The sequence below is a fragment of the Vidua chalybeata genome, chromosome 15 (assembly GCF_026979565.1).
Source record: "Vidua chalybeata isolate OUT-0048 chromosome 15, bVidCha1 merged haplotype, whole genome shotgun sequence".
NCBI lineage: Eukaryota > Metazoa > Chordata > Aves > Passeriformes > Viduidae > Vidua > Vidua chalybeata.
The window spans coordinates 15812456-15882523 of NC_071544.1; the positions used below are offsets into that span (position 1 = coordinate 15812456).

The 70068-nt window shown below is 46.5% G+C and overlaps 2 protein-coding genes and 2 long non-coding RNA genes across 8 annotated transcripts; 1 reads left to right on the forward strand and 3 right to left on the reverse strand.

The window, feature by feature from the left end:
- Nucleotides 1–20857: 20857 nt before the first annotated feature.
- Nucleotides 20858–52084, reverse strand: NSG2 (neuronal vesicle trafficking associated 2). The gene is made up of 5 exons (XM_053956970.1): nt 51947–52084; nt 50995–51145; nt 38935–39054; nt 24088–24198; nt 20858–22653 (listed from the first exon to the last, which is right to left on the reverse strand). Exons 2-5 carry the CDS (start codon nt 51121–51123, stop codon nt 22462–22464), a joined length of 552 nt encoding a protein of 183 aa, XP_053812945.1. The 5' UTR covers nt 51124–51145; nt 51947–52084; the 3' UTR covers nt 20858–22461.
- Nucleotides 52085–57295: 5211 nt separating this feature from the next.
- LOC128795743 (uncharacterized) lies at nt 57296–58806 on the reverse strand. The gene is made up of 3 exons (XR_008433622.1): nt 58419–58806; nt 57800–57872; nt 57296–57494 (listed from the first exon to the last, which is right to left on the reverse strand). It is a non-coding gene; the product is annotated as an uncharacterized LOC128795743 (long non-coding RNA).
- Nucleotides 58807–58932: 126 nt separating this feature from the next.
- Nucleotides 58933–62434, forward strand: LOC128795920 (uncharacterized). 4 transcript variants are annotated; one of them, XR_008433663.1, is made up of 4 exons: nt 58933–60298; nt 60557–60652; nt 61964–62262; nt 62357–62427. It is a non-coding gene; the product is annotated as an uncharacterized LOC128795920 (long non-coding RNA). The 4 variants fall into 4 exon arrangements; XR_008433665.1 differs by having other exon boundaries at nt 58933–59601; nt 59705–60652; XR_008433664.1 differs by having other exon boundaries at nt 58933–60652; nt 61964–62047; nt 62357–62434.
- On the reverse strand, nt 61927–68199 carry C15H5orf47 (chromosome 15 C5orf47 homolog). Of its 2 annotated transcripts, none has more exons than XM_053957033.1 (5): nt 67556–68199; nt 66064–66152; nt 64534–64636; nt 62390–62436; nt 61927–62015 (listed from the first exon to the last, which is right to left on the reverse strand). In XM_053957033.1, the coding sequence occupies exons 1-5, from the start codon at nt 67866–67868 to the stop codon at nt 61989–61991; spliced, it is 579 nt and encodes a 192-aa protein (XP_053813008.1). In that variant the 5' UTR covers nt 67869–68199; the 3' UTR covers nt 61927–61988. The 2 variants fall into 2 exon arrangements, with proteins under 2 accessions (XP_053813008.1, XP_053813009.1); XM_053957034.1 differs by lacking the exon at nt 67556–68199 and adding an exon at nt 66761–67381.
- Between the last annotated feature and the right edge of the window lie 1869 nt (nt 68200–70068).

Sequence of the window (70068 nt, forward strand, 5' to 3'; positions counted from 1 at the left end):
GCTGGAGATGGGCCTGGGCTCCCTCTGGGAATGCAGTGGGGAAGAAAGCTGCTCTCTGGGAATGCAGTGGGGCAGAAAGCTGCTCCTCTGGGAATGCAGTGGGGCAGAAAGCTGCTCCTCTGGGAATGCAGTGGATAAGGCTGTCTCTGTTGCTCCAAATCTCAGATTGTATCCAGGTAGGAATGCTTGGCTCCTCCTCCTGGGTGGAGCTTCTCCCAATGGGATGTGGAATTTTCTCAGCCATGCAGGGACACTCACTGGCCCATGAACAGAAGATAATTAATAATTAATGGCCCATTAACAGAAGGTATCTCCTGGAGGGAGGATTGGCTGTGGGAGAGATAAAGAAAAAACTGCCCCATGAACATCAGAGAACTGCCCCAGCTCTGACAGATGGGGATAGAATACACACCCCCAGCCACATCCTGCATTTCCAACCCAAGACAATTGCTCTCTCTACATTCTCGTCATCCCAGAGCAGGTGCACATCCATCCCTCCTGAATGCAGAACTTCTGCACATTCCAGGCAGCTGTGGGCTCAGGAATTCTCAATTTATCCTTTGGGACTGTGACCATTTCTATGTTGCACCCTGGGTTCTTTAAGGGCTGGGTTTTATTCGGTTATGCTGCATCACAAAACCCTAAAAAACAACATATTGATGGGAAAGATTTCTCAGAGCACTTTCTAAATAATAAGTTCTACATGAAGATTTCCAAATGCACATCACTAAACGAGGTTTGTAGCACTCCTTGGAGGTGTACAATTATAATTATTACCACTTTATGGGTAAGGAATCCAAATTATGAGGGGGAGACGTGACCTATCTAAGGTCATTTTAGAACTACCTTAAAGAGGACTTGATAACATGAAATCAAATATAGCTCTGATGTCCTAAATCTCACTTCATTAATTTTAACCCTGAATAATATATCCTTCTTATCCAGGGAGCTGTCCATGGATGTACCACTGGGGCTTTTTCCTGTGGATCAAAAACTCTGTGAGCCATGCTGAGCCTGGTTGGAGTTCTGTGTCTTTGCTACTTAATGGTTCAAAGCACAGAAATCAGTTTTCTCTGTTTGAAAGTGTAATTTCTAATGTGAAGAACACTGAGTCATCCCAAAAATGCTTCTTTCAGACACTTAGTGAGATGTGACTGTTGTGTCTCTGTTGCCCTGAGATCTCTGAGAGCTGGGGCTACCTGCTCAGGTAACCCCAGAGTTCTCCTCTGAACCCTGCAGAGCTGAGAGCTTGTTTGTGTCCCCACAGCCGGAGTGAATCAGTGCACTTTCATTCCAGAGCTGTTCCTTTCGTGTCCACCTCTTCCTAACCTTCAATTATGTCTTCATGCTCCCTCTGTAGTTGCCCACAAATTCAGTTGTGTGGCCCAAATCAAAGGCAAAGGCACGGAGCTGTGTTAAGGTCAATTATGTCCTGCAAAGTGAGCAGCTTCTGATGAACTCTGCTATTAAACTGGAGCTTATTCCACACTAAGCTTGCCCTAAGTGTGCTTTCTCCTCCAAGGAGCACTAACAGGTCATCAGCATCCCAGAGGATTTCAGCCTTGGAGGCATCAAGGCAGCCCAATCCCATTGCTCAGGGTTGGGGATTCATTAGAAAGGAACAGCTGATGGTTTTATCTGCTTCACAGCCACTTCTGGAGGGTCTCACATCTGACCCTATCAAAGGGCTGCAATATTAATTAAGCCATCTAATACCCTGCCAAATTAGTGAGTTTCCCAAACGGAAATGGAGCTCTCAAAGTCCAGTTTGTCCAAAGCCACTCTGAACATCAGTGGGCAAAGATCATAAAAGACAAGGGAGGGGAAAAGCCTGTGAGAACATCGAGTCACTCCCCTTTTAATGGAGGATTATCCTCCAAGAATATTGAGCTGCACTGTAGGCAGCAGAGGTTTTTAAAACTCCTTTAAAAAAAAAACAAATTAAAAGCCTTTGAGTGATTTTTCTGTGTTGCCAAGTGAGAAATCAATGTGGACCCTTCTTTTATATCTAAAAAAATGCCCTAGAAACAAAACCTCCTCATAAACATGGGGGACTGTTGGGTGGTTAGGGAACTCCTAGACCTGTGAGAGGCAAATTCTCCCTTCTAGACAGCAGCAGGGATTTCAGCAGGGGATTTCTGAATTTCATTTCTGAATTGCACCCTATTTCCATGAGATTCCCAAGGGAGACCCAAACCAAGAGATCCCCGTGTTGGACACAACACCCAACAACCCTAAACCACCTGAGCTGGTGGTTTCCATCCCCAGCAAGCCCCAGGCATGAAGAAGTTTGTGTGCACACTGGGTTTTGGGGGAATGAGTGGTCAGGGAGGTGCTGGAGCAGCCAAGTGATGGTTTCTGTCTGAATTGGGATCAGTTTGCACCTATTACAGATATTCTTCATCTCTCTGTGTTCCCAGCTTGGTATTTGGAGTTCCAGATGATTCTCCTGCATGTTAAAACCCCTTGCTGTGTGTGGCCAGGCAGTGGGGTTTATTTATCAGCTGGAAGCACCTGCAGGGAGCAGCTGCATTTCCCATTCTGCTGTGCTGAGAAGTATCCCTCAGATTTATTCTTTTTAATAAACATCACACAGATGGGGGAAAATCCACATGGAAAATGCTGCTGTTTTTTCATTTACACAGCCCAGTGCAGCAACTTTTAAGAGAGAGATAAGGAAATTGTACCACTGTGTTAAAATCTACTTGGTAACGGAATCAGAAAATAATCACAGTTTAAGGGAGAAGAACTGCATCAAATTCCAGGAATAAAGGGCACCTTTTTATAAGCTGAAGGTCTCTGAATAATCCATTATCTGGAATCTGCAGAGGATTCAATAGGAGAGCCATTGCTGTATTTTCTTTATACTTACTGGAATTCAATTTTGTTTTGTATTCTTCTTTGACATTAAAATATTGATGTTTACATCACCGCTACACCTCGGTGCCAAAACTGGGAATGGGAAGACAGTGGACTGCAGATAACATGTAAATTAGGAGGGAAATAAGTTCCCTTCTGGGGGAGATTTATGGCTCCCAGTGGTTTGTACTGCTTAGAAAAGGAATCTCCTGTTTTTATAGCTCAGGATGGGAATCTGTTTAGGATTTCAGACCTTGACTGGAAGAGCCTTGCACTTTCTTTTTAATTTCCTTGCAGTTCATGTTTCTGGTCAGGATAATCCTTGAATTGACAGGGCTAGAGAATGTCATCTTTCTGACAGAATAATTCAGGTTCTGTGTGATACACATCAAACCTCCCCACTGCCAGCTGCCCCAGGCTCTGCAGAGCCAGCCTGGATTCAGATCCCATCTTTCCAAGGGACTGCCTGGGATAGTGGAAGGTGTCCCTGCCCAAGGTGGGGGTTTTGGGGTCCCTCTCAACCCAAACTATTCTGGGATTCTATGATCTGCAGTCAGCACCCAGGTCAGCACTTCCTGACCCTAAACCTGAGCAACTCTGGGAATACAGCACATCAGCTGACTTCATCCTGATAAAGCCAAGATTTCCTGACTGTGTTAATCACTTGTTACCATGCTAAAGTGCCCTGGTTAAAAAAAAAAAAAAATTAATAAGTTTATTTCCAATTGAATTTTGCTAAATTCAGCTGGTAACTCAATGCCTTTGCTTGTTAAAGGATGCTCTTGTATCAAATATTTTCCCTGTGTAGGTACTCACAATCTGTGATTAAATTGTCTCTTAATCTTCTTTCAATGAGCTTAATTGAACATTGTAATATCAGTGGAATCTCTCCCCCCCCCCAAAAAAACACCTCTTGATAACTGATTTTCCAAAGAACCTTAAAGCCACAAGAGCAAGGAAAAGTGTCCCAATTCCTCCCTCTTCTTTTTTATTTCTGGCCTCTACTAAACAAAAACAAAATATTTGGCAAGGAATTTCCCTCATTTCCAAGGCAGGTTGATGATGTGAGGAGTCAAAACATTGGAAGTCCCCCATGGAGCCAAGGCTGGCACTAAATTCAGAATGAATTGCAATAATGAAAGAAATGGAATAAATTCTGAGAAATGTGGATAGGAGAGATCCTCAAAGATCTCTGGGAAGAGCCATTAAATGCTGGATGGTTCTCTGTTAGCACTTCCACACATTGTAATTGCTTTTCCCTCGTTGGGGCTGTTTAAGGGATCTCTGTCTCCAGCAGCTCCAGCTCCTTGCTGCGCTGGGCCAGCAGCTCCCTGCTCCCAGAGCAAGGCAAAGGGGCTGAGAGAGCTGCTGAGGAGCAGAGGGGACCTGCAGGCTCCAGCTGGGGGAGCAGAGTTCATTTTGGGAGCTGGCAGAGCTCATTTTGGGAGCTGGCAGGGCTCAGGTCAGCGGCACAGGGGGTGAGTGGGGCAGTGCCCTGTGGAAGGAGGGCTCCTGGTCATCCTCCCGTGTCCAGGCTGGGAGCTGGGGGATGCAGGTGGTGGAACAGCACTGGAGCCAAGCCCATCCTGCCCTCCTGCAGGATTCCCGCAGCTCTCAGGCTGCAGCACCACGGGCAAAGGCAGGCAAGGACACAGGGACCTGGGGCAGCACCTTCATCCCAGCACCAACCTGATCCTCCTGGACACCAAAACACAGCTGTGAGAGCAGCAAACAAAGCTTGAGGAGCTGATCCAGAAGCCTGAAGCCCCACTTGGGGCAGACAAACTCTCACAGGGCTCTTTGCCCCGCGGGAAGGAGCAGAGAAGGACGAGGAAAATGTTCCTCTCAGCCAAGAATTTAATTACATGCCATCTTTTGAGCCTGTCCCGTGCCCTGCACCCTCAGGGGCTTTGCTGATTTCTTTCCTCATTGAAACTAATCCAAATCACTTTGTTTGGATGGTTGAACTCCTTGGCTGGCCCAGATGCCTCACTGCTCCTGCCAAGAGGCTGCTGCATCCTAAAATTCATGTTCATGGCAGGAGAATCCTGGTGATACAGATGATTTTTCTCAATAGACAAAAGCAACTGGGAAATAAGGAGGAGCCAGCAACAGAAAAGAGCAGTGCCAGATGGATTGCAGGGTGGCCTGGCCCTGGATGTCTCTTTTTCCAGAGGGCAAATACTGTTGTAAAACAGAAAGTCATGTCCAGGGCTGTTTTCCTTCCTTTCCTGGGGATTTGTCCTGGTCCTTGCACAGCTGAGCACCTGCCAGCAGTGCCACCCTGCCCCTGGCAGCACAGGGCTGGCTGTGGCGTGCCAGGGATGTGGGTAAAGGTGCACAGGTAATCTTTGATTCGAGAGCAGATCAGGGATGTGGCAGGCACATTCTCCTCTTTCTTAAGATTTTTCATAGAAGAACACAGAGGATAGAAAGAGAAAACAATTTCTATTTTTGCTCTTTGTTTTCCCATGCGGAATGTGCTTGGAGAATTGTTTACCTGGGGTGATTGCTTGATTGGATTCAGGTGAGGATTGTTTGAGCCTGGTGGCCAATCCAATCCACCTGTGTCTAAACTCGAGCGAGAGGGTCACGAGTTGTTAGTTAGATATAGTAGTTAAAAAAAGTAAGTATGTAGTTCTAGTATCTCCTTTAAATAGTATATTAATGTATTACAGCAGTTATAATAAAGAAATCATTCAGCCTCCTGAACTGGAGTCAGACATCAGCATTTCTTCCCACTGGCTTCACCTGCATTTACAATACAGGGAGGTCTTTGGTGCTGCCCCACAGGCCGGGATCTGGGGCTGTCCCCAGGGAGGGACAGGGAATTCCAGCTCCTTTGCTGCTGCCTGTGGGGATGCAGCTGATCCCCTGTGGCTCAGAGAGCCTCACTCCCCACAGGGACATTGCTCTGGTGTACTTTGTGTCCAGCAATCCTCACTGCATCACTGCAGCTTTGTCCTTGCTTTGGGTTAAAATTGGGTTAAAATGCAGAAACTTCTGCCCAAAGAAAGGAACCACCCGGGGAATTTGCCTTTGGGATCCATCAGGGAGCTCTTTCCAAGTGATGTTTTGGGTGGATTAGTTCCAGCTAAAGTCCTAATTTGTGTGAGCTGGCTTCCTCTGGCCCTCCCAGCCTGGTGCTGGCTGTCCCTACATTCATCCTCTGCTCTGCCATGAAACACGAACAACCAAAACCCCACAATTCCAATCAGGGTTTGTAGGGACGGTATGTTTATTACAGCGCTGGGCACACGTGGGGGTTGTTCCCCTTCAAAGGACATGCGTGCCCCTGAGAACTCCTGATCCCTTTTTATTACCCCTTACTAATTTACATATTCATAGAATTTGACAATAGGTTCATGCATAGTCATTCTGCTGATTTTGAGTTACACTCACAGCTAGTTACACTTGTACCTAGTTTTTGTCAGAAAGTACAGAGAGAACTCCTGGGTCACTCTGCCCTGTCTGTTTCAAGGTTCGAGGAGCTTCTCTTATCTCTTCAGCTTGGAAATTCGTGTTCTTTCTCCTCAGCTGGGGCAGTTTTGCAAGTGCTGCAGTTACCAGACTAAACAACATATTTTACTTATGCTAGCAAGCTCAAAGCAGCACATTTCACCTAAATCCAAACGGATTTCTACCCTGTTAAACTTTCACTCTGTCTCAGCCAGCCCAGAGCTTTCATTACAGTTCTGGCTTGGGCTCTGGGTTTTGCTGGAATATGAGAAGGGAGACACCAAAACTGATATCCATGGGCCAGGGAACATATGTGACCTCTGCATTTGTCACAGCTGCTTGGACCAGAGGCTGCTGTTTGCTTCATAACTGTGGCACTCTCCTACACAGGTGGCCAAAGCCTTCCACCAGCACAGGAAGGAATAATTGGATAGTCCCTTTTTTAAACTGTACGTAACCAACCATATCAAATTTATCACTAAATGTCACATTTTATCATAATCTAATCACCAGAGAGCAAGAAAAATGAGCAGACTTGTCTCCATCAATAAACAAATGATTATTCAGACAATAACCAGGTTTATTTTCTTTATTTCTGTAAATGTTTGAAGTCTTATGAAGACGCTCTGGAGAAAGGATTATTATTTATTTTGGCATCCAGACAGTTCAGTGACAGGAGGCTTAGAAAAGCTGAAGATGTTGATTTAGAAAGGATCCTAAAAGTCTTACTCATTTTCATTCTGCAGGAGGAATCTGGGACATCAGATTATTTGTCAGATTAAAAATGCACTGCCCGTTCCGTCTTGTAGCGTGCAAGTCCTGTGCAGGGACGAGGAAAAAACAAAATTTCTACGTTAGCTTTTATTTTTAAGATCACCCAGCTGTTCTCCTGCCAAATGACCCTTCTTCCACGTCCCATTTTTGGGACATCAGATGATGATGTTGCCAAAGGCAACCCCTCCACTCACAACAGGAAAAATAGATTTGATCAGGATCACAAAAAAAAAAAAAAAAAATTGCAAAATATGGCTGTGGGAAATGGATTTGTAGAGAATTTTCAAACATCGACAGAAGATTTACAGAGTGTAAATTGTATTTGTGTGTATTTGTATTTATAAATTGTATTTGTATGTACAAGTATGTAATTGTGAGCCTTCTATCGAGCCTTGAAAATTCTCTACAAATCCTCATTTCCCACATTTGGCCACAAATCTTGAGGATGCTCTAAGGCCAGGGAAGCCCTGGCTTGTCCCCAGGGGGTTGACAAAGTGCAGCCCTGGTGGCACAGCAGACCCAAGGCACCTCTGCTGTGGGATTTCACAGCCACACGTGTCCCCAGGCAAGGCTGAGCCTCTGTGGGGAAATGGAGATGTCAGGGCAGGAAAAGCATTGCCCAGTGATCTGTGATCCCTCCGAGCCATTCCTCACAGCCCAGGGAGCCCCTGAGGCCAACAGTAGGCCCTGGGGGTGTTTGAGGAAGGATTTTTGTGGCCAAAAGAGCAATTCTTCAGCTGGGGTGAGCAATGGGAGAGAAGGACTCTTTTTTCTGGCTTGGGTAGAGACAGCAGTGACAGCAGTCCAGGGAAACTTGGCCAAATTCAGCTACCACAGTGCTGGCAGGGCATTTCTGGTTAATCAGTCAGGGAATGGCTGGGCTTGGAAGGGACCTTAAATCTGAGAGCATTTCCCCTCCATTTCCTGGGAAGCACAGGGGAAATCTTCACCCCTCTCTGCTGTGAGGTCAGGGTGACAGACTGAAACCCCTGAGCAGGAGCAGGATTCCTTCTCCCTTCACAAGTTCCCTCTGTCCTGCCCCTGAATTTTGAAGCCTCTCTGGACACAAGATCCCAGCCTTAGTGATGGGGAAGAGCCAAAATGACTCCTCCCTGCCCCTGCTCTATTTTTTTCTATTTCAAATCTAAGAAGTTCTTAGCAACAAAAAAATGTTCTTTTCAGTGCTGCTCTGACATCACAAGACTGTTGTGTGTATCTCCTGCTAAGGTTTTCTGTAATTTTCTGTGACTCTGGTTTTCCTGGAAGCACTTGAGCTGGTAAATAGAGCCATTAGTCCTTTAAAAAGAGTTAAATTAGAACTGAGAGAAGTTGAAATCTGGGTCTAGATTCATGGCTTGGGTCTGTAGCTGCTGGGCATCTTTGAAAATAACCTTTAACCCCTTTAAAACATTCATTTTAAAGCTTCTGGTACCTGACATTTCTGTGGTAACATCACTGCAAAATTTCTTCTAAACAGCTGCTGGCTATTCAGGGGGTCTTGGTGACCTAAAAGCTGTTGTTGTGCAGCACTGACCTGCAAACAGCAAATGCTCTGGATTATTTTACTCTTCCTACAGCCCAGCTGGTGGGAAGAAGGGAAATGGTGACAGAAGAGGGGACAGGAGGCAGTCCTGTCCCAAGAAGCAGAGTCTGCACCTCACCTGGGCCAGCAGAACAAAGACCAAGAGGCTTTCTGCTTTCCTCTTTTTAATTCCTTCATGCAAAATGAGCTGAATGCCCATTTGATTTTCGCAGGGAACAATGCTTTTTAAAAAGGCAGACAGTGCTTTCTTCTTGCCTTTTTCAATTAAGTTTACAGCTATTTTCTACTGCATTTACAAACTACTTCAAAAGCTTGGAATTCATTCACCCCAGAGTCGTTTGGCTGTAATACAAACCAAGAAATGAAGAAAAAAAAAAGTGCAGTGAAAAAAATAATTAAACAACCCTCGACAACTTGCAGGTTAATAAGATTTCAGATGGTAGAAAAAAGCAATAGCTCAGAGCTGCTCTGTGAGAGACTTTGGACCTATTTATTTCTGTTCTCTCCCTATTTATTTTAATGCATCAGGGCTGAATTAGCCTTGGCAGGATTTACAGCCCTTTTGGTTTGCTGAGTCTTGAATGGTCCAAGTGGTCCTGTGATCTGTTAATTACCTCGTGGCGGGCAAAGCTCTCTGGAGCTCCTTCCCTACAAGAATTCTTTGTCAGGATCAGGTTGGATCTGGGATCCCCTTTTCTGTGGGGTGTGGAGTCAAATCCTCTGCCCCTGCCAGGACTCACTCAGCCCTTTGCAGGGTGAAGGAAATGACCAAAGTGACCATTAGAGACATCCATGCTCCCATCCTTTACCACATTGAAAGGTGCAGGAGAATGCTTCATTTTGACATTCCCTCCCTTTTCCTTTTTCTGTCTTTTAGGACAGTTCTGCTGCTTGGCTCTGCAGGGCTGAGCACCCTGGAACAGCTGAGCTGAGGCAGGAGAACACCAGCCTGTTCCTTCCTAACCCAGAGGGACTGCCACGAGCAAAGGGAGCTTTGGGATGAGGGGTTTGTCCGTAATGGACAGAGTCAGAGAAAATGTGAGGGGCTGGAGGGAAGGGAACGGAGCTGGGGAAGGGTCTGGAGCAGCTGAGGGAGCTGGGAAGGGGCTCAGCCTGGAGAAAAGGAGGCTCAGGGGGGCCCCTGTGGCTCTGCGTAGCTCCTGACAGGAGGGGACAGCCCAGGGGGTTGGGCTCTGCTCCCAGGAAGAGAGGGAACAGCTTCAGGCTGAGCCAGGGCAGGCTCAGGGTGGACAGCAGCAGGAATTTCCCCATGGGAAGGGTGCTCAGGCACTGGAACTGCCCAGGGAGGGTTGGATCCCCATCCCTGGAGTGTCCCAGGAAGGGCTCTCCCACCCCAGTCCAACCCCAGGCTGTGTCCTGCCCATCCCTTTCCATCAGTGGAGTTCAATGGGAGACACAAGAGGACATTTGGGGGGCATCCCCCATTTAAGAGAAGCACAAATGCTTTTTAAATCTCCTGGATCTCATCCTGATATTTATCAGGGCTCACACAGGCTCCGCAAGGCAGAACAGGCTGGAACAAAAGGCAACCACACAAAAAACCCAAAAAAACCTCTTTTTCCTAACCCCCCGCTGGGAGTGGGTGGAAGCGTTAAACTTTCCGGCACTTGGAGAAAAGGGAGAAGGGTGATGTGAAAAGGAGAGTGTCAAAGAAACATCCTCCATCCCCAGCTCCTCCCCCGACTTTGTACCCCCTTCCACCGCCTCTTCCCGCTGTGGAACCACTGAGAACTTTCAGACTTAAAAAAAAAAAAAAAAAGAGCTGTTCTTCTAAAAAAGAAGGGGAAAAAAAAAAAAAGTAGTGGGAGGTTTTCCTGCAGAATTTCCCTCAGGTGCTGGGACTGCACATCCCGGTTTGGCATGGCGAAGAGGAGGAAGAGAAGGCTCCACAAGCTTGGAATTTTCACAGCTCAGTTGGAGACTCCTGCAGCAAACGGAGCAAGGTTGGAGGAAATGTGTCATTTCAGGCCTCATCAGAAATCCTTTCAGGGCTTCCTCCCTCTGGAATGCCAGAGCTTTAACCTTGAACATTAATGCAGTTAATATGGGATCAAAGTGTTTGCTCTGCTACCTTGTGTTAGTATTTTCACAAAATGCAGGTGCTGGGAGCAGAAAAGAAAAAGACTTTAATGAACAGGAGGAATAATTGCTCTTCGTTGTAAACCTCTCCAAGTTAAATCATTTCCTTTCAGTTTTCGCAGCACTCGAGTAGGAAGATTGCAGAAAATGGACAAAACTATTAAAGAGAGTTATAGCTGGCATAAAGGGACCTTGGAGGGCAGAAATGATGAGGCTGTATTAGGAAAATAGATCTGAGTGCAGCCCAGTTTGGGTTTACATTATAATTTGCAAAAGCTGCAGGTGACTGCAGGAATACAGACAGGGGAAAAAAATCAATGGTGTGAATTATTAAAAACCAGAGGGCCTGTTCCTCTGTTAATGTGAATTCACTTGGTCCTCAGCATTGCTAGGATACACAGAGAGCTACAAGGAGCTTTAGCAAGACATTTTTGAAGGGGAATACAAGAATGAGTAAAAAACCTGCCTCATTGTCATTTGAGATGAGCACAGAATTCGTTAGCAGGGAAGCTGGGAGTAAATCACCCTGACTCTTTCAACAAGCTGAAAATTTCCTTCAGCCACTCTGCTTCATCACAGACATTGAGTGTGGCACCAAAAACAAATTTGAAAAATGTTTTATAGAACTAAAAATAAATCCTTTGTGCAATTTGCCACTGAAGCCTGCAGCAAGGTTTCTCAGCATCAGGTAGGAGCCAAAGAAAAGCATTTGAAACACCTGAAATTACTTAAAAATAGTAATTCTATATCTGAGAATCGGGCAGGAAGAAATCTGGGGGTTTTCACTCAATGGAAGATTCAGGGATGCTCTTTCCAAAGGGTTCAGTTCCCCTGTGGCAGCAGGACTGATTGTGGCCTTCCAGGACCTGAAGGGAGCCCACAGGAAAGATGGAGAGAAACTATTTACGAGGGATGGAGGGACAAGGCAAGGGGAATGACTTCAAGCTGAAACAGAGCAGGGTTAGATGGGATATTGGGACAAAATTGTTCCCTGGGAGGGTGGGCAGGCCCTGGCACAGGGTGCCCAGAGCAGCTGTGGCTGTCCCTGGATCCCTGGCAGTGCCCAAAGCCAGGTTGGATGGGACTTGGAGCAGCCTGGGACAGTGGGAGGTGTCCCTGGAGGGTGGCACTGGATGAGCTTTGAGGTCCCTTCCAACCCAAACCATCCTGGGAGTCTCTGAAATGTTGGGGTTAGTTTGGGATGAGCTGGGATTGCTTTGGGATGAGGTGGGGTTAGTTTGGAATGAGGTGGGATTGCTTTGGATGAGCTGAGATTGCTTTGGATGAGATTGGGATAGTTTGGGATGAGGTTGGGATAGTTTGGGATGAGCTGGGATTACTTTGGATGAGGTGGGATTGGTTTGGGATGAGGTTGGGATAGTTTGGGATGAGGTTGGGATTGCTTTGGGATGAGGTGGGGTTAGTTTGGGATGAGCTGGGATTGCTTTGGATCCCAGCAGGGGCCATTGACACCTCTCTGTCTTACAGCAGGACAGAAACTCCCCTAAACTTCCCTCTCCTCCTGCCAGCAAGTCACTGTGAAATTATGGGGCTCAAATGGGATTTTTTTTTTTTTTTTTTTTTTTTTTTTAATTCTGGAGCCAAACCTTGTCCTTATGGCGTTCCCAGTCCAAGTGGGTGAGATCCTGGGGTGAAAGAAAAAGGAAGGGATCCCTCTCCTGCAGCTTCTTGCTGTGAGCAGCCCTCGGAACTAAAGGGATGCATCTGGGGTTAAATGGGGATGGAAATGGTCATTCTGTGTCTCACAAATATTCAAAAGTTCAGTCAAAACTAAGAAAATCCAGCGTCAGGTGAGAGCTTTCAGCAGGCTAGGCCTGGTCTCCAGCAGGGAGAGCGTGTGCCTGGCTTAGGAAAAGCCTGGTTTAGGAAAAGCCTGGTTTAGGAAAAGCCCTGCTCAGGGCATCCATCCTCCCCCAGGGCAGCTGCCCCTGAGGGAAGGAGGGCTTGGGGCAGACACAGACTCTGAGTTTGTGTTTTCTCATGCCCGTGTGTCTAAAGGAACTGGGGTTGAGACCAAAAGGGGCTCTTTGCCTTCTATTCCTTGGGCTGTTTTCAAATCCTGATCCTGGGAGAGGAGGAAGAGCAGACTTGCAAAATAAGGGGAAGGCAGAAGTGATTTCTGTCAGAGCAAGTGGAACCGTGCAGCAGCAGGGGAGGAAAATAAACTGCAAAGAAAAGGAAGAAAAAGAAAATAAACCAAAACAGACGGAGCATTTAATCTCAATTCCAGAGTTCTTCTTTCCAGTGGAAGCTGAAGTGAGTGGTCTTCCAAGAGCCCAGAGAAATAGAATTCAAAATGAAACTTTCTCTCCCCTGCTGGCAGCCTGCTGTGGATGTGCCAGCCACCCTCTGCTGCTCCTGCTCCCAGACCAGCCCTTCCAAGGCTCCTTCAGCCCCTGGGAGCCACAATCCCTCCGGCATCAAGCCCTGACATTTCTTTTTCACCTCGAGGTGCGTTTCAACACCAGGAATACCTGTGGTATCAGGCTGCTTTCCTAAAACGGGGTTTATTTCTCTCAGCAGGCAATTCCCAGCAAAAGCCACATCCCAGGTGTTATAGGTAATAAATGATAAAGCCGAATTAATAATCAAAATTAGGGGTGGGTGAACACTGGTCCGAGCTCTATCCCTTCGGATCCCCTCTGTTCACAAATATTGTCTCTGTCCGGTTAGCTTTATACAGTTTTTTCTGCCTAGGGCAGAGTTTCTCCTGTTCTTCTCTTTGCTTCACATATCCATGTGGTCTCTTTTCTCTGTGCTGGGCTGGACAAAGCTGTTTCTGGGAAGTGATGAATGCTGATCGTCGAGTTATGGGAACCTGGTATTGGGATGCACGCCCCCAAGGACTCTATCTTGATCACAGATATTCCTCGAGTATTCATCCCTTGGGTGTCTCTTGGATGGTCCAGGAAAGGGCCCATCTCTGCAGGGAGCCACGCTTTTTCATTTGTAAATTAGGTCTTTCTCCCTGCTCCCATCTGTGGTTTCACAACCTTTCCCCAAGGCTTGTGGTCTTTTAAAACTTTAAGAATCTTTTTTGTACAAGCACAACTTACTTCATGTATATTTTACATTAGCACAAATTATTCCGTAACATATATTACACAGGCAATCAGGGATGCCGGAGCAGCAGCAGCTCCCTCCCTGCCATCCCCGCGCCCAATTGCAGCCTGAGAAATGCTCTCCCTGAAAGTAATTAGGATGTCTTGTGTAGTCCCTGCACAAGTGATTACAGCGAGATCCTCCCTCCTGTGAGCGGTGAAATTACCCTCGGCAGATCCAGCTGAAAGCACCCTCGGCCAAGCCTTGGCGCGTTTGGAGGGTTTATTGGCACTGTTTGGTTTTAAACAGGCACCAAAGTGTCACTTCAGTGCACTCCCCGTCCCCACGGCGGGACCCCTCCCTGCCCCCAGCAGCAGAGAGCAAGTGCCTTTCAGGGAAAAAAAAAAAAAAATAAGGAAAAGGGGGGACACTCACCAAAATGAGTAAAACATCATTTAAATGTCTGTGATCCCAGGGGAGCCAGCAAACCTGACTCCAAGAGCCATCCAGCAAAATCTGGGGGGTCAGCAGCGTTCCTGGTGTCTCACTCACAGATTGACACCTTTTTGTCCCCATTTCAGGATTTATGAACTTGTGCTGGGTTTAGGACTGGGAGAACCAAAGCAGAGACAGGGCTGGATCCAAAGCTGGGATTAAATTTGGGACCCAAACGTGTGCCTGGGTCCGTGGCCTGATGGTGCTGAGGTGACTCCGTAAGCTCAGTCAGAGCTGTGCCAGCCTCTGTGCTGGATGGAATTCCAGAGGAATTCCAAAGGAATTCCCTGGGCTGTGCTCCTGGGAGCCTCACCAGCACGCCTGGAATTGCCTCCACCCATCCAGGCTGCCCAGTTTAACTCCTCAGCCTCAAGGGCACAGAAACCAGAGCCCAGACAGCGCCCAAATAAAGGCAGGTGGTTGGGTGGGACAGAATTCCTTTCATTATGTCTTTAATAATTGTTAGATTTCTTCCTGACTGTGGATTTCCTGATCCTTCTCCTTCATGGGGAGCTCTGGGAATGGGGGCTGCTCCCAGATTTCACATCCAGGCAGGGCTGCCCTGCTCTGTCATCCCTGCCCAGGCTGTGCTGACCAACACTGTGAGATGTGAAGCTCTGAACACCATCCCAGCTGTTCTCCAGTCCCATTCCTTCTCTTCCTACCCTATAAACTTCCCCCCTACCTCCACTCTCCCACATTTTGCTGTCTCATGTCAATTTTGAAGGGTCCCCCCAGGTACAGTTTCATTACCTGGGGCAGAACTGAGGCAGGTTTCACCACAGATTCCCAGGAAAGCCTTTCTTCCCCCATGGAGCTGTGGGGTTTGTTCATGGGTCTCCCTGAGGGGCTCCTTGTGCTGGGGTTGGAGATGGAGTTAGGAAATCCTGGACTCTGAGCACTACAGAGCTTTTATCGAAGATGTGCACACGTTAAAGGGTGGGAGAAAGGGAAGGAGGGAAATTCTATTTAATCAGTTTAATAATGGGATAAACAGAGATGTATGAATATATTTATACAAAATATGTTAATTTTCCCATCACAATCCCTTGCCCCATCCCTGGAACTATCCAAGGCCAGGTTGGACAGGGCTTGGGGCAATCTGGGATAGTAAAAAGGTGTCCATGCCCACCCCAAACTATTCTGGGAGTCTGTGACAGCTGTTATTAATATGTGCCCACACAAAAATCAACAGCTTCTCCATCATGTAATGCCAAAATTTCACTGGAAATAAAAGGGCTGAAGAGCCTTTTTCACAGGCAGCCATGGCTGTGCTGTGCAGATTGGATGCAGCAGGGAAAAGCAAGAAACCCAGAGCTGAGCAAAGCATGGAATGGATTTTTCTCCCCTTCTTTGTTTATTTAGCTTGGGGAGGTTAAAGTGGCATGTCTTAGTTGGTTTTTCTTTTAAGAAAAAGCTTCATTGGTATTTTTTTAAGCATGGCCAAGGCACAGAAGGGAGCAGATCGTGGGGTGGGCTGCAGGGAGGGGTGACATCATGCACAGATTAATGCAATTTGTATGAGCCAAAGACTTTAACGTCTTAATTACTCATCTGAAGGTCTCAGTGATTATGCCAATTGATCAAAACCACCAGAAAAATGCCTTCTCAAGGGATGGCATGGAGCAAGGAGGGAATGCTGCATCTTTAAACATGAAGTGACTGCAGCACCTCGGTGAACTGAGCCTGAGTCAGCTGAGCTGAGCTGAGCTGGAGCCCCGCGGGACCCTGTGCTGCTGACAGAGCCTTTTCCTCTGCAAAAATCCCAACCCCGCTTCTCTGCCTCTGTTGGGCTCCTCCAGACCTTCAGCCCGAGGAGGAGATGGGGAAAAAAGGGGTCCTCTGGAATATCCTTTACTCGAGGCACTAAGATGTTGGTGTTTCAAATGCTTTTGGGAAAAGCCAGGTTCAGCTTCCCCTTCATATATGAATTTATGAAAAAATATCTGAAAAAAAGGTGGTGGTTTTTTTTTTTTTTCTCACTGTTTAGGTACTTTCATTCCTACCACTATCATTTCAAAATTCCCTTAATCTTTTTTTTTTCCTTTTCTCAGCATTTATACTTGTAAATTCCCAAAGATTTTTCAGCTCTACCACAAAAATCCTATTTTTAGCAGGAGAAATCTTCTTCCTCCCCACTGCAACAATTCCTTATTTTTTTTTTATTGATGGTAGGCAGAAGTTGTTTTTCCAGAGAGCCAAAACTCCATAATTCACCCAGTAATTCTGCTATAAAAGTAGCCCCATCTTCCCAGTGGATTAAGCTCTCTTGCACACCAGACCAGCCAGTCCGGACTGCTGCCAAATGCTATATTTACATTTCCAAACTAAAATCTGTTTCTAATACATTTTTATGGGGAGTTGTGACCCTTTATATTTATTGTTAATGAGCTTTCATCTCTATAATAAGCTTTCATCCCAAAGGATCCTGAAGAGTAATTGTAATAACCTGGCATACAAAATATACACAGAAATCAATTGGCCCAGCACCAAAATGTGGCCAGGGCTGGAGGGGCTGGCAGGGAGGGCTCAGCAGAGCCCTGAGCTGCTGCTGCCACCCAAGTGACAGGGACAGCTCGTGGCCTGGGCTGGCTCTGCTCCAGCTGAGCTGGGGGCAGCCCCAGGCCTGCAGAGCAGAGCGTGGAGAAGGAATTTCACAGAATTCACAGAATAACCAGGTTGGAAGAGACCTTTGAGATCATTGAGTCCAACCCATCCCCAGCACCTCAATTAAACCCTGGCACCCAGTGCCACATCCAGGCTTTTTAAACACACCCAGGGATGGTGACTCCACCACCTCCCTGGGCAGCCATTCCAGAACTTTATCACCCTTTCTGTGAAAAACCTTTTCCTAATATCCAGCCTATATTTCCCTTGGTGCAGCTTGAGGCTGTGTGCTCTGGTTCTGTCAGTGCTGTCTGGAGAAAGAGCCCAACCCCAGCTGAGCACAGCCACCTTTCAGGAGCTGTGGAGAGTGACAAGGTCACCCCTGAGTCTCCTTTTCTCCAGGCTGAGCACCCCCAGCTCCCTCAGCCGTTCCTCACAGGGTTTGTGTTCCCAGCCCCTCACCAGCCTCGTTGCCTCCTCTGGACACAAATTTGATGACTGCAAGGTTTGGGAACTTGGATTTTGGGGCTCCAAGGCCATGGGGAGGCACACACTGACCAGCAGGGACATGGCCCAGCTCCAGGCACTGGGTGCCACCTCTGCCTGCCCCAGGGGCTGGGATCTGCTGCAAGTGCTGCTGGCTTTGCCCCAGCAAATCCTGCCTCAGTTTGCACCGTGCTGGCACTGCAGCAGCCTCTGGCACGGGGCTGTGGGCTCCAGGGCTTGCTGGCACCTCGCAGCCCCAGTAGGGTGGCTCTTGGTAGCCCCAGGGACTGGGACGGGCTGGTTCTGGCCACTGGTGCTGGAGAACGCTGTCCTTGCCCAGCCTGTGAGGATGGAGGGACAGGAGCAGTGAGGGACACTGGCACCATCCGTCCCTGATGCCACGGGAACCCTCCACGGGTGATTTGCCCAAACCTGTCCGTGTGGGGTCAATATTTCCTTTCTGTTTGCAGGTTCCCACTCCTGCCCCCTCAGTGGGGCTCACACTCTGTGTCAGAGCAGGGGAAGCTCCAGGGCTGCTGTTTGTGCCCCGTGTGGAGCCCTGGCTGGAGGCAGCACATCCAGCACACGGATCCTGCCCCGCAGTGCCATCGGGACCACTGGGGCAGGACAGGGCACTGGCTGTGCCAGGATGAGCTGTGTACCCTGCTGCTAAGAGGCTTTTCCATGTCCTCTCCCTCTCTCTGCTTTTCCCCATCACCATCTGCCTGCTGCAGGACAAATCCTGCACTAATCCTTGCCCAGCCTTCCCCAGCGACAGCAGAGCTGCACTGCCCACCCTCCCGGGCTTCCCAGGGATTATTTCCCATGAGGAAGCAACCCACAACCTCTCAAATGACTTGTCATCCACTTCCCCAGTGAAGAAACATTTTAAATCAAAAGGATTTGACCTCTTTTGCCCCTCAAAGGGCACCAGTGCAGGTGAGAAGGAGAACTGAGTGCCAGAGACCCCAACCCTGCTTGCACTCCTGTCCCAGTGCTCCCAGTGGGATCCCTGTAGTGCCCCTGCCACTGCTGGCATTTTAAAAAAATCAAAGGCCAGAGAGATGGAAGGAAAGAGCCTTTCCTTCCCCCATCTCCTCCCGTAAGTCATTTTCCCTGGCCTATTTTACAGGAACTGAAAATCTATTAGAGGAATGGCTTAATCCGGTTTGACTGTAATAATTAGGGTGCTTTAAAACCCCCTGACTAATCGTATAAAATGTGATTGTAGACAGCTCAGTGCACGACCCTTACACTTATCACTGGAGGTATTATTACAAACCAGAAACAGCTGGCAAGCACGGGGGAGGATAAAGGGAATAAAAAATCACATGCAAGGGACAGGGCCTGTTCCTTTTCTGATCTCAGGGCAGCGCCTTGAGCTGTCTCTGGAATCCAGAGCACAAAGTCACCTCCAGTACCCCGGACAGACACAGCTCAGCTGTTTGTGCCACTGCCAGCCCCGTGGGCACTTCTTTTTCTCTTTGCCCTCGTTTTGCAGGCAGTCCAAGCTGACTGGAGTCAGTCATTCCCCTCAGGGCATTGCAGATGTTTGGAGAGGCTTTTCCAAAGCAAGACAGGCTGGATCAGGCGAGCAGGATGCAGTGGTTCAGGGTCATGGGGTTACAGCACAAAAGCAGCTCCTGCTTCCATGCCTTGCCTGATTCCAATCTCCTTTTCTCTTGCTCTCCATCTTTCTCAAGCTCCAACAGTTTCTCCCTTCCCTTCTCTTTCTGGCTCTGGGCTCGGCTGAGTTCCCACCATGCCACCACCACACCTTTGGTGGAGTTATTTTTCCCTGCCTGTGCTGCCAGTTGTTCCCCAGGATTGCTGCATGCCCAGGATGCCCTGGTCCTGCCAGCTGGGCTCATCCCTGTGCTGCCAGCTCTCCTTCCACCCTTCCTACTGCTCCAGCAGGGCAGACACACAGCCCAGGCACCCACCCCTGCAGCTCTGACAGCTCTTCCAGGCCCAGGGGCCCACAAGGGAATTTTGGGGGGAGTTCAAGCTCTACCATAAGGGAGAAGATCGCCCAAAGCGACTCCTGCTGCAGCAGGGTCAGGCACAGGGTGGGAAGCTGGAGCTGATGGACTTGGCCAGCACAGAAATGCTGGGAGAGGCACAGGGAGGGCTCCTGTTCCTCAGATCAGCCAGGGCTGAGCCCTCACCCAGGCACAGCTCAGGACACTTTGCTCTCCAGAGCCCCTCAAGGGCTTCAGGCTGCACAGAGAGCCCACAGGGTGATGAGCCCGGGCTGTCACCAACACGCTCTTTAATCAGAGCTGAAAGCTCATGATCAACCTTGAAGGAGGCTTTTAAAGACTGAAATAATAAGATGATGCACTACAATTCCAATTTTCTCCCTGTTCCCGTGATTGAAATACATGGCTGAATCTTGGAAGCTCAACTGCAGCTTGTACAGGAGCTGTAATAACAATATTCACAGTAGTGGCACTTGCAGCAGGAGTTTTGTTTGATTTCTTTTACTTTCCCCCTGAGTCTTTGTTGTTTTTTTTTTATTATTTATTCTGCTCTATAGAGATTTTGATCTTTCCCTTATTAAATAGAAATGGTTATCCCCACTCAGTCACTCACTCACTTATCTAGTAATAGCTAGAACCCTTTTAATTCAAGTGATTTGATTCCTGAGTTTTTCTGATTCAAGTAAACACACAGAGTATTACTGGGAAACTGGCAATAGAATTGCATGGTTAAATTATCCCCTGACTCAATCCTGCACAGCACTGGATCCTTTCAATATATTTCACAAGTACTCAGTGCTGACCTCTAACACCACAGTGGTTTCTCTCCTGTGGTAGCTCAATTTCACAACTCTGAATACACTTTTTTTTTTTTTAAGGAAAGTTATCCAAAGGTTTTACAAAATGTTCTTCAGCCTTTGGGAATGAGTCAATTTAATGCCAGGCTATCATTCCATTTCAAAGAGCTGAAGGATTTGAGGCAACACAATCTGCTTTCTGAAGCATGTGAGATGAATACTGCTGTGGGTTTGTTACAAATCAAGCTGTGGAGTTTGGGTACAGAGCTCAACTTTCCCAAAGTTCAGCTGTGGCCCTTGGTTTGTCAGCTGGATTTCCTTTAACCCCCCATTCCAAGGAATGCCTGCATCAGGAAAAGATGGTAAGGGGGACATTGCTGCCAGGAAAGGTTCCTGTGATCCACTGGTTTTAAAATGGGAAGGAAGTCCATTGGAAGGAATTCCCATTAAAATGGGAATGGAGCTCCACTGTAAAGCAGTAGAAGATGAGCTGCAGTTTAATTACTATTTTCCTATTGGAAATGGGTGAGAACATAGGGAATAAAATCCAGGCATTAAAAGGGGAAAATGGGAAGCTCTGGAAATGCCTTCTGAAATCCAGAGTCACCTTGGGGCTGGTGCAAGGTGCAGCCTCTGCCTGGCAGCACCACACAAATCCCACCCACCACCTGCAAGAAAACCCACGGGAGCCATTCTCAGTCACATCGAACTTTATTTTAATCCCGTCAGAAAAGTTCAAGAATTACACCAAAAAATACTTCAGTCTCTGCTACCTACTGACAAAAAATACACCACAAAATTATAAACTGTTCAGTGGTTTTGCTGGAGTTGGGGTTGTTGGTGGACGGGGTGGTTTGTACATTTTGAGTGAGAAATGAATTTACAGGTGGAAAGGGAAGGGAGGAGAGGGAGTCAGACAATGGTGTTTGGCACTACAGTTTTAGCTACACTATACAGTTATTTATCATGATGCCTGCAGGACTGAGGAGTTCTGCCCTCACACACTGCCCAGAGTCTCTGACATGGAGGACAAAACTGCCCAATGCGAGGGAAGAAGGGGCCAGTTCCTAATTTCCATCCCAGTCTAGCCAAAAATCTGAAAAAGCAGCTCAGTCCAAGGTGAACCTTGCCCTGCCTGTGCACTCTGCTCTTGCAGCTCTGGAAAAAGAGAATCCTTGGGGGGTTTTTAAATCCCAGCAGCCTGCACTAATCTCAGGTGCCATTTGTTACTCTGGGCAGGACTGGATTAAGCTTGGGGTCTGCTCTGGGTTTGCAAGCAGAGATTTGATTTGTACCTCTCTCGAGTGACCTGGAATGACAGGAAATGCTGAAGGAGCTGAAGCTGAAGGAGGGAAGCAGGAGCATCCCATTTCATGGGAAAATCAGGGGCTGAAAAGTTAGAGGCTCAATACTATCAGAATTTTTGAGATGCTCTTCTGATCACAATGGCATTTCTTAGAGTTTTGGTGACCCTCAGGAGAGAGGTCCCAAAGGATGAAGCCTCATGGAAATTGCCAAAGCTCATGCAGGGAATCTATGCCAGAAGCAGAAGGAGAGTTCTGACTCTGAGCCCTGTGCTCAAAAGTTTATTCAAGATTTCACTACAGCAGCCTCTGCCTGCTCCCATCCTGCTCCATCTCCAAGCTGCAGCCTGGATTTCAGCCTCAGAGCCTGGCCAGGACCAGCAGCACTCTGGTGGCTCATCAGGAATGCCAGGAACTTTCTGGATTTCCTTGGGGCTCTGCGCAGGGTTTGTGTTTGCACGTGAGCATGTCTGGGGAAGGAGGGGATGCTTGTATTTCTCTTTCAGTGAATGAACACTGACACTGGATTCAATCTGACAGCAAAGTATCACCCCTTTGGCAAACCAAACAGCACCACAATGTCTTTGTACCAGGTTCTCTCTACCCCTGCTGAAAGGATTCCAGTTCTTCCTTCACTGCGTGTGGAGCCTCTGTCACAGCTTTTCAGCACTGACAAAACTTGGTGGGATTCTCTTTGCTGCTTTTATCCTCTCTGGCTGTTTACCTAACTTGCTTTTTTTGTTTTTTAATTTATTTTTCTAACAAATAGTTAAGCAATGATTTAAAAATATTTTTACATCGTTAAGGTACAGTCAACATCAAACATGCCTTTGTACAAGAGCTCAACTCGGTTACAAATCAACGAGAACAACGCACAAAAAGAAATATCCATGAAGCTGATCCTGCACTTGGCTTGGATTCCCTCCTGCCCCGCTGGCAGCAGGGCTCGCTCAGGTGTTGTCCCCCCTCCCTCCTGCTCCAGCTCGTTCCCTTTAATGACCTTCTGTCTTGGCAGCCTTGTTGTCGTGGCTGGCCGAGCCCGAGGGCAGCCAGGGGGACACGGCCCGGGAGCTGGTCTGCTTGGCCATGCTGTAGTGGCTGATGACGGTGTAGAACCTGCCCCGGGAGTTGGAATCCTGTGCCGAGTAGTAGGCGTCCAGCGAGGCGGGGATGCAGCGCTTGTGCTGGGAGGGGAAAGCAGAAGGAGAAGCAGAGTGATGCCACGGCTCTCAGGGCTCCTGTTTGCACCCACACTGCTGCAGCTGCCCTGGGAGAGCACCAAGCCGGGCTTGGCCCTCCAAAGGTTGCTGTTGGCAACCCCGATGGCTGCAGATCTTAGAGATCCGGGGCTGTGGGATGAGGCAGGGACCTGGCTGGGCTGGCTGGGCAGCTCTGCTCACCTGCTGCTCCCAGGCCAGAATTCATCCCCACACAGGCAGAGGCAGCAAAAGCTGCTTTGTGCTGCTCTGTTACAGAGTGTTGCCCTGACCTGTGAGATGAGCACTTGGCTGGGGATGGCACAGGAGGCACAGCCCAATGGGGCAGCTCTTTTCACAAGTTCAGGTTTGGATTTAATTCTGAAATTCACTCTATGAAGGGACCTCAAGCTCATTTCATTCCAAGCCCCTGTCATGGGCAGGGACACTTTCCACTATAGCAGGTGGCTCCAAGCCCTGTCCAACCTGGCCTTGGGCACTTCCAGGGATCCAGGGGCAGCCATGGCCCTGTGGCACAGCCTCTCCACCCTCACCAGGAAGGATTTCTTCCCAATATCCAACTAAACCTTCTCTCTGTCACTTTGAAACCATTCCCCCTTGTCCTCCCTTGTAAAGAATCTCTCTCCATCTTTCTCGTAGCTCCTTCAGGTACTGGAGGCCACAATTAGGTCACCCCAAAGCCTTTTCTTTTCCAGTCTGAACAATCCCAATTCTCCCTTTTTATATAACCTAAGAGAATAATTCATAATGATTAATACACCGACATCTTGCTCTATTTTCCAGCTCACATATTATCCCCAGTGTGGTCAAGACTCCTGTGAATTTATGAGTTTATTCACAGCGAGAAGTCAGTGAATTATTTTGCAAAATATATTTTTTTTTATCTCAGCAGACCAGGCAAACAGTTCTGTGAATATTCAATACGAAATCACTGGGTTTTAGCAATTGTAACATGGGTTTGTTCTTGATAAAGGCTCAAGAGCACCTAGAAGTGAACTACTTGGGCAAATTTGGATTTCTTTCACAAAGGACAGAGTGTCAGCACTGCAGCAGTTCGCTTTGCATTACAATATACGCCAGTAAACATCAGTTACTTGGGAGTGTGGGAAGCAAATGCAGGATCCCAGCTGCAATAAATCCATTCACAAATATGAGGGATTGTTGCTGAACATCTGTCTGTAGTGTTCACCAAATGCTAATCCCAACAATTACACTGTAACAGTAGCTGATGGAGTCAGATGCATGTCCACATTTCCCAGAACACTTTTTCAATTTCAACACATTCCTGCCAAATGTTCTGTTTGGCCTGGTCAAAATAAAAAAAGCAGCCTGGGCTGTAACCATGCAGGCAATTAGAGCCTGTCATTAGCTCAGGCAATTCATCCTTCTGAAGTTCCTTACCTTATAAACAAATCCATCTGGGCAACTGTGGTCGTAAGTGAAGGCTTTGTACACCACAAGGAACACTATGCAGGCAAGGAATGCAAGAGCCAGGCTTATGAGGATGGTGACCTAGAAAAGAGGGATAATGTTACTGTACATATGTTAAAATGGCATATGAGCAGCCTCATAATTAAATGACTTATAGGAACAGACATTCTAACAGACTGCAGCCTTCACTCCACCGTGCAGTACTTAACTAAGCATGGTAATTGACTGAATGCTGGATCCAATATCCTGGATTCCCACATCATTCCCATCCCCCCACGGACTTTCAGCATTCCTGTGTTTAACCCCTTGCAAATGCATAGATTTTGCTGTAGTATTTGGTGTTCCCAGCTCTGGCCCAGCAGGACCCAGGAGCAGCCAGGATTCCCATTCCAGGTCTGATGTGTGTGGACGAAGTGGCCAGGGCAGATCCCACTTTTCTGGGAGCAGGGAGGAGCAATGAAGTCTTTGTAGCTCACAACCCTTTGTGCCTCCTGGGCAATTCCACCAGGACAAATTGTGCCCTGCAGGAGAAAGGGAATCCCTCTCCATTTCTCCAAGCTGTAAAAGGACAATATCCTGACTACTGACAAACCCCACAGCATGTCCAAGAGCGGATGCTGGTGCTGGAGGTACCAGACACAATTTCCTCTTTGGGGCTCAAATACTGCCCCTCCCCTCACTGCCCAGCAGGTCACCCTCTGTTTCTTTCCTGGAGCTCCCTTCTCTCCAGCTTTTCCAGGTCCCTGCTAAATAGTTCATCCAACAGCAAGTTTTCTGTCCCTACTCCATGTCTGGATGGAGGCCCTGATCACTGATTTTTGCTGAGCTGTCTCTTCCTCAAGGACTGAGCAAGGAGCTGTAAAACACTCCCATCCTCCCTCTTCCCAAAGCTTTCTTGGTCCCATAATTTCACAAATGCAGCATAAATGGCTCTGGATTCCAAGTGCCTAAATTAGAGCTGGCTGCACCAGGATTTTGCAGGATCTCTGCATCCTATCTATCTATAGAAGATTTAACTTGCAGAGGTGATGATAGGAAGTGGGAAAACTGATAATTCCTAAAGCAGAGGGGACAGGCTTGTCAGGAACAGCAGCTAATAAACAGCAAGCTGGCTATAGCTCAAAATTAACCAATATAATCTTATTTTTACAACAGTAATATTATGTAATATTAGTAATGTATCAGTAAATATTATTAATTGCTAAATATTGGTTCACATTGAAATCTGCTCTGATTCTCCCCTTCAATCATTCCAGCAGCTGCAATTCTGGGATTTGCAATCCTGCAGGGATTCAAGGGGCCACTGGAATTGCTGGTAGGGCAGGAAAAGCCTTCCCAGCAATCCCCCAGAAAGATGAACTGCCTGCTGAGGGTTCCTACACAGCATACTGGATTACTCCTGGAAGATCCAGAGCTACAATTCTGGTGGTTAAGACAAAAGTGTGAAAGTAAATTTGTATCCTTGGTGTCAAAACTTACCCATCACATCCAGAACTCAGGCAAGAGAGAGCTGTGGAGACTTATCTAGCAGGAGAGATTCCTGAATTCATTGTTAAATCAGAATATTTTAGAATAAAAGGTAAAAAGGTGAGACTGGGGCTAAGAGGCTTTGCCAAGGACAAAGAGTTCTCTGAAGCCCGCACCTGCCTTTTAATGTTCCTGCTTGGATTAACCTCTCCTTGGGGCCTCATCTGCTGCAAAATGGGTCAATGAAGCCAAAGGCAGCAACAGAGGGAGCAGAATTTACTGCTGGATCTAGGAGAACACTGTTAGGGAGTCCTGGAGTGCTGCAGAGGGATCTGGCACTAAAGGAGTGCAGTTGTATGCACCCCTGCACCAGTCTGACAAAGAAAATTTGGGATCCACCTCTTCTCAGAGCCCCCTCAGAGGGGTGGAGAGAAATATTTCAGAGCAGCTTTATGGCAGCTCTTGGGTTCCCAGCCTGGGGGAGTCTGTCCCTTTTCATGGTGATAAAGGCTCAGCTGGATTCAAGGCAGATGCAAATGGAATTTGACAAGATTTGTGTCCCCAGAAGAAGTTGTATTACACATGAAAAAAAGAAATTAAGTCCTTTTGGAATAGTAAAAAAGAGAGACTTCCTGGATTAAATATGCTCTACTTTTTCCAGCAGGAGACCTGGGAAAAACAGATCCCTCCCCATAAAGAGCCACCACAATCCTGATGACAGGTCAGTGTGGAGGAGCATTTCCCCTGCAGTCCATCACCTCCTCCCCATTTAAAAGGGGAGCCTGCTAGGCCTGGTACTCCCTCTAATTCCAGTGTAGGTACTAAAGCACAATGACAGTGGCACAAGTGTCCTTTGAGGTTAATTTGAAGGTTAATGTACATCTTGTTCTAGCAAAGCCAATGCTGAGGGGCAGCCCTGGCTAGAAATTCAGAAATAAAAAAAGCCCAGCTCTCCAGTCTGGCTACTGTGCCCCAAATTAAATGTACAATGAGAAAAGAAACATTGCTTGAAACTCAGCCTTCAGAAGAGAAAGAACTGAGCTGTCTGGAGTGAGAATAAATGTCTCTTCATGGCTCTTCTGCTAAATCCCACGTGCATGCACATCCTATGGAAATAACCATTAAAACTGCAATTTGAGGGGTTCTTTCCTCTCATCCACCCACTGAGTCCCTAAAAATAACAAATTCCCCTCTGCTGACACCCAGTTGATCATGGCCCTGTGCTGAGCTCTCCCCTCCCTCCAGGCTGTAACTGAGCTAGTTTTCACCCTCCTGCCTTTCCTGTACTCACAGAATTGCTGTGACAATATTACACCTGCTGATAAATGGTGGAAAATTGCTCCAGATGAAATGTCATGCAAGATGTGAAAACCCAAAGGAAAGGGAAGAGAAATCCACCCCCGGATATTATGCCATGCCAGAGCTAAGATCCACCTCTCCAACTATTCCAGAGCATACAAAGCTTCATTAACATTCAAACACCAAAGAATCACAGAGCTGCAATACCTAATAAACCTCCACTTTTTTTTTTTTATGATTAACACGAACCTTGGCAGTCTCTAAGCAATATAAACACTCACAGAGGGGAAATAAAATTTAGTGAGCAGATAAAACCTAGAAGTGCTGCAGGCATGAATCTGTCACATGTGACTGCTTGAGTGGGTGAAAGAAGGAGGGGATTTGCCTGCCCTCTCCTCAAAACCTCACATGATTCCCAAAGGTTCCCTTAAGAGGGAACAGAGAAGAGAGAACATCATTACCACACCAAAACATTCCCCCCCATCCTCCAAAAAATGTGGGAAGAAGCCCTTAACATCCATGAAGGATGATGTCAAGCTCCCATCAACAGCAGCACGCTTGGGGTGGTTCCCCCCTTGTCCCAGAGATAAAGAACATTTTTTGCATTTTCACACAGCACAGATGAATAAAAGGATCCATCCTCGTCAGGCAGCAGGACATCAGGTGCCAGCAGGTTTTGTGCCAGGCAGAGGATGCCTAATTGCAGTGGTGTTCCAGCTAACCTGGCTTTCATGCAGCCCATGGAAGCATCCTCCCTGCTCTCTTTGATTTCAGCAGCTGCCCAGGATCTCCTTTTTCATCAAAAATTCCCTTTTTCCCTTTCTCACTCCAGTACAAAGCCTTATTTAAAAGGCAGCCAGAGAACAATGGCACATCCAAACAGCAGGGCATTTATTTAACAGCTTTTTCCATTGCAAGGTTTTTACAGTTTTATTTATTCATATAATATATAATCATGGAATTGCTTGGCTTGGAAGGGACCTCAAAGATCATCTCATTCCACAGGCAGGGACACCTTCCACTGTCCCAGGCTGCTCCAACCCTGTCCAACCTGGCCTGGGACACTGCCAGGGCTCCAGGGGCAGCCACAGCTGCTCTGGGCACCCTGTGCCAGGGCCCCACCACCCTCACAAGGAAGAATTTCTTGCCAGCATCCAACCTAAATTTCCCCTTACTCAGAGTGGGTGGCACCTCTTAGATACCAGGCATGATTTTATTCCTAGATTTCTGGTAAATCAGTGTTTGACTCTGGACACTTTTCTCCCTGCTTATACACTTGAACCAGGAGCAGAGGCAAGAAGACGCCAACCAAGAAAAGCCCTGCTGCCTACAGGAAAAGCAGCCAGGCCCAGAGAAGAGACAAAGATCATTTGTCACAGAAAAATTCCTACAAAATTCTGCACCATTCTCCTACTCTCTGCAGCTGTAATGTGAATTAGGGGTCTCAGAAGCCTCTGCTGCCTATTTTTGTTCCTGCACTCTTCTCAGCCCCTTCACAAAATTTTAGTTTATCAGGAAAGGATCCCACTGCTGCTGCCATGTCTGGTTGTACAAGATATCTTCAGTGTTGCTGGGTACTGGGAAATTTTCTGACCTTTAATAGGCAATTCAGCTGAAGAAGTCCTCTTGGTTTAGAATTTTCTCTTTGTAGAAGAAGAAAGGCAAAGAACAAGGCAAAATTTGTTATGAACAAAACTGGCAGAAATTCTGTCAAGGTTATTTCAGAGAGGAGCTTAAGAGCTGCGCTTGGAGAGGCAGCAAAGCTTTTCCTACAGTTTATGGCAATTCCATTACACCTTGAAAACCCATCAGTCCCTGACAACCCAGTTAACTCGCAGAAAAAAAAATCACAAAATCATCTAAGGGCATCCAAATACATCCATGCACTCCTGAATCCATTATAAGGATTTCTTCTTGACAATGAAAAATTCAGGAGGGCAATTTTTTCCCCTTCATGCCATAACTTGTTCCAGCTGATAATGAAATGGAAGATTGACACCATCAGATTTCCACATGGAAGGTACAGTTAAAGGATCAGGAGCTCCTGGATCCAGCTAGCCCGGTGGCCTCCGTGTATTCCAAGATGGAATCCAAGTGCAAACACCCAAATCTGGGTTGTTATTGCAAGGAAACTCTGGTGTGTCAGCAGGGAGGGAGTCACAGGCTGCCAGGACACTGAGATGGATCAGGTATGATGAGGTACCCCCCAAACACACCCCAGGAAGAGCTGCCTGACTTCAAACTCTGCCAAAGAACTGCTGTGGTGCCTTGCCCAGCACCCAGACACCCTGATCTACCCTGGCAGTGAAAATGATCTGACTGCACTTCTTCAAAAATGTCATTTCACTCCCCACTGTTAAAAATATTTTTGTAATAAGTTGCTGATTTTGCTGATCTTCTGGCAACAGCTTTGCCTCTGAAATTTTGAAAGGCTAACTGCAAAAAAAAGTGACACAATTGGGTCTTCAGATTTGCTTAGTACTGCTCAAGGAGATGTAGGATTTGTTCTTTATTATTACAGCAGAGCTTTATTCCAGATGGTGTCCAGATTCTTCAGAAGCATTGTTTAGGAGAGGCTTTGTAAGAGGAAAATGTCCTTAGTCATGTCTCTACATTTTCAGGGCTATGGGAAAATACTCCTCTAGTGCTGCAAGGTTTCTTAATGAAGGTTTAAGGTGGATGGGATTTTTTGGTCCTTTAACTTTTACATTTCATAACCATAAACCAATCTGGCCCCAGTTCTCATAGGAACAGATAAGGATGGGATCGTCCTGGGGGCCAGGAACTTCTCCCATCTGCTCCTGGGCTGATCCCCAGTGGGCAGCAGCAAAGGGGGTTGTGCCCCTGTGCCCCCTCAGGTGAGTCCCACCTGCAGAGCTGGCCCAGCACAGCAAGGAGCTGGAGCTGCTGGAGAGAGCCCAGAGGAGGCACCAGGGGATCAGAGGGATGGAGCAGCTCTGCTGGGAGAGCTGGGAGTGTTCACCTGCAGAGGAGAAGCTTTGGGGTGACACAACTGTGGCCTTGCAGTGCCTAAAGGGGCTACAAGGAAGATGGAGAGAGACTTTACAAGGGATGGAGTGACAGGACAGGGGGGAATGGCTTCAAATTGACAGATAGTAGGGTTAGATTGGATATTAGGAAAAAAAAATTTACTGTGAGGGTGGAGAGGCCCTGGCACAGGGTGCCCAGAGCAGCTGTGGCTGCCCCTGAATCCCTGGCAGTGGCCAAGGCCAGGTTGGACAGGGCTGGGAGCAGCCTGGGACAGTGGGAGGTGTCCCCGCCCATGGCAGGGGGTGACACTGGATGATTTTTAAGGTCCCTTCCAAGCCAAACTATTCTGGGATTCTCTGCTCCACTATTCCATGGGTTCCTTTCAGCCCACACAGCCCAGCAATCAAAGCCCAGAACACTCACAGATTGCAGAGAGGCTCATTTATCCCAGTACCCCAAAGCCTCAGAAGAGTCCACTTGAACCAGCACTGGCTGTCTCTGAGCCAATTTTCCCTCCCAGCCATGTCCCCCTGGGCTGTACCCATCTCTGCAAACCCCAGCCCACTGTGACAACACCAGAGAACCTCTCCAAGTCTGCAAATCTTAAAAAGAAACATCACTTTTCCAGGATAGCCAGCAGCAATTCCTCTGCTCTGCGCCTCCTAAAGCTGTGAGAGCAGCACGAGTGTGGAAGGAGCACACCGTGTTTCTAAGCAATTTGTCAAATAATTAAATTATGCACACAATAACTAGCTGGCTCAATTATATTAGCCAGTCTCCATCATGTAATATAATTTCTAGTGGCTGTTTAGGCACTAATAGCCTCAGATCTTTTTAACAGTGTCTGGTGCCAGCTGCGGGCTGCGTGACATCTCCCTGTGCCAAGTCAAACCCCTTGGATGGAAAATTCATGGCTCTGTTTCCAAGCCCCCGTTCCTTATGGAAGTTCTAAATGCCATTTTAAATAAAGCTGCTTCACCAATGAATATCAGTGAATTTCCATTTAGGTAAATAAAAAGTGCTGTTGGGTTTGCTTTCTCTTTTCTGCTATTTAATGCCATAAAAAATTCCTTCATCAAGCAGGCAGGTGTTGTAGATGTCAGTATAGTGAGATGGGGTGGTGTTGTTTCTAGGAACACCAAATAAATACGTGGCCATTTTGGCAGACCAGACAGGTTTTTAAAGGTGTTTTCCCCCTCCTCCTATAAGAATATTTTCTTTCTTTTTCAATTGTCAGAAGCCTTCCCACTGGAACGAGGTGATCTTTCAGGTCCTCCCAGCCCAGGCCATTCAATGATTCTGTGTCTGTTACGTCCAAAAGAAATGGAGCAGAGCCCCCACATTAAACAAGTGGGGTGACTCAAGAACTGCTCAGAAAGGAGCTTTTCTTCCCAAAGCCACATCCTGAGAACACCTGGCAGCCCATTTCAGGAGCTGAGCAATGCTGGAAGAGGCTTCCTTCCAGATCCCTAATTTGAGGTGTTTTTTCAATTAGTGGGACTGCAGCAGACAGAAACATCCTCTCCAAGCCTTCCTGACGTGCAGCCCTTCCCTGCTGCCCTGGCACAGCCTTGGCTGTGACATTTCCTCTGGTCACTCCACGTGGGACATGGCAATGGATGCCTCAGTTCATCACAGGCCCTTTTAAAATGCATTAACAGGAACATAAGATAAACCAAGTCATCAATAAATTGTCTCCTTGCCCGCCCTTTGCCTGCCAAGACTCAACCTCTGCACAGTCTCATGAATGCAAAATCGTCCCCTCTCACTCGTCCCTGATGTTGGATTTGGTGCAGGGAAAGCTCTGGGAGCCCTGAGCAAGAATGGATTCAGGGATTAGCTCATGGCAACACACCTGGAACTGCAGGTTGTGTTCCCTGCTCTGCTACTGCCTTTTCCTGACACCTGACATCCCTCCAAACCCAGCTCCTGAGCTCACTCCCCACTCAGACAACCCCAGCGTGAGCCACCCAAAGCTGCAAACATCTCAGTTCCCCAAATCTTGGCTTTTTCTGAGGCAAAACCACCCTAAGACCACCACCAAGGATCAGGCCACCACAGCCAAGGATCAGGCTGGCTCTAGGGAAAAGCTGAGGTGCATTTGCTTTGTGAAATTATCTTCTTCCAAAGGTCAGGCTTGCATGAATTAAAGCACCTCTGCTCAGTGCACTCTTGTGCCTGAAAAAAATACCACTTGGAAGTGTGTTCCTTCAAGAAGGGCAACAAATTCACTTGTTTTTCAGCATTTATGTCTCCCATCATGAGTAGGAAATAATATTTCTGCATTTATGTTTCAGTAACCCATTTCTCCTTAAAAACTTATTATGTGGGTGCTTTATAGGAGAACAAAGTGAGGACTTGGTGAGCAAAGTGTCCCCTGGGTAACTTAAGAATTAAAAGCCTTTCCATTTTGAATTAGAAAGATGAGGCTTTATTGCTGCAAATGACTTACAAGAGCTACTCTTTTAAAAGCAAACAACAGAAATGAGTAATCGAGGTGATTATGCTGCCTCCAAAGGCACCAGGCCAGTTCCATTAGCTGTGGATCCGACCCAACAGGCTTTAATGCATCTGCAAGTACCAACAAGAGGCAGCTCAGCTCTGGTTAACATTCAATCACAGCCCGTGCTGCTTTAGAGAGAGTGAAACATTGCATGGAGAAATTTGTGTCACTGAAGCTTTGCACTTCCTTGATTATTATTATTATTTTTTTAGCATTCAGTGGTCTGGCTACAAGACTCCAAATGCACTTCCCAACAGGCAATAAACTTTGCTGCGGTTTCACTCAGCTGAAAATTCTTTCCTGCTCCTCCATCCTGCTCGGTCTCTTTTGCTACAGTGGTCACACCAGCATTAAATATCTTTCATTTCACCTCAAATGCTGGCAGGAAGATTGCCCAACACACAGATTTCCTGTGGGGTGCCAGAGGTAAGTGCAGAGTGGTGTTAGAGACAGAGATGCAGTGTCAGAAATCCTCCAGGCCCAATGGGAACTGCAGTTACATCCTGGAATTAGCACCAGGAGTATCTCCATGTGGTCGCTTATGGAAATATTTTCAAGCATTCTGCTCCAAAGCCAAGGGTTAGTTGAGGTTTCTGCTCTGTAAATCTTTTTCCTTCAATATATTCTGGTTTGAAGAATGAACTTTCAGCAGGTGTACCCCACAAAAATTTAGGCATGTGAATACTCTCTGTGACTTCCACTTTTAGGGATTTTCTATAGAAGGATTCACTTTCTTCTTCTCTCAAAAAATCAATTAAATGGAAAAAAACCCAAACCAAGACTGAACAGATCTCCTCAGCTGATTATTCTGTTAGTGCTTACAGATGTCAAGAGTCGAGGTTTTTCCTGACTTTTTAAAAGAGTATCTATGTGTGTAAAGATAACATAAAACAAGAATGCACTGTAAGGAATGGTCCATTTCCTATTAAAAAAATGTATTTTGGGTTTTTTTTCTTTGCTTTGTTAAGTGGTCCCTAAGCCAGTAGAGAGCATTCTAGTTAAATCAAAATAGATTTTTCTTGTGTGTTTTAGACATGGACATGACATTTTTGGGCCCTGCCTGTACAAAACTATTAAGGAATTAGCTGAGAGTTCTTAAAAAAACCCCGGACTCCTACCCAGACAGGGGAAAACCTGCAGGGTTTATAGCAATACCTGGGGCTGTGATCAGACAGATCTGTTCCCTGGCAGCTGAGCCACAAATCCCCACTCAGTTCATCCTCACAGCTCCTGATTGTCACTGATGATCACAAACGGCTCCATCAATCTGCCTCATGCAGCCTGGGAGAGCCACTGGGACAGATGTGAGCTGTCCTCTTCTCAGAAATCCTCAGAAGAAGGATTTCTGAGCTCAGGCAGAAAGATGAGGAGCACCATTTCTCACCTGCTTGCGTGCACAACACGAGTGAGAGCCTGAAGCCACGCAGGTGTGAGGTTGCATCAAGGCCAGGCAGGGCTGGGCAGTGTTTTTTTTTGGGAAAAGAGAACCTGTGACCTTCTGAATGAACTGAAAATATTCAGCCTCCAAAGAGGCAGCTTTGGCTCCACGCTCAGATCATCCACCACAGTCTGGGGAACACTTAGGTGCAGTGAGAGCTGCCTGACATCCCTGCAGGAACTTGCCCACTGCATCCACAGGGAGGGGAGATTGTCTGGAAACTTCTGGGAACTCTTAAAGGAGGGAATATTCCTCCAAATCAACCCCTTCCTACTGACACTCTCTCTGAGTGCAAGGTTCCAGAGAAAACCCCGGTTCCAGCCCTGCTGCTGGTGCCAGTGCCTGCTCCCTGGGCCTGCCACATCTCTGCTTTTCCTCTGCTTTGTCCCTTGTTCACCTGGATCCTGAACACGGTGTCTGAGCCTAGCAGCAATTCCCAGCAGAGGGAGAAATCCCGGTGCACAGCCCCAGCACCACTCCCATTAGTCAGGGTAATGGGATCCTCCAGAGGCCACTCCACAGCTCAGATAACCGATGGGATGTGGCAGTTGCCATGGTAACGCTGGTACTGACAGCATTAAAAAGCAGAGGGAGTCCTTTCACCAGGAATTACTCCTGCCCCGTGGGAACTCAACAATTAAAGGAGACTTTAAAATGTATTTACCTGTGAATGGGTACAATGAAAAGCCCCAGTCGTTTTTCTGGGATTTCTTTGCAGGTTAGAGGAAGAACTATCAGCATAAAACAGTGTACAAGGGAAAGCAGAACATCCCAGGAGGAGTTTGCAGGATCCACAGCATGGATGGGAAGTTTGGGAAGGGAGAGCAGGAATGGAACATTTGGGACTTCGTATGTACAGAAAAGTGAGAATTCCCTGGGGATTTGATGGCTCACCTTCCAATGGGGGAACCAGGAGAGCATTTTCCATTTAGCAAAGCTGTTGCCAACAGGAAATTATTCCCCTGCCCCAGAAAAATCTTTGTTAATTAGGAGCTAAGCATTTCAGGTATTGGCTTGGGTTTTATCATGAGCAATTCTTGCATCACGGTCTGTTTTGTAGGGTGCAGTTGGAGACAAAGAGATTTTGCTCTAAATCTTTCACATTAAGTCAGAAGAAAAGAATTGTTCCAGTATGAGCATTTCAACAACATAAGCACTTGAATGGGTTCCACTACATTTTAAGGATCTGATGAAAAGTGTGGGCAAGAATTACATCCACTGGTTCCTGGATCTGCGTGTGCCAGAGCAGTTTCAGGGTGATCTAATGATAAGAAATAATTCTCATTGCACACTCAACGGGGACAGATGACACAGCCAGTGACTCTGAAAATGCATCTTGCCAAATTGCAGCAAGAAGAATGAAGTTCCCAGTCTTCATCAATACTTGCAGATGATTTCTTCAGGTAGATAAATTGCTTGCAAAAAACATCTTAAATATCTCGACTTCTCCCCCGTACACCCACTCCCAACTTGTTCTGTTAAAGACAAGTACTGAGTTTAATTATTCCAACTCTGCAAACATAAACTTTTTAAAGAAACTGATCCATGAAAAGGAAAGAACTGTAGAAGACTTGAGAAGTCAGATAACTATGGGAGGTAGCTATCACCCAGCTAATAGTCAATAAATCATTACCTTCCTGAAAATATTTAATAATTCTGTGGCAGTGGTGAGAAAGGGCTCAGACTGGTGTAACAAAGAGACCAGTTTGTGTAAAACCAGTAAGGGGCCAGCAGTTCCAGGTGTCCACCCAATGCTCTGTAGGCCTACACAGAAAGGCCACTCCAGCACCTCTTCTGGTGCCATCCAAATAAATCCAATGCTGCTGGATGATTTCTGGGCTATCTGGACTGGTTGGAAGAGAAAAGGAGTCAGTGGAAACCCTGTTCTCCATAAGTTACAAGACTTCATTTGGTGGGGAATCTGTCTGAAAAGCAAAAGGGATTCAATCTCTTTTCAGTACTGACAGAAATAAGGGCAGAATGATTTCTCACATATGAGAGATTGTGCAGTGGGGTATCACTGGTGAGAAGGAGCAGGAAGCCTCAGATGCAGAGGGTTAGAGCTGTCACCCCACAGAGGAATCAGACACATTTACAAACCCTCTCTAAGGCACCTCAGTGCTGTCACAGGATGGCAAAGCCCAGGAACAGGAGCTCCCTTCAAAGCTCACTCCAAAGGTAGAAGCAGTCTGGAGAAGGCAAGGTCTATAAATCACTGCCTGTCAGCTTAGAAAAATGTTCTCTTTGCTTCTCTGTGGAGGAGTAAAATGAGAAAAGGAATTTCTTTCTGTATGGATGGCTCAACCATAAGGTTATTTTAACATCATTTTCTCATAACCCATCTACACACAACTATTTAAACAGTTTTATAAAGGAGGTATGAGCTGACTCATGCAGCTGAAGAATCAGCCTAATTGGTCAAACTTCCAGGACACTGTGTGCTGAGCTGGAGAGAATCATAATCTCATCTATTAGGGGATGTGACAAGAGGCAGGAGCTATCTCAGATTCCTGGAAGAGCTGGTGTGAAATAAGAACCGTTGCCTAGGGACAGTCTCTTCTTTATGATAATTAAAGAGCTCAGATCTGGGCTATTCTGCATGGATGAAAAATATGCAAGCATAAGCTTAAATTCTGGCTTGGGCTTGTTCATGTGAGAAAGTTGTCTAATAATTCATTAGTTTCTTCAATAAAAGATACCCAAAAGGCAGGGAAAAGGGCATCTGTGGACTTGGCTGGCAGGTTCACATGGTCTCAAAACTTTTTCCAGATGTCTTGGTCTTCTGTAGCACAAAACCACAGAACTGCAGCCTCTTTTCTCAAGCAGCCAGCCCCAGGACAGCAGGAAATGGCCTCAGGCTGGGCCAGGGCAGGCTCAGGGTGGACAGCAGCAGGAATTTCCCCATGGAAAGGGTGCTCAGGCACTGGAACAGCCCAGGGAAGTTTGGAGTGCCCAAGGAAGTGTCCAAGGAAGGGCTGGAGGTGGCACTCGGTGCTCTGGGCTGGGGACAAGGTAGGGATGGGGCACAGCTTGGACTCGATGGTCTGGGAGGGCTTTCCCACCCTCAAAAGGACAAAAGAGAATATGATGATCACAGTTATATCTTCTTTCTTAAAGCTTTTAAAAATGTAGCTAAACTGAGATCATAAAAGTTAAGTATTTACTGCGGTTTCCTCTTACAAAAACCAAATGTAAGATGATTTCATCAGTACCAGATAATAGGGCAGCTTATAACCAGAGGGCAGAGTTTTTAATAACTTCACTAAAAATATACACTGGGACAAAAATGTGGTGCAATAAAAAGTACAAAAGGTAATAAATATTAGCTATTATCTCAGCTCATTTTGTCAGGAAATAATACTACAAATTTAATGGGATACATGGAAGCCTTATGAAAAGCAGGCAGGGAGAGGCTTAGAGTCTTATCCAGTATTAGAGCAGAGGCTGCCTGATGAATAAGTTGACATTGAAGAGCAGAGAATGAAAATCATATGGATTTTAGGGAAAGGAAATAGCTCAAAATTGAAACTGTGATGCTGCCAGGCTCTATAGGAAGAGGCCCAGCTCCCATCTCTGCCAGGGCTCCCAGCTATAGCTGTGAAATGGGAAAACTGCACCAAAACCAGGATGGGAAGAGGACAAATGCATGAAAGGAAAAGTTTGAATGCAACAGCAAGTTGGGAATATGAACAGGAAAAACAAGATACACAAGAGAAGGAGCAGATGAAATAAGATTTATCCATGAGCTATATATTAACTCGGTGTGTAAGGAGGAGATGCTCTTGAGTGCTTTTATAAACAAATCCAGATCTTTCCTGGTTTTACCCTGCCTTTCACACCCTTCAGGGCTGCAGGATTGAGTGTTAAATACCCAGTGAGGCACCGGGATTTACAACACCAACAAGGCCATTTACTGCTGGATAAAGCCAACACTTCAGTCCGGGAGACTCTCAATTTATTGTTGGTTCTCAGGCACATCGAGTCCGGTTCTGATTTGTGTGGGACACTGGAAATGTCTGCTGTGGTTTCCAAGACTGGGATTTAACCGTGGTTAATTCACTGTACTCTGGTACAATAGAGAGTTACCACTGGTGGTAAATAGTTACTACACACAAGCTCAGGGAAGAATTCAGTAAGTACCAACAGCAGGTAAAAAATTTCAGGTCAAACTGTGATGTCCATGGGAAAAATAAACCAGCCAAGAACCATAAACATTTATTCCCACAACTCTTAAGAATAAATGATGCTTTGGAAGGAGCAGGAATGTCACCAGGCACTGCCCACTTTCTCTGTTTTCTACTCAAAATTATTGATATTTCCTCTGGCTTTGAAAATGAGCAATCAGATCTCCCATTTCTATCACTGCCATGCTCTATGGTTTAGAAAAAGCACCAGGTCCTCCCAGTGCAAAGGGAGGAAAAACTGGCAGCTACTGGAAAAATTAGCATTTGGAGTCTAATTTTAGGAGGAACTGAGCCATTCTAATGTGCTGCAGTCAACAGGAACCGACAGCACTCAATAATTCATGAGTTTCTTTCCATGTTTGTGTAGAGCCTGTTGAAAATTTCCCAAGGAAACATTTTCCATCAGAAAATTCCAATTCCTGTGGAGCAACACTGCTTACAGGGAGGATATGCTTGGATACTTCTCTAATACCTTTTTTCCTATGCATTTTGAAGTAGTTTGAAATCTGCAGTAATACAATAATTATAACAAAGTATTTTAAATATGAAAAGGGTTGACTGGCTATGAGACAAAAGGAATTTTAAATGGCTAAACAAAATGTTTCAACCAATCTTCACTTGGTTTTTTAAAAATTCTTTTAACACCAGTGTTTGAGAAGAAAAAGGATTCAAACTTGGTCTATTTTCAGTTTGGGCTGGAATATAATTACATCATTTTCTTGGGAAAGAAAAGCATTTTCTACTTGAGATGTAGCTATGAAGGTATTTTCATGCCTGTCCTAAAAATACTCTTTACACTCATGCAGATAAGCCTCTCTTTGACCCTGGTGATGAGTGAAGTGTTAAATTTGTTATGTCTTTCCTGTCACTTTGATTCAGTTATTTTAAAATGAATGGAATTTGCATCAGAAGGCAGCAGAACAACCATTTCTTACCTTTAGTCTTTCTGTTACCCCATCAGTGAAACTGACTGTGAATTCAGCAATTTTGGGCACTCTGAGTTTTCCTTTGTTCTTCTGGTCAGGCTGATATTCTGTTCTTGTTTTCACAATTACCTGGAAAATAACAACACTTTTGAGGCTTCTGCCCACAGGAGAGATTTTTGAAGCTTTGTTATCAAAGCTTTTCTATAAAAACCATCCCCTGGACCTACACAAGCACCATAAATGAACACAAGCCATCACCCCCTCAGGAATAAGAGAGGCAGATAAATCTGCAGATACCCAGAACTAGGACAGTGAGCTTATCACACTGACCCTTAAAATAGCTGACAGCAAAATGTTTGACACTCACTTTTGTTTAGGAGTATTTAATTTTTATATCATGCTCATCAGGCAGAAGAACAGCCCATCCTAAAGAAGAGCTTCACTAATTAAAAGCTCTGTCCAAACAAGTTCCGCTGAAGCCAATTTAATTTTAAGGCCATTTGGTGTTTCATTCATTCAGGCTCCAGATGATCAATATTTATCTTGTATTATCACCTTGGCTTTTCCCCTAAGATCTGTGTCTGATTAATCCAGGTCCTACTAATCTTATAAAATGAGGTGGTTTACACCAGTGCAGAAGACCCTTCCACTTTCTGACTCTCCATTCTGTGCTGCAGCCTGGTGGAAATGAAAATCTCCAGGAGTGGAGGCTGCTCCAGATGAGAATGACAAGAGTGATCCTAAAGCTCTTAGTTAGAAACAAAACCGTGGTGAAGGATTGGAACAGATTAAGTGAAGCACAAGGTTGAGTTCCCAACTAATCAAGGACTTATTTCTAAATGGAGACAGCAAAGTCTGCTTTGGACCAAAGAGAACCCCAGGTACTTAATCCTCCTGCATTTAATGCATGTGGAAATCAGAGGCACCGAGGAGTCATAAGCCAATTTTCTGGATTCAAATGCAAATCATTAAAGACTGATGAATATTTACATCCTCCAGCAAATCCCTCTCGATAGTATTTATTACAGGAGCATTTGCAATATTAATACTTGGTGAGAAGAAGGGACAAAAAGCCACACAAATACGTTTCTATGAGCAGCTGGGAGCTCAGGATTGGTGATGACACAATGTTAGAGCTCTAGATACTAAAAACTTTAAACTTTCTGTACTGACAATCTCTGACTCCCAAGAGAACATCACATTTAACCTGAGGCTGTAAAAGAAATTTCCAAAATTGATTGACAACACTAAGATTACAAGTGTGTAGTTAATTAGAAGTGTATAATATCACAAGGTGAAAAACTTAGAATTTGAAGTTTTAGAATATAGTAATATATATGAAACAAGATAAAAATTTTAGGGTGGAGGCAAGTTCTTCTTTTTTACCTTCTTCCTTCTTCTTCATAAGTTTAAGTAATATTTTGAAATTAGACAGAAAAGTCTGCACTGTGGATTTCAAGTAATTAGTTGCTGAGTTAAAAGAAAAAATAAGTGTAATTTCTTAATTAGATAGTTTAGCCTTAAAAAACCTTATAACAAAAAACAGTTAACCATTTTATACCTCATTAATGAAAAACTGCAACAGTGCAACACAGAAGAGGAGAAATGATAAATGGGGACAAGCTTGGGCAGGTTTGGGGTGAATCCTGACCCTGCTCTGAACCAACTGTTGAATCAAACCCCATTTTGCCCTTGTGGGCAAAACAAAGCAAAGCTCCCTCTGCAGCCAAGGCAAAGTGGCCCAGGTCAGCTCTGAGCTCCAAACAAGCAATGACCTCATTTTCTCCCTCCAGAGGAGGCAAATGCAGCTGGCCAGCCTTCAGTCTTCTCCCTGGCCTTTCGTACACCCAGGACAGTAAATTATAGAGCATCAGCCAGCAGCACCTGCCAGCCAGTGTTCAGAAATTGCTCTCTTTCTGTTTTCAGACAATATCCAATTCTCCCAAATTCATGCTTCCTGCTTGATATAAATCTTAGCCACGGACAATTTTTTAAAATGTATATGAGAGCTTTTCCACAAACTGTAACACTGGGTCTTAATGAAAGACCATGGAGGCAGAATATAAGAAAAATAATCAAATTTAAAACTTTCCTTGTTTCTACCTATAATTTATTTTTTTTCATCATCAACACCAATTTTGTTATGGCTATTTTTTAACTGTTCCATTGCACCAATAAGCAAGAAAGTTTGAATCATGCTGTCTGCAAGGATACAGAGTCTGAAAATGAACCCACACAGCCCTTCCTTCACCAGGCATCAGATTCAGGTCCAGCAGCAATTCTATCACATCTGGGAATAAATAAGCCAGCTCAGGGCCCAGCCAGATCAGAAGGCACTTGAAACACAATTTGCTGACTGTGCCAGCAGTGAAATGAGTGTGCACAGAGCCAGAGTCACCCTGGGCAGTGCTTTGCAGAGGTATCAAAACGCTTTGGTAGAAGAGGGAAGAAGCACCTTTGCTAAAGGGCTTTTAGCAGGCAAAAGTTAAAAACCTGCTCTCCAGAAGTGTCTTTGTCAGACATCTGCTGGAATTACTCAGCAGCAGAAAGGGCAAGCAGTGAAGTCTCCTTTTTAGAGGAGAGCACAGAAATGAAATTACAAAGGTCAAACAGAAAACTGAAAACCTGCAGTGGGGGGGACCATTCAATATCGTGGCAGCAACGATAAAAACGCAATTTTGCTGAGGGCATGGGGTGTACATTGAGAAGAACAGAGCTCCTTCTTGCTCAGTCCCCCACAGGCTAAATAAATCAGCCTGAGCACGGATCCTACTCTTGCAGAGTTAAAAGTACAAATTTAGAAAAGGGATAATCAATCTTCTTTAGAAATCTTTCTGCATTTTTAGCCTTTTTTTTTTTTTTCCTGTTTTCATTTTCCAGCTTTCTGATTTGAGTTGGGTGGGAAAGATTTGCCTTCCCCCATTCCCTGCCATCACTCCTTTTTCACCTTCTTTTTCCATTTTGTCAGCGAGAAAAAAAAAAAAAAAAAATCCTGGCAGTGAAGTCTTCCAGAAATTCTACCCAAATTGCTGCTGAACATGGAGTAATAAAAGCTCGTTTATCAGCGGCTGCCCCCGAGCAGCTGCAGCCAGCCCGGATCCCACTGTTCCCATGCAAACAAGGAACATCCATCTCGCACCAGGACAGCTTTCCTGGGAGAGCTGCTGCCGCTCATTACAGCACCAGAATGATCCCCAGCCCCTCTCCGTGGCTGTTCCGCAGCGGTGCTGGCTTGGGAATTGCTCTGGACTGAAATCAGGGAAAGGGAGGGCAAAACTGGGGTTCTGGGGAGCTGCAATTCCAAGGAAACAGAAGGGAAAGAAATGCCATCTCCTTCCCTCCTCTGGGATGTTGGCACGTTGGAAAAGAATTGCTCTAAGGGGGAACTTCCAGATGGATTTAGCTCAGGGAATCTCCCTGCAGATTATCTTGCTCCTGTGATCCGTTCTTAAAGTTTTCACACCATTTCCCAGAGATACAGCACCTTCAAGCTGCAGGAAGGGAGCTGTTCTTGCATATGCAGTAAAGGGGACACCAATAAATTACCTGGGACTTTCTTCATTTTACATCCAAAATAAAGCTGTATGTTGAAAATTGCTTCCTAGATGGAGTTTGCAGAGTGAGAATATGAGAAGAGGGAAAAGGGTTATGGACCAGCAAAAAGACACATCTAATTATGGAAACCTCACTGCAGTCCTTGCAGCTTCCTCCTTAACCAGGTTTGTTTAGAATTTCAGCTAATTAACCACCAATTCAGCAAAGCACTTCAGCATGCAAGTAGTCCTAGTAACATCAGCAGGATGAGCCGGAGATTTCAAGTTAAGTGTGCATTTAAGGGCTTTGGCCTATTGGAGCTGGCTTCAGGCTCCTTCCCACAGCCACTTCCAACATGGATGCTTGGGGATCCTGGGGAATTCTTCATCAATTGCTCAGGGGCTCTGCACCAAGCATGACCCCAGCATCCCATATTACTCATGGAGGAGTACAGAAAAAAGACAAAAAAAAAAAAAGAATCTCAGTGATGTGCTGAATCCCATTTGGTGGCTGAGTCAGGAGTTCACACCAGGGTTGGTTCACTGCTTTCAATGCACTGTTTTCTCAGACCTTCATTAATGAGAGAGAATGGCAGCTCCAGCAGATTCTCCACATAAATGTCACATTTTTGGGATTAGGGGCTAGCAAAGGATGATGGGGTGGGAAGGCAATCAGACAACCTATGGAAAATGGCAGCTCCCTGCAGAATTGTCCCCCTCAGCCATCCCAGGTCAGCAGACTCAGCAACATCCCGTGCCTGGAAAGGTTTTGACATTCTGTTCTCTTCCTTGGATCTTCTGGTTCCTCATTCTGGTCCCTCAAACACTTCTGAAGAGCTCAGAGCAGCCTGCAGGGAATGGCCTGGAAATTGTGAAACCCCACCACAACAGGACCACAAGCCACATCCATCACCCTGCTCCACACAAGATGTTTCTAATGATGCTGTTTGCTAATACATTTATTGAGTTCCAAACCTAAATGCTCTTCTTATTCCAGGCTTCATGCCAGTGCCATGACTGGGATCAATAGGAAATCTTTCCTCAGCTTTAATGGATGCAGGACCATGCACCCTCTCTGTAGTGATGCTTTGGAAAATTATAGGTATGCTGAGGTGAGAAACAACAGATGAGAGTCTGCCTACACCAGCAGGAAATCCATCATCAACAACCTTGAGAAGGTAAACAGTGGGAGAGTGCTGGGAAATCCAGGGATTTGGGCTGCTGAAAGGGAAAAGAAAGCAAGCTTCTAACCAAGTGGGCTATATTAAAAGCATTTGCTGTGAGGAGGAAGGAGCAGAGTAGATGTGAAATGTGACAAATTGAAAAATATCCCATTAAGCATGGAACCTTGAAAAGGATTTTCCAGCAAAGGGATGAAGTAAGTGTTTCAGAAAATGAACTGATATGAATTCTGAGCCTTGTCTCCAACTGGCTAAATGTAACATCATTTATTGCCACTTTATATTTGCATTTGAGCTCTATGGTTTTCCCTGAAGAAATGAGTAATAATATTTAACATAACTGGCATTGTGAAAACTTTAAATTATTCATTTGGAAAAGGACATGCAGCCCTGCTGTAATTCCCACTCCACTGCCACGGTGCATGTAATATATTGTGGTTCAGGTGCTGCAAAGCGCAAACCATAAAAATTTAAAATACTACTTCCTGGGATTATTAATAATGAAGAGTCTCTCAGTCGGAGTAGCCGTCAGATTGACAGAAGTGATAAACAAAATGTGCTGCTGCTACCAAGGAGAAAGGTTCCCTCCAAGTTCAAAGCTGGACTTTGTAGTCCCACAAAATGGTTGTAACACCCCCACCCGTTTCCAGGAGGTTTAGTCAGGCTCACTTTTAAATGAAAATGAGACTCAGCTTCCTTCCTTTCCACACCTTTCTCCATTCCTTGCAGAATCAGAAGGGAAAATATCAAATCAAACTTCTCACTGGCACCAATGTCGTGGTTTCCTTTGCCTTTGTTACCCAACAAAGCATCAGCAGCTGAGCAGGACCTCAGGGTGCAGCAGGGGCCAGGTGACAGCAAAAGGTGCCCCCAACCTAAAGCTGGCACTAAACCTGCTGGGACTGGGGCAGGTTCACCCCTCGTGTGCTCCAAGCCAAGCAATGGCCAGAATCCACCACCTGCTCACACAATTCTCCAGCTTAAGCCTCACCCAGAGCCAGCTCCAAAGAGCAAATGAGATGTGCACATTGCCAACAGCAGCTGAAGTTAAAATGCTCAGCACTAAAAGAATAGAGGAAAAGAGATGGGAAAATCATGTTTCAGGGCTTAAAACAGTCTCTGGCCTTGCAGGCTTAGGATGAAACATTGATAGGCATGAGCAGCTCCATGCAGCATGTCCTGTACCTCCTCCTGACTGTTGCCCTGGCTACTGCCAGGAACTGGATAAAGTGGACAAATCTCAGATTACCTGGCAATCCCCATGCTGCAAATTCCCAGATTTTTAGAGAATTAGGTCTTTAAAGCTTCCCCAAATGGTTATGGCTATGTCCCATCCTACAGGAATGGCAGCTATGGCTGATATTAAAATTGGCATTTGGGATATAAGTAATGGCATCCTCGTCATTATTTGAATACATAAAGTGCCTGAAATATCAAGCAGTAAACAAAGTAGAAATGTGAAAATTTTAAGAAAAAGATGCCTTGGATCAAATCCATAGTCCCTGGAGAAAGCCAGGGTCAGTACTCTGCTATTTTTTTACCCTGTATCAGCTCATCTAATGGGTGTTGTGCTGGAAATGAGTTTTACAGAGGGTGGTAGGAAAAAAGTGGTCTCCTGACTCAGTGCCAGGAGGATATTCCAGGCATAAGGAACATCACAAAAGGACAAAGACAGCAAATGTAATCAGCCCTGGCATCACCAGTGAAAGGCAGCACAGAATGCAAAGGCTGCACTGGGAGTTGAAAGCAGCTGAGAAGGGCAAGGCACAGCCCCAAGAACAAAAGTGGCTTGGAATTTATTCGGCCACATCTCCCTACAAATCTCTGGGTGCCCATAACCACCAGGAACCCACAGGAGGTGGGGTGAGAAAAATTGATTTCAGTAGGTTCATCCAGGAGAGGGTTTAGCAAAGCAGACAAAAGAATCAATCACAAACTGGCCAGGCTGAATTAGCAGAGCTCCACTGCTTTCCCTTCAGCTGCCCTGATTTACAGCAGCCAAGATTCCTGCCCAGTTCTCCTTTCCACACCAGTAAGGAACTGGTATGTGAGGTTCACTTGACAGTCTTGCTGAAATCACTTCCACCTCAGCAGTGGGCTTTGATGGTAGAAAAAAGAGCAGGCTCAGCCAAGCCTCCATAGCCCAAGAGCCATTCCCTGAGTCCATTCCTGCTGTTTGTGCAGGATGCAGCTCCAGGAATTGCAGTGCAGACATAGCTGGGCTTAAGAGAGGTAATGGAGCTCACGAACCCAGGCAGCTTTAAAGCCCCTAATTCAGGCACTGATGGCAGAGCAGTTAAGGAGGGAGATTTCTGCCCAGGCTCCACAAATCCTGGGATGTTCAGAGTGAAGCTCTGCTGCAGCAGCACATTCTCTGGATGATGGGAGACTGCTGGAAGCTGCTCCAGGTCCCTGTGAGCACCCTGTGAACAGCCCTAGGGGAGGGGTTGGTGTGTGAGAGGAAGGCCAGCACAGAGTGACATCCAAACAGGAGCAGGGCTGTCCAAAACGTGCAAACAACATCAAGGAGGTTCCCCAAACGCTGCTCTGCCCCGAGTGGGATGCTGCAAGGATTAATTACAGCCTAATGAGCAGGGGTGGTGCTCAGTTCTAATACACATCCAGAGGACAAAGGAATTTGCACAGTGTAGGAGGGGGAGGAGAAGAAGGCTCAGACGTTGTTATTTGTGGGGATGAGGCAGAGTATCCCAAGTGGAGAAAGGAAAGGACAGGGAAAGGCAAGACAGCCTGTTCCTTCTTATTTGTTATTCCCTTCCTTTGTTTTATGTATGTTTTCTTTCCCTTTGCATCCTCCTCCTCCCTCTCCCTTCCTCCCCTTGCCTCATCACTATCCCTGCTCCATCCCTCCTTTTGCCACTTGCTCCATCCCACCAGCAGAAGAGCAGGAGCCGCCTGTCCCCGGCTCATCCAGAGCTCCTGCAGCTTCCCAGGAATGCTCAGCCGGGAATGTTGAGCTGCCTCCAGGCCCAGCACGAGCAGCAGCTCCCCGAAAGCAGCCCCACGCTGCCCTGCCTCCAGGCTGCACAGAGGGCAGGCTGACACCGCCAGCCAGGACTGAGCTCCAAGCAGTCCCCGAGGTACAGGAGCACTCATCCAGCTACTCTGAATTATTCCTGCTCAGCTGGCCAGGACCAAACGTTATTTTCTGTTAAACCAACAGGGACAGGCTGTGAACACCAGGGACAGCCCGATCTCCAGGAGCTCTGTGCAAATGCATGGCCTCAGCCACTCAGAGAGGGATGTGGCCAGGGGCAGGAGCACAGGGTGGGGAAAGCATTTGAAGAGAGCTGCTATATCCTTTTTTTTTTTTTTTTTTTGCTCTCCTGGGCTGGTGGCAGGAATTTGCCACTAGAGAAATTAATTCTTGAGCCTCCTGATGCATTCAAAATAAAGAACAATGGACCACATGATAAGCCTTCTGCAGCCTTCACCACAAAAGAGGTGCCGGATGTTTTTTACAGCCTGACAAGAGCTTTCATGCACTTTTGTGTTATGTAAAATTAGGATTTTACTGCCAGAACAGAGGTATTTCCTGCTGGATTATACTGAAGTGAGCCAAGAGACCAAGGGGTCCCCAGTTGTTCATTTCATTTCACATTTCAGTGAACAGAATGGTCCCTGAAAAGCTGCACATCTTTCAGCATTATCATTGCAGGGACACAATCACAGCTGAAGCTGTTTGTCTATGTCTATGCCTTGGAAAACAAGGCAACAGCTCCTCTTTTTCCCTTTGGTCCTAAAAGATAAAAGATTTCTGTTGTTTTGTTTTTTTTTTTTTCCTTTTTGAGTCAGAAGAAATGAAATTCAGAGACATAAAAACCCAGGTCAAGGGCTTGTCATTGTTGATGGGGCTATTATTGCTGTTACATGGATGCATTTCACCAAAAAGGCCATGCAAAAATGATTTAGGAGCACCTGACTACCTTCTGCTCCAGCAAGGAAACAGGGGACAAGGGAAATGCTTCAAGAGTGTCCATAAATATAAATGCACAGCAGGCTTAGCACCTAAGGGGGACAATTCCTGTCCTGGGTCCGTTTGTCTCCCCGCAGCCACACGAGTGCTGACAGAAGGATGAGAATGCTGATGATGCAGGAGGAGCAGCACGAGGAGGGGACATGCTCCTTTGGTGGGAGAAGGAAGAAGAGATTCCAGTGGCCTGCAACTTTAAAAAAGAAAGGTTGCCAAATTGAAGCCTCCTGAAATCCTGCCTGCGTTTTTCCAACAGCAGCAAGGTGGAAGTCAGAGGGAGCTGCTAAGCTCTCAGTGCTTGGAGAACAAGCCTGCTAGGAAGGCACCCCCAAAAGGACAGACAGGAAATTCATTCACACCTTTTAGAGTTTTCCTTTCTTATCCCCCATATGATTTCTTCAAGGAACTATCTGAAATGAGCTGGACTTCAGGGTTTACATTACATCAGTAAAAGCCTCATTCTTATATTCTGTTTCTGTATCCTTTCTCTGACAGAGGAACCAGACACAAAAAACACTTGGCAAGATATGACGGAAGCTCTGGTGAAACACCTACATAGGTTAATGCTGAGAGTCATTTTGAGTGACTCTCAAAGTGATTCAGCTACAAAAATGTCCTTAAAAGAAAGAAAAATTCGAGAATTCAAGGTCCTTGAACTGCAATTTTCAGTCTGTAGGTTCCAGGGTGCTTTTAGGGATCCAACAAACAACAGGATTGATGTTCTTCAACCTGCATGCAGGTATCTAAAACTCAACTGAAACAAAAAGCCTATAAAGGAACAGAACTTGCAAATACACACCAGGTGAAGGCATTGTTGTAGAGACAGCAGCTGGGCTGTCCAGCACAAGCCTTGTACACTCTTGGGTCACTATCCAAAGATAGTAGACAGAGCCCTGAGCTGCACCCAAACCTCCCTGCCCTGGTTTTGATGCACCCTGGATTGCCCTGACCCCAGGGTTAGATGCAGGTCAAAAGCTCAGAGTTTCCTAAATGAAAATCCTTTCTGACAGCGAAGAGAAGGGGAACACTTAGCAGGGTTGGATTTTTTTATTTATTTATTTATTTATTTTTAGGTTTCACTTACAGGGGCTGCCAGGACAATGCACGCTGTCTGTGGAGCGCCGAGGATCCTGCGGGATCGCAGGAAAACGCCGGGGCTGGAGAGCCCCGCGGAGCTGTCCCCACAGCCAGCACCGCGGCTCGTCGGGCTCTGCTGGCTCCGGCAGCATCCCATGCACCAGGCACAGGAAGCACCTTGCCTCATGACCTCATTCTCCCGGGCTAAAAATCAACTGCTCGGGGAGAAAAAGTCAATTTTAGGTGTTTTCTTAACCCAGTCTCCTGAGAGCAAGACAAGTCTAAACAAGAATATACCCGAAAGACTTGAAATCCGTGTCCACTCCTCCTCAGGGGAGCAGCCTGCCTGAATTCAGCAGCAGCCCTGCCTTCTCAAGAACAAAGCTGCAATTTGCCCTTCTCACTTAACCTCTGCCCAAGCTTTCCACCTGAGGCTCAGCTCCTTATTAGCAGCTCTTTAAACAGCCCCTCTGCCCCGGGGTGAACTCACCCCACCAGAACCCCTTCTACAGAGAGCAAAGGAAACAGGTCGTGAATTATTTTGCTTTTATCATAAATAACCTACCCTCCTGGTGAAGGGATTTCCAGCCCGTTAACTCCGGGCCTGCTGCACGGAGGAGATGAACCACAGCCTGCAGAAATCAATAGCTCTGACTCTAATGAGTTCTGAATCACGCTCAGCACGCCCGGAGATACATCCCACACTTCCAGCAAAGAAAAATATGCATGTTGGTAGATGCACTGGCAGTAATATATGCTAATGAAGGTAATGTAACCTAACAACACGTGAATTATTGATGTGGGCATGTTTAAACAGAAAAATCAGCAAGGAATCACACCACACCGGTCCACGCCAGTGTTTGCTCACCAACAAGCAACTGGAACTGTGGAGGTCCCAGGGACACTCGTTATCACTTGATCAGCTTGGAAAGATCTTTGTTGGGTAATCCATGTCTCACCTGCTCCACAAGTCATTTAAATTCCACATTGCCATGTGACACTGGGTGATCTCAACGAGCCCTTTGTATTGGCATCAAAGGAGCGACTTTTGCACACCTACGGTTCCCCAGAGCTTTTCAGACATCTATGACACATCATATCGCTTTGCCCGAGTTATTTTACTTAATCTTATTTATTAGAGTCACAGATAAGGGCTGGCTTAGCCTCTATTTCACAACAATTCATAGAAGTCCAACTCTCCTGAATGCAGCCAAGTTGCTCCTGATTGCCATGAGGCACGTGGAGAATGGGACCAGTTCCTTTGTCTGGCACAGCTCTGGTTCCCAGGATGTCAAGGCAGTTGACTCAGCTCTATCCTAAAATAAACACGATTTTTCTACCTAGACAGGTTTGTCACATCCATCACAATGTTCTCCTAATGTATTTAGGGAAAATTCATTTTGTACCACGGTAAAAGCAGGATATATGTTCAATAACCATCAGTGTTAATTTTGCTGTTATTCCATTATCCTGAGAGATCTAATCATTCTGTCTGTACTTTGGGGTGGGCTGGCTCCACCTCTGTGGTATCTGGGAACTACATTGCAGACAGGCTTTGTTTTGGTGAGGGCTGTTGGGGAATACGGATTTTTACAGTCTCATCATGTCCTCACCAGGTTACACTGATACGCATCATCCCCACAGGGATGTAGACAAAAGATTTCCTAGTTCACGCCGCAGCCAAAAAATCCCAACACAGCCCGCAGCCAATCGCACATTCCTGGGAGTTCAGTGCTGCATTCAGGTGTGAGAGACTTGAGCGGGCAGGGGAGAACAATGTCCCCTGCCCGGGACCAAACGAGTCCCTGGGCTGTCCCCCAGGAACTCAGCCACTGTCCCCGGAGAAATCAGCATCCTCAGTGCCCAAATCAGCTCTGCAAAGCCACAGAGAAGAAAACGGAGCTTAACTGAGATAATTAAAACAGCTGCTTATTTCGGCAGAGTTATCACATTACCTCCTCTCAAAGCAGGCCATTAATCTTACTGATAATAACATATTGCACACTGCTCCTCAGTTTCCCCAGCGCTTGCAAGAGAAACATACCAAGCTTTTTTTTTTCCAGTTGTATTTAGGAATATTTGGGGTTCTTTTTTTGACGAGGGAGGGCACTGGGGGACTGCTGCGTGCTTATTTGCTGTGTTTAAACAGATAAACACACAGTGAAAGATAACCCCCTTTTATTTATTGAATAAAGGTGCCACAATTCCCATCACCAGAGCCCAGTGACAACCAAGGAGCACGTCCGTGTGCGCAACCATGCAGGAGCACATTCTGATTTTGTTTTACCTTCTCCGGAGCCGGGAACTGCAGGTGATTTACTTCCAAAGGCGTGATCAAAGGAACTGTCTGAAAACCATCTTCGTTGGATGGCTGTTTGTTGTTCTTGTCGTTCAAATTACTCCCCAGCTTCACCATCCTTGCACCCGGCTTTCCAGACCTGAAACCGGGGGAGATGGGCAATGTCACCGGGGCGGGGGGAAGGGGACAATTCCTGCCTTGCCCTGCTCGGTTTGGGTTCAGGTGTCAGTGCCTGGGTTTCAGGGAATGTCACTTCACTACACCAAAGCATTTGCCTTACCCAGACACCCCAAAAAACACCCTCTAAACCCCACAAAGAGCCTTTAAACCCCACAAACAGCCTCTAAACCCCCCACACATCCTCTAAACCCCACAAAAAACCCTCTAAACCCCTCGCTGTCAGCCCAAACACGGCGGATCCCAAAGCGCCGGGAGAGCCACCAGCACTGGTGGGAATGCCACCAACACGGCTGGGAATGTCACCAGCACCACCGGGAATGACACCAGCACCACCGGGAGTGCCACCAGCATACAGGCAATGTCACCAGTGCTGGCAGGAGAGCCGCCAGCACCACCGGGAATGACACCAGCACCACCGGGAGTGCCACCAGCACCACCGGGAGTGCCACCAGCATACAGGCAATGTCACCAGTGCTGGCAGGAGAGCCGCCAGCACCACCGGGAATGACACCAGCACCACCGGGAGTGCCACCAGCACCGCCACCACCGCGGACACGCAGTGGGACACGGGGACACGGCGCTACTCCCACTGACCCCAGGAGGGTTTTTGATACCCTTCTGCCATTTTTGAGAGTCCGGAACCCCGTCCCCTGCACATCCCGGAGCCCTCGGGGGTCCCCCTTCCCAGCTCCCCGGGAGCGGCAGCGCCGGCGGTCAGGGCACGGGCGGGAGGTTCCGCGGGCACGGCTGCGTTACTTACTGCCAAGCAGGCGGCGAGAGGCGGCGGCGGGGCCGGTGTGGAGCCCGCGGTGTCCGCGGGGGGAGCGGTGCTGAAGGGACAGCGCTGCGCTCGCTGCGGCTCCGCCGGTGACTGAGGCGGGCGGGGCGGCGGCTCCTTCCCCCCCCCCCGCGCCGCCCGCCCGCCCTCAGCGCCGCCGCGGCCCCGCGCGCCCCCTGGCGGCCGCGCCGCGCGCCGCGGGCGCAGCGCCCCCTGCAGGCCGCGCGCGGCTGAGGGAGCGGCCGTGCCCCCGGGGCCCGGGAGGGGACACCGCGGCCCGCGACACTGCCGGGGCACTGCCCGGGCACGGAGGGCACCGCGGAGGAGGTGATCCCGGGCGGCGTGACGGGGATAGGAGCCCTGCTGGCAGCCTCTGGTCCTCCGGGGCGCTGAGCGCTGTGTCCCTTGCAATGGGACTGTGTCCCTCACAATGGGACTGTGTCCCTCACAGTGGGACTGTGTCCCATTGTGTGTGGGTGTCACACAATGACACGGGATCGTGGAATGGTTTGGGTTGGAAGGGACCTTAAAGATCACCTGGTTCCCCTCTGCCGTGGCAGGGAAACCTTCCACTGTCCCAGGCTGCTCCAAGCCCTGTCCAGCCTGGCCTTGGGCACTGCCAGGGATCCAGGGGCAGCCACAGCTTCCCTGGGCACCCTGTGCCAGGGCCTGCCCACCCTCACAGGGAACAATTCCTGCCCAATATCCAAACCTAAATGTCCCCTCTTTCAGTGTGAAGCGATTCCCCCTTGTCCTGTCACTCCAGTTTCTGATGCAGAGTCCCTCTCCTGCTTCCTTGCAGCCCCTTCAGCCGCTGGAAGGTGCTGTGGGGTCTCCACACAACCTTCTCCAGGATGAACATCCCTAATTTTCTCACCCTGTCCCCATAGGGAAGGTTTCCCAATCCCCTTTTTCAGCTTCCTGGCCCTCAGGCACTCTCCCCGGTGCCCTCTGAATACCTGGCAGGAGGCTGGAGCCAGCTGGGGCTCAGTCACTTCTCCCAGCCAGCAAGGACGACAGGACACAGCCTCAGGTTGCAGCAAGGCAGGTTTAGATGGGATATTAGGAAGAATTTCTTCACTGAAAGGGTGGTCAGGGAGAGGTTGCTCAGGAATCACCATCCCTGGAGGTGTTCAAAAAACCATTTGGCGTGGCATTTACAGTTTAACAGTGGACCTGGCAGTGCTGAGTTAATGGGTGGACTCAATGATCTTGGAGGTCTTTTCCAGCCTTAGGGGTTCTGTGAGTCTCAAATGCTGGGATGGCAGGACAGCACCACAGCCACCATCTCCTGCAGCGGGAGGCTGAGCACTCCTCTTGGAGACACAGGATACTTTGGGATGACTTCAGCCTGACTTGTTTATAAATTTAGAATTTGCCTCCAGAGCTCGCAACTTGGCATTTTTCATGAGACCTAAATATACTCCTTGAAGGCGTGAACTGTTTCCATAATAAAGCCTTTTAGAATTGACTCGTGAAAACTCATTTAAAGCTGTATTTTGGCAGAGTGAGGGGAAGTGCTGAATGCAGTTGTAGATTTTTTTTCATAGTACAGAGGGAAGAGCTGAGAGGGAATAGAGAAGGGCAGCTAAAACCCCCTGCTACTAACATCACCTCACACGGCCCATTAAAGTTCCTCTTTCCAACAGTTTCACCAGTTTTTCATGCTTGGGTTGGAATTTTCTCTATCACATTTCTGGATCACGCCAAACTTCTAAATTTCGTAAATTTAGAAGCCAACTATCGTAAATTTCACCTAAGAGGTTTTTTTATGGGTTTAAGGATAAAGTTGTGCCACAGATACAACTTAACCTTGAACAACTTTTGCTTGGAGTGTTACAAATTTTTGGCAGGTAGTTTTTTTTTATGTTCTCAGAATATCTGGGGGGAAAAAAATCAATCACATCAGAAGGTTTGGGGAGTTCACATTCAGGAAATTCAGGATTTCTTAAGCAGGGATCCCCTTAGATCCGATCCATCAGAGGTGTGTTCAGCTCAAGACTGAAAAGATTTCCACTGAAATTACAGCTCCAGGCTGCTGCAGAGCAGACCAGGGAGAGATGCCTACAAAGAAAGCTGGCAGGCTGCATCCCACAGATAAGGGAAAGTGTAGGATTTAGGCTCTTTAGGTCTGAGGAAGCACATAAAAAACCCATTCACTAAGGATTGTTGATTAAATTACTACAATATAATGTTTAAATATTGCAGTAATACCAGCAATCAGCCATCCATGCCCACCTGGGACAGGATGTGTGCAGAGATGCAGTAAGTTATACACCCTGCAAAGTCCTTTTCTCACGTCCCTGTGCTGGTTTGGCCCAGGACGATCATTAGGAGCCTCAAAATGTGGAGGCTGTAAGAAAATCCAAGAGCACACACTTTGCAAGTGATGCCAGAAGCCCAGTCCCATCCCAGACCCTGAGCCAAAGCCCCAAAGGCTCCTGTCAGAGCATTTGGTGCTCCTTGTGCCCAGCATCACCGAGGCTGGAGGGAGCCCTGGAGCCCAGGCAGTGCCCAAGGCAGGGGCAGCAAGGGCAGGAGGCTCAGGGCTGTTTGCAGTTGGGTTCTGAATAACTCTCGTGGGTGGAGACCTGTTCCAGTGTTTAGTCAGCCTTACAGTAAAGTAGATTTTCTCATGTTTAAATGAAATTTCCTGTGTTTGAGTCTGGGCCCTTTGTCCCTTTTCCTGTCACTGGACACAGCTGAGAAGAGGCTTCTCCAGCCTGAGCAATCCCAGCTCCATCAGCCTCTCCCAGAAGGGCAGATGCTCCAATCAAGACAGTGAAATTACAGCAACTCTTTCCTCAAATACCAGTTTATCACATTATAGGATCTGAAGTGATTTCACCATCCACAGAGATTAACAGATCTATACTTACCTCCCACTGAACATATGGATTTGAACTACTCTAGCTCCTCTGTCAGCAAAATGGCTGTTTTTAATGGAGGCAATAGGAAATATTATTAAATAATGCAAAGGAAACATTGCATTGCAACTCCATGAAAATGGCATTGGGATTTTCCACCTTTATCTGGTAATTACCAACTTGAGGGCTCTGTTGAAAAGCAAAGTGATGTCTTTCACAGCTTTTAAATGCATCCTGTGATCTGAAAGCCAAATAATTTTCATCCACGTCAACACTGGCAACGAATATCCTGCTTAGCCGAAATATTACATTAATGACACCTAAGCTGGTGCTCTGACTTCAGAGAGGTCTTAAGCAACACTTCACAAACACAGTGATGTGAAATCTCCAGAGTTACCTGTGCAAACCCATGGAAACTGGGGTTGCATCATGAAAAAATAGGATTGCACATAAGGTTACCTGCCTGTTCCACACCTCTACTCAGCTGAATTCACAGTTTAATATATTAACTTTTTTTGTTTATGCCTGAATACTCTTCATGGTATCAAACCTAAGGGGCAACGAGAGGAATCCCCTTCCTTCTTGTGCATTGCTCCCACTGACAAACTGCAAACTCCCACTGTAGCTGCAGATCTCCTGATAACTAAAACCAGAGCTCAGCTCTGCTCGAGGTATTCCACGTGACCCAGAGAAGCCAGCTCTGCATGGCCAGCACTCCAGCACTGGCACCAGGAACCACTTTTCCCCCCAAAGCCTTCTACTTCTGAGTGCCAGCAGCAAGAACCTGTGAAAAATGAGCAGATGCTGCTTTTACCTTTTGACTTTTCAGGGTGGAAACACATTTTAAGCAACCTTTTTCAGTGGCACCATCTGAGAAGTTTGGCAGTGTGGTGGAGATGAGCAGAGAGATCTCCAAAGTCTCCTTTGGAATTACATCCAGTAACTTCCATTTCCTCCACGAGACTGAACCAGCCCTGTGACTACTTTGGGTCAGTGTGACCCATTTCAGTTTGAAAATACGTCTTTGCAAAATCCCCGTCTCACAAACAAACAAACAAACAAACGGGAGTAAATTTACTTAGCAGGATGGTTCATGGCAAAAATAGATGTCTAAAGTTGCCAGCAAGATGCTAAAAGTGAACATTCTGTAGGGACAACATTAAAGCAAGCCCAAGTGAGTATGAGAAATCAGAGTAACACACAGATTTTCTTACAGAGCCAATTCAGAGCCTGACATTTCCGCCCACACAGCACAGCTCAGTGACAGGCAATAAGACACAGCAGCAATATGAGCAACAGGAGACTCCAGAGGAATAAACAATATATTTCTTCTGTCAACAAAAATATATGCCTCTCTTTATTCCTTTCATAAGTCTCCCACAATTATTAATGCTCTAGGCTTGTGGGTTTGTTGGCAGAGGGGTTGCAGGGGTGGCATCTGTGAGGAGCTGCTGAAGCTTCCCCCATGTCCCACAGAGCGGGTCCAAGGGGATAACACCTCTGGAAAACAGATTTAAGAATGGGGGGTAGAACTGCACAGCTGCAGGCAGGAGAGAGGAGTGAGAATGTGTGAGAGGAACACCCAGGATGAGGGGAAGGAGATACTCCAGGTGCCAAAGCTGAGATTCCCCTGAAGCCCAAGGTGAAGCCCAAGTGAGGCTGAGCCCAGGAAGAAAGGAGGGTAACAGGGCTTGGGTATAAACATTTCATTTCACTGCAGCTTGTAAACAAAACATCAGTCACAGCACAGTTCAGCCTCTCCCCACTTCAAGCCTGAACACATAAATTAACTTCTTTTCAATGTTAATGAATATTATTCTACTCAATTGCTCCTTGATCTATGAAACACTTATTGTCTCACTTCATAAAATATGTTTCCTGCACACCAAGCATTTTTCTCTATAACGTTCCTGCTCATTAGTATAAGGAACAATATTTTATCTGGTTTCATATATTGAAAATCTGGGACCAGGCTTTCAATGAAAGCACTGGAAAATGTGTGAATGGGAAGTAGGGGTTACTAAGAAGAGAAACTACAAAACTTAAAGGTACTGAGTGAGGACAAATTTTCAGGAAGTCACAATAGTCATGATAGGGGAATCCTAGAAGTAACATCATCCACCTCAGACTGTTCTACCAAAAGACTGTGTTTGTTTCTCAAACTTTCACCTGAGTTCATGTCAGAATTAGTCCAATACAGCAGTGAAAAGCAGTAGTGTTCTTCTCCTTGGGAGATCACAGACAACTTAGCACCATAATCAAAAATTTTTACCCTTTCTGTAGCTGAAGGAATTTAAATACAAGGAGGTGTAAAAAGTGACCACGTATGTTCTGAGCTGGGTTTAACTACTTGTAGTCACTGCTGTGAGGAGTTAATCCATTCCACAGAGTTCCACCACCACCACTGACTTCCTGTCACACACAGTAGGAACCAGAAATCATACAGCAGAACAGGGGAAAAAACTAAAAGCCATGATAGTTTATTATTAATTTCAAAATACAGGAGATTACAAAGATTCAGGAAGAGAGGGAACATTTGTCAGTGCCATCCTGAGCCTTCCTGCACAGCTCTTTCAATCTGCCTCTGTTCCTCCTCAAGCAGGACTGCCAGGAGTGCAATAAATCTCACACATTCCCAGCATGGAGAGATCCTGTCGTGACCCCTGGGAGATGACACAGATCAGATTTGTTCACAGCCCAGCCCAGCAACATCCACAGCTCAGCTGAGCGCCTTGGGTGAGACACAAATGTGGAGTCCAAATTTAGAGAAAGAAGAAGAGATCCTCTCTTAATCTGCTCCACATATTCAGCACAAGAGACAGATAAAATAGGTGCCACAGTCACTGGGACATCAAAGCACTCAGCATCTTCCAGGAGGTGATCACCCTCCCTGGATCAAGGCATATTCCTTTTTCCCTTAGGGGCCTCCCTAACTTTCCCCCAATAAAATGAAACTGCAGCTACTCACATTAATTTTCCCTAGGCTGAAGCTTTCAAATGTGAATTTTTCTGCCTCAGATCAGAGGGTCCTGATGCCGTCACTAATGAGTGAGAAACTTCCAGTGAATGTTTATTTAAAATCCACTGTGGCTTAATATACTTCAATAAAACTTGCTCTTTTCCTCCTAAAGTAAAATTCCTCTTAAACCATAGGTTCTCCTGCTGCTTCAGTTTGCTGGAAAGCCCGTGATGTTAAACCCATCCATGGCTGCTTTGGTTTTTATGCAAATTCCAACCATCAGAGTTATATAAGTGCTTATGCAATGAAAAGAAACATAATACATAAACCTGCCCATGTCACTGAGAGTTATTTACAAGAGCTATAAATCAAAGTTCTGTTTTGCCTTATATTGAAGGACCTACTGCACAGGCAAAATGTCATATATGCCCAAAATTTGCTTTCAGTCACTTCCTCCTCCCAAAGAACACTAACAATTCAGCTGCCTGCTGAAGGCTATTCCTTAGTCAGAGTCCATGCAAAATTGTATTAGAAACTTTGAAGTTAAAACATGAACATTGACTACCAGGGAGGGCCCTAAAGACAAAAACATTACTGGATGTAAACGTTCAGTGAAGACAAAGGTCACCTTCTACTTTTCCAAAATCAAACCATGTTGGAAACTCCACATCCTGCTCTCAGGTTTTTCTTCAGAGCTGAAATCTTTTCATGGAAGGAATCAGCAGTGAAATATTATTAACCTTGGTGATTGATTATGTTGTAATGGCCAAGTAATGATAAGCTCAGAGGCCATGGGACTGCAGAGCCTCAGCTGGTGGGACACAGGAATCTGATTCATGCCAGCTCCAGAGCAGATGGGGCATGAGCAGAGGAGCTGCTGGGCGAGCCAAGCCTCCAGCCTGCAGGAAATGAGTTTTTATCTCAACTGGTGGCTTTGGGCCAAATCAAGCAAGCAACAAACCCTTTCGAAAATGCCCACAAACTGGAAATTCCCAGAAGGGTCGCTCCAGAACCATCAAAACACCATTCCCAAGTCCCCAAGGCTGCAGCTGATCAGTGACATCGTCCCTAGCAGCAGCAGCAGCACACAGTAGCTGGGGGAGCTCCTGAAGCTCCCTGGCTCCTGTGCAGAGGGTGCTGAGGACACTCTGGGAAGGCTGCCCAGGGCCACAGCTCCACGGCAGGGAGTGCAGCAGCTCCAGCAGTCCAGCCTCAGCCAAGCTCTCAGTGCTTCCAGTCATGGGAATCACTGTGGAGTTCAGGCTCCCAGCACTTCCCTGCTTTCAGCTTTACAGCCTTTGGAAGTGGTAGCCCAAGGCCACCAACTGGAGTTTCGAGCCCCCAGACCCTGGACAGAGAACTCCAAGGCAGAGTTGCCTGGGTTGAGCTGCTCCAGGAACCAGGAAAGAACTCCTCAAATGGGATAATTTCAATCAAAACATGTCAGGATGTGCTATTTCCAGCTGAACTTTGACCAATTAATCTCCAGTTAGCATGGAACAGTGATGCAAACCCCAAAGGCTTTACTCTCCACTGCTTACCTTCATCCAAAGTCTTTTGTATTTATGACACACAGGGAGAAGAGCTTATCCAGACCAGCTTTTGGATGATGAGATAAGTGTCTGACACCATTATTTACAGATAACAGAAATTCAGCAGCAATGCCTTTGGCTACCCTGTGTGCCCCGGCTGTTCCCCCACCTCTGTACCACAAGGAGCCTCCTCAGATCTCCTGGCAACTGTTCACAGAGTTGAGATGAAGAAATGTCAAACTTTGGGAATAAGCTGGAGTTTGTGTTCTGTGTAGAAAGGTAAATTATGCACTGAGAGCAAGGCAAAGCAAAGACAAAGTGTGACCTCTGTATTTGCACATCTGCTTCAGTTCACACTCCAAGGGAGATTTGTTATTAAAAGCTTCAGGTAACTGATCTGCATTTTGAAGAATGTGAATGAAAAGCAGTGCTGCTCTGGAGCCACAGCAGGACAGTGTGACACTTGCTCTTGGTTCTGCAGTGAAGATTAAAGTCTTCAGAGAAGAATCTGTTCTTTTCTGAATCTCTACTCTGTGATCCGGTGCCCTGAAGGTCCCTTATTTACTTCTCACCCCTTTTAACAAAGAGGATTTCAATGAAGTTTATCATGTTTATCCAACCCTTTTTCTCCTTGTTGAGCACATTACTTACTGGGAGATATTTTAATGCAACACTGCAATTACATTTCTTTTGTATTTTACACTTAAATGATCACATGAATTAAAAAGGAATGCACAGAGGTCTAAGTGGATGGAGATGGTGATCTGGTTTGCAGAGCTTAAGCTGGGTTCTTCTCCAGGCTCTTTTTTCAGCAGTTTAACTGCTCTGATGACCTTTGTTCCCAACTGTACCTTTGAAATCCGGTCACTACAGCAGAAAGCCAGACTTCATCACCCAAAAAGTCAAAAACCGAACCTGAGTGAGCAGTTTTTCCCTACTGCAACAGCTGTTCTGGCCCAAAATGATTTGAAAAAATGTAAGAGCCTTTCAAAGTACTGCCAGATGAAAGTTCTTGATTAGTAGATCCCAACCAATTCATTATTTCATCATCACCACACAGACCTTTTAGACTGAAGGAGGTACATAGGGATGATTTAAGGCCATACTTATCTTTTATAATTTCTTTTAAAACAGCCCCACAGACAGAGGTCTGTATTTATCCAAAGAATCTTAATGTGTTGGCTAAACTTCAGGCAGAGATTTAGGTTAATGCATCTCATCTATCCTGTTAAAGTAGCAATTATGCATATGGAAGAAAAGTGTTTCCAGGGCCCCTGAAGTCCGTGCCAGTAAAGCACCAACTGCAGCTGCAATTTACAAGAAAAGAAAGGTTAGAGCAACAATTCTACAATTTATAAATCAAGATTATAAACTAAATATTCCCAATGCAAACTTTTCATTGATAGAACTGTGGGGACAGGGAGATCATCTCATTTAGTAAAAAAAAAACCCTCAACCCCCTCTCAGTAAAGTCCCACGTGTGACTCTAAGCATGTGTTTTGAAAATACCAAAGAACTATGACATTTTTATTCTGCCAGAAAAATGATCACATCTTGATTGGATACTTTGCCTTCACATTTCCTTTTCCAAGCTGAAATGTCAACTATTTTAAGTAAAATCTGAATATTACCCAACGACAAACCAGAAGAGAACCTTGATGCTGCAGCTGTCCCTGAAAAGGTGCATTCCAGTTCCACACTTGCAGTTTTACCATGAAGAAAACAGAGATGAAACCTTTCCAAGTGCTTTGCTGCCTAATGACACAATCACCAGCATGTTATTAAAGCTCAGCACTCTGACACTGCAGTCATTATATCTGCAAACACCAAGACATTATGGCAGGAGAAAACAATCCTTTTATTGAAAGCAAGGAGGGCTCATTGTGACAGGTGAATGTTTTACTCCCGAGATGAACCCCATATACATAACTATTTTTATGCAGTTTTCATGTTCCATTTACACATTTTGCTGGCTTAAAAGGCTTTAACAGTCAATCAAGGGTTCAAGTACTAAGCTGCATAACAGAAGAAAATTATATTGTGTTATTGAAGTCAGGCAGATAAACAACATCTCCTGATTGTGATGGTACCATTATGTGCCTCAGGATGAATAGAGAGAGAAAACATTCACCTGGTTTCATATTCCAAATATTTGCTGAGATTCATGTATAAATAGATGAAAGAACAGAGAGGGTTATTGTGTAATATTTTAATATCATAAAGTCAAATTTATGCAAACCAGGAAAAAAGGAAAGTGGGGTTTATGTCTTGTGTGGAGTTCTGCCTTACTGAATTTGTGTTTATTATTCTGACAAGCTACAAAAATAAAAGATATAAATACAGAGACAACAGTAAATGTGTATCTCTTCTTTTGCAAGAAAACTGTCACAATATTATGCTCATTAAAAAGCTTTCTAAAACTAATAGCTCAGTGAAACACTAGACTTAATGGCTTGAGATAAATATCTTGCAACAGAGCTGTTTAAGCCACTGTAAAAACAAACCTCTTAAAAGCAGAAACACAAACACCAAGCTAACAACAGAGAACCTGTGTTCCCTGAAGTCACTTTGCAGTCTTGCACTGACTCCAGGAAGAACTAGATCAAAATAACAGCTTTCATTTTGTTTGTATTTCCTTTAGGGCTGAATCTTCTTTTATTTCCTTGCTACACCCAGCCAAAGATGGACTCATCCTACAGAAAAAAAAAGTGATGAAAGTGAATTGGTACATTCCCATTAATATTAAAAAAAAAAAGTCTCTATATCAAGTGGGACAAATGAAGACTGTTCAGATTCTTCAGATTGTACTTTAGACCACCAGGGAAGGATTTAGCTCAAGAAGAAGGCAAAAAACCTCCTTGGCAAAGCTCAGAGCCCTCCCTGTGAGGATGGAGCTGCTCTGACCCCAAATCTGAAATCTTGAAAATATTTGAGCTCAATGTCAGTAATACTTTACAATATAACTGGCACTTACTATAATAGCATTAAACAAGATCTGTGCATGTTTTTAATACTAATAATTTGCTTATTTTAGGGTTTTTTGGCCTCTAATGGACTGTCTACATACCATGTCCAAGTATGCCCCATTCTGTGACCTCTGGATCCTGTCAGAGCCTGCAAGAGAACATCAGGTGGAGGAAAATCATCATCTGCAGTCACATGGAATCTAATCTTAATTGCAACATTCCAAGGAGTAAATAGGTAGCATTAAAATTCAAGTAGACTTTTGTTCTCTCAAAAAAACCTATTTATAGAGGCAATAAAATGCAGCATTAATTTTCTAGATTCATTAATCTAGGAAAAAAAAAATAAGATAAAAATGAACCCAGTTTATTCAGACTTGTTGATCCCTATCTAAATAGCTTCTAGAATTATTCCATTTGCTTCTTGATTAATGAAAAATTCAGATCAATAGGAGACTTATCTCCTAGATTTGATGTTGTGCAAAATCTGCTAATTAGAAAGAAGGTATTAGAATTTATGGTTTTCACTGCAATAGGACTTAACAGGAGATTCTCAGTTAAAGCTCATGAGAAAAGGGCTAAAATTACAACTAAGGATAGAGTAAGAGGGGAGGAGGAGGCATTGGTTGGTTGGTGAGGTTTTTCAAGTCACTGGAAATTAAATATAAAGAAAATGCTCTTTCTCTGAAAGAAATGAGTGGCTGAAAAGAGGACAGGCCCTGTCCATAAATCCAAGATTAAACAGCACATGGTGATCCATAACAAACAGAAAAGCAGCCATTAGGGTAAGATGGCAAGTCCACCCAGGAAATCATATATAAGCAGAATTTGTTTTTTCTTTTTCTTACAATAACTTGAAATCTAATAATCTATTAAAGATTTCTCCTCCTTTTTCCTCAATAATTGTTCTCCTTTTTCTTGAAATCAAACAGACAAATCCAGAAAGTTGGTTTTTTTTTTTTTTAATTCACTGTCCTACACATCCATGGATGTGTGTGTCTTACACATATATGTCCAACATATACATTCATAGCTTTGCACAAACACTTCTGCAATGATCTCAGCTGTGGGAGAAAGCACGTGGAACACTTTCCATGGGAGGAGAGATTTATTAGATTGGAACTTCTTAGCACAGAAACATGACAGAGGCCAATGGAACCTTGAATATGAATAGCACACGATGAATAATTAATATCATGTCATAATTCCAGAAGTAATCAGGAATTGGGTTTAAAGCCAACAGAAGAAGTGTTTTTGCACACAATGCAGAATATTTGCACAATAATTGCAGAAGAAGTTGTTGAAGCATATTTAGTGGAATTTCTTCTCCTATTCAATAACATCCACTGGGGTAGAGATTTCTGTTCTGAACCAGAACTTCTTTTGTTCTCATGAAGAAGATTTTTGAGGGTGTATTTTCTTGCCATGTGTGTGGAAATCTAATCCAACATTTTACCAAATAAGACACTGCCTGGAATGGTCCTACATTTTGGGATACACCCCAACATGCACTCATGTGGAAAACTTCCATTGGCACCAGTCCAAGGGAAGAAAAAGTGCTGTGGCTGAAAGTGGCATTTTAAACTTGCCTGGTAGCTCTTCATGGATTAGTATATTCTTTTTCCTAATAATTCATCCAACTGTGAGGCCAGAAATTCCAATTCCATTTGTAAGCATACACTGTATTATCTTAAATTGTGCAGCAGCTACAATGCCTCTAATTGAAATTGGCTGAATGCAGAGCGCCAGTTTTAATTCCCAAGTCATTTTCCAATAATGAAAGAGCTGCATTCAGGGCACAGAGTGAAAACATGTTCGATGGTTTTGTTAAATTGTGTTACAGCAACCATTGGGGAGCATCTAATTTATTATTTTCCTATGTGAAAAAATAAATTATTATTCATACAACTCCTGCCTTGGGCCCATCTGTGAATAAGTTTAATTACGTATTTCACATGTTCAGAAAAACTGTTCAGATGTTTGATGTGCATGTCTTTAATGTCAGGCTACAGCAAACACTTCCACCATTCTTCCTCCAAATTAATACATACAAGACCCTCCATGAAACAAAAGGAGTTTTCCAAAAAAGCTGGAAGTGCCTAAAGCATGGAATGAATTCTGTTTGTGAGTTGTAAAACCTACTACTCAAAAAAAACCCAACTGAATGGACCTTAAAACTTGGGATCTTCACTTGTATTAGTAATTTGTTTCCTCTAGTAAAACAAAACATTAGCAATTCATTTCCTACCTTCTCCATCAAACTGCCTGCAGATCAACAGTCGACTTCTGAGCCTTTCATTTTCCTCAAGCATTTTTGAAATCACTTTCCAGACCTTGTGCCAGACTTTGGACTGAAAGACAAAATGTGAAGTATATAAAAAGTTTGCATTAAAACTTCTATAGGGCAGCACTTTGAATTCCCCACAATGACTATGAAGTCCAGTTAGGTTTTTCTGTTGAGGACTGGGAAAGAAGGGAAAAGAGGACATGGGATATATGGAAGAATCACTTCTATTTAAAAGTCAGAAACATAAATTCCTCCATGATTTTTCACATGAAATCTCCACCTCCTTTCTTGCCTAGAACTCTTGTGTTTATCCAGGACTTGAGAAGTGCCCTTCTAGATAAGCAAAGCTCATGAAAACGTGTGTAGAGCCATTAAGCTCTCTTCAAAGTCATCCAAAATGGGGAGAAAAAAAAAGATTGTCTAATTTTCCAGGAGCAAAAAGACCATGTAGTCCCTCAGCAGCAGCATAACTGAGGCCCCAAACTCAGATTCCAGAATAGCAACGCTCTTGCCTATCTCATATCAAATCCATATTAATTTGTTTTATAGAATTTGAAAACCTTTATTTTAGAGGCATAAAGCTCTGTCTGTAGTTGGCAGGTTTCAAACTTGTGCATTGAAAATATTAAATTGGAACTGTGGAAAAAGCATTCAGGCAGAGGTGGCCTAACAAATAGAAATGGCTGTTGACACGTTGATGTTTGGACTTTTGTTGGACCTCATCTGAGAAACTTGCTTAAATCTAAAGATAATTCCTTTCTTGAGGACATTTATTGCTAAAACATTCTAAATATTCCTCATTGGTTTTGAAGACTATTCAGTGCACCAGGAGAGCCATATTCCAGGATGTTATTAGCTGTTCCTCTGCAGTTGGTAGCATTTTGCTGTTTTTAAATCAAGTATCTATGACATGGCTCTGTTCTAGTCCAGCTGATTACTTGTACTTCACACATTACAGAATCTCATAATGAGTTACTGCTTAACAAATGTTCCTCTTAAAATTTCAACCATTTGTCGAACTACTGAACAGGAACAGAAACACATTTGTGAAAGAGAAAGTAATTCTGCATTGCTCCAAGGATGGTGTTAATAGCTCAGGTTCCTGCCTTCGCCGATTTGTAACCTGTGGGATTTCTTTGTTTAAAACATGAGAGGAAGAGGAGCTGCAGAGCTTTTTCCTGCTGGGTTTCACCCCAAGGTGTGCTGCACCCTGGCCCAAATCCAGCAAAGCATTTCAGTACAGGCTTTTTAAGTCAACAGCATACTCTCATTTTTCAAGGTAAGCACACACTTAAGTGCTTTATTGAATAAGAGCCAGAATTTTAAAGCCTCCAGAGAGGGAAGATAATACCATTTTTTCTTTTCTGTAAGTAAGGTTTTCAGTAACAGGCTACCAATTCCATCATTTAATCTCCCTCATGCTCTCACACACAGAGAACAAGCAGCTTTCTCAAATGCCAAGGCAGCTAATTGAGCTGCCACACTTTATACCTTTTTCTTCTTTCGTTTAATGGCTTTATCAACGTTTCTTGAAGGGATGGGAAAGTCAAAGATGTCAGCCTTAGCCTCTCGAGGGTCACCTAGAAAGAGTTTAGAAAGCAGTTGTTGGGTATTTAGAATATGTTCCTAAGGAAGATGTTGATCACTGGCATAGGTTGTCCAGAAAAGCTGTGGCCGCCCCATCCCTGGAAGTGTCCAGGACAGGCTGGGTGGAGCTCTGAACAGCCTGCTCTAGTGGAAGGTGTCCCTAGGAAGGCAGTGGAACTGGATGATCTTTAAGGTCCCTCCCAACCCAAACCACTCTGTGGTTCCAGAGGGATCCTTACTTCTGGTCACCTTACAGGGTATCAGTCCTTACATCCTGCAGCTTGTTCCCTTCTTCTTTATTCCATGATATAACCATTGGGCAAGTGAGTGTCTCTCAAATGCCACAGATTTCAAAACTACACAGCACCCACACATTAGACGACAGGCTTCTGGGAGCTTTTAATTCCCTCTCTTTCCCAGAAGTGGACACAGCAATCGGGGCGTGACCTCGCCAGTGCCCAGAACAGGGGAAGAATCACCACCCCTCCCCACCCCGCCCCGGGTTTTGCTGTTCCCGCGATTCCTGGTACAATTAAGACAACACTTGAGCCACCTCCAGCCCTCTGAGAACCCAAGGGGGCTGTCCCGGGGTCTCACGTACCGCTGCTGGTGCGGCTGCCGGCTCTCCCCTCGCCGCCGCTCCCCGCCCGCCTCCCGCTGCCGCCCGGCCCGGGACTGTGCCCGGCCCGCGGCTCCTGGGCGGCCCTCGGGGCCCCGGCCCGGCCCGGGGGGCTCTGCCCGGGGCTCTGCCGCCAGCCCCGGCCCAGGCGGATCACGGTGCCGCAGCGGTGCGAGCCGAAGCTGTTCACGTACACGAGCGGCACGGGCGGGCAGGCGCGGCGGCCGCGCTCCATCTGCGGCGGGGCCGCGGGCATGAGGGGAACCGGGGCTCGGGGCTGTGAGGGTAGCCGGGGATGGAGGCTTAGTGAGGAGAAACGAGGGTCGGTGAGGGGAACGAGGGCTGAGGGGAACCAGGGACTGTGGCTAAGTGAGGGGAACCGGGGGCTGAGAGGAGCCGCAGCTGAGGGGCCGGCGAGGGCAGCGGGGGACAGAGGGACGGTGAGGGGAGCCGGGGCTGAGGGGCGGTGAGGGGAATCAGGGGTCGGTGAGGGCAGCCGGGGACTGAGAGGAGCCGGGCTGGGGGTCTGTGAGGGGAACCGGGGATAGCTCAGCGAAAGGAGCCCAGGGCTGTGAGACCAGCCGGGACTGAGTGGACAGCGAGGGGTCGGTGAGTGGAGCCAGGGACTGAGGGGAGCCGGGGGTCGGTGAGTGGGGCCAGGGACTGAGGGGCTGGATGTCCCCCTGTCCCTGGGCCAGTGCTAGAGTTTAGCACACACTGCTGCTGCCTGAAGCCACGTATTGATACATTTCATGCAAGTTATTGATCTATTTGTACCAGTGGTAAGGGGACTCCGGGCAGAAGGTTGTTTGATGTCTTGTGTGTCTCTACAGCAGGGGAACCCTGGCATCCCTTTGGTGCAGGTGCTGCTGCAGTGCCTGCACTGATACAAGGATTTCCTCTCCAAGCAGTGCACCCGCTCCAGCCACGTGCTGAACAATAATGAAACATCAAATACCTTTTTGTCCTTCAGGCAGCAACAGATGCGTGACACTGACAGGATGCCTGGCGGGACAGGCCAGCTCACGCAGGTGCTCGGTGTCCCATTGCAGCCATGGGTTTTGCTGGATATGACAGTGACAACTGGCATTCTCAAACCACTGAAGAGCTCAAGTCATAGAATCATGGAATGGTTTGGGTTGGAAAAGACCTTAAACGCCATCCAGTTCCATTCCCTGCCATGTGCAGGGACACCTCCCATTATCCCAGGTTGTTCCAAGCCCCATCCAGCCTGGCCTTGAACACTTCCAGGGATCCAGGGGCAGCCACAGCTTCTCTGGGCACCCTGTGCCAGGGCCTGCCCACCCTCACAGGGAAGAATTTACGTCAAGTCCCACTGATGTTGTCTTTGTCACTAAAATACTGCTCCAGATTACTTCCCAGAGTTCAGTTTGCACAGGGTTGCAAATTAGAAATAATAAATTCTAGCAAAAATACCTATTTTTCCTAATTATTTCAGCAGCACTGGCAGCATGAATGGTGTTGCCCTCAGGAATGGATCCAAAGAGACAACGAAGCAAACCGTGATCATTCCCCAGGCTTTGAAGAGGCTGAGAGTCCCTGTGTGTGTTCAGAGAAGGGAATGGAGCTGGGGAAGGGTCTGGAGCAGCTGAGGGAGCTGGGAAGGGGCTCAGCCTGGAGAAAAGGAGGCTCAGGGGGGACCTTCTGGCTCTGCACAGCTCCTGCCGGGACAGCCGGGGGGGTCGGGCTCTGCTCCCAGGGAACAGGGACAGGAGGAGAGGGAACGGCCTCAGGCTGGGCCAGGGCAGGCTCAGGGTGGACAGCAGCAGGAATTTCCCCATGGAAAGGGTGCTCAGGCCCTGGAACTGCCCAGGGAGGGTTGGATCCCCATCCCTGGAGCGTCCCAGGAAGGGCTGGAGGCGGCACTCGGTGCTCTGGGCTGGGGACACGGTGGGGATGTGGCACAGGCTGGACTCGGTGATCCCGGAGCTCCTTCCCCGCTCAGCGGTTCCCGCGCCCGGGCCCGGCCGGCGCAGTGCGGGCGGGCCCCGCCAGGTGGCGGCCGCTCCCGCGGAACCGGCGCGGCCCCGGTGCCGCCGCCGCGGCCGGGAGCGAGCGCGGCCCGCCAAGCATCCCTGGATTGCCGCTCGTGTACACGCTGCCCGCAAAAGGCACCTCGCCTATGCAGCCGCAAACGAGGAAAAACAACTCGCAGAGGCACAGCCTGACAGAGTAATTTGTTGTTTCCCAGTTATAAAAGGGCATCTCCTGCAGGGTCCAAAGGGTGTGGACTGAAAGGTTGTAGGTGTGACGCAGCCACCGAGTCAGGAGCCTTGAGATCAACTGTGATTTCAAATATCAACTGTGACCTGTATTTGGGAAAGGTTCTTTCCCCAGAGGGTGCTGGCACTGCCCAGGCTCCCCAGGGAATGGGCACAGCCCTGAGGCTGCCAGAGCTCCAGCAGGGTTTGGACAGCGCTCCAGGGTTTTGGGAGCATCTGTGCAGGGACAGGAGATCCCTGGGATGATCCCTGTGGGTCCCTTCCAGCCATGATATTCTGTGATTCTACAATTCTCAATTCCACTCCTCCACTAACCCAGACTCCCTCCTCTGTCTAAACCTGCACTAACCAGCTGTACCAGTGAGGCAGCAGCCAGTGAGTTCAGTTTGGGATATTAAACGCAAAAGCTTCATTAAAAATTGGTCCTGGCCGACAAGCGTCCCCAGGTGCATCCATCCCAAAGCCCTGGTAAAGAAATCCCTTCTTTAGCTGCAATGCTGCCCACACCACAACCCCCCAGTGAATGCTCACGCACAACCCTAAAGAGCCCCGTGTTCATTCCATGACTGTCTCCGCATTGTGCAGGAACACTCGCTGCTGTATCTGCCAGGGCAGGAGCTGCCTGTGCCAGCTGGCAGCTGCTTCCTTCCTCCAGCCTCCTCGGGGCACCACGGCTGCCAAGGCAGCGGTTTCTCAGCACCTGTACTCACAGAAATGCTTCCACCCTGCTAATGCAAACACACAGACCTCGTGGGGCACATTTTGTCCACTTTTCCCAACAGCACATTGCCAGCACTTTGATCTCAAATGCAAATTCAGCTCAGATCCTTTTTAGGATCTGCTGCTACTCAGAAAAACCAGTGCCACCTAAAATCTCTCTGCAGATCTGTCAAGTTCAGCTATTTTAGCTGCACACTGCGCTTCACCCACCTTTCCACATGTGTGAACTGACTACCAGCTGGCCACTATCTCTGTATTAATCACCCTGAGCAAACATCTCAGCTTCTCACCACAGCTGCAACTGTCTGGTTAAAAATAGCCCAGATT

What these genes read in the sequence shown, in the direction of transcription:
- NSG2 (XM_053956970.1), bottom strand. Translation starts at nt 51,123, where the DNA reads ATGGTGAAGCTGGGGAGTAATTTGAACGACAAGAACAACAAACAGCCA. An exon ending in AGTTCCCGGCTCCGGAGAAG is followed by an intron (nt 39,055 to 50,994) that starts GTAAAACAAAAT and finishes GTTATTTTCCAG; the next exon opens with GTAATTGTGAAAACAAGAAC. An exon ending in CAGATGGATTTGTTTATAAG is followed by an intron (nt 22,654 to 24,087) that starts GTAAGGAACTTC and finishes TTCCCCTCCCAG; the next exon opens with CACAAGCGCTGCATCCCCGC.
- C15H5orf47 (XM_053957033.1), bottom strand. Translation starts at nt 67,868, where the DNA reads ATGCCAGTTGTCACTGTCATATCCAGCAAAACCCATGGCTGCAATGGG. An exon ending in TTAAACGAAAGAAGAAAAAG is followed by an intron (nt 64,637 to 66,063) that starts GTATAAAGTGTG and finishes TTTGTCTTTCAG; the next exon opens with TCCAAAGTCTGGCACAAGGT. An exon ending in CAGGCAGTTTGATGGAGAAG is followed by an intron (nt 62,437 to 64,533) that starts GTAGGAAATGAA and finishes GTTCTCTTGCAG; the next exon opens with GCTCTGACAGGATCCAGAGG.